Here is a 72,089-nt window from a genome sequence, read left to right as displayed (position 1 = left end):
ATTTTGCTCCTGAATAACCTTCTGGTATCTGACCCCTGCTTTTTCTTGACTATGGTTTTGTCTTTGGCTTGCTTGTACCTTGCGCCTCAGTCTAGAAGCTACTTTGAAGATGCAGCCAAGGGGGCTTCATTTTAAGTGCCGATTCCTCTATAAGGATTAGGCCTAAGACACACGGCATGAAAATCGGAGCGAGTGGAATGCGATGTTTTATGGACCAATATTATCCTATGTCCCAGCACCCATGAGCGATTATTTTCTCAGCCCTAATCAGACCGAGAAAACAATCGCAGCATTCCGTGATTTTAATGTGAGTCTTGTTTCTTTCGCACCCATTCAAGTCTATGGGGCGAGAAAAAAATCACACTGCACTCGCAGTACACCGGTGTACTGCGAGTGCAGGGCGAGAATGGCAATAGCCGACTACGGAGGGGAGAGGGAGATAAATCCCTCCCTCTCCTCCTCAGCGCCGGCCCTCCCCTCCGCAGCGCCTGCCCTCCCCTCCGCAGCGCCTGCCCTCCCCTCCGCAGCGCCTGCCCTCCCCTCCGCAGAGCCTGCCCTCCCCTCCTCAGAGCCGGACCACCCCTCGCAGCTAAGGTCCGATCGCATGATCGGACCTCAGTGGCAGTGACACTCGCATGACACTCGTCTCCTGCAGTGCTGCCAGAGTGAGTCCAGTGTCATGCGAGGATCACAGTAGATCCCAAAGTGTCCCCGGCAGGGCCGGCTCCAGGTTTTTGTGGGCCCCGGGCGGAAGAGTCCCAGTGGGCCCCATCCACACACAGACACCGATACGAACATATACATATTTGAAGACAAACTCACAAAAATACATATAAACAGACAAATATATACAGTCATATACACTTACAGACACACACACACACAAAGTCTGCTGCATACAGACAGACACACACACACACAACTCTGCTACATACAGACAAACACATACAACTCTGCTACATACAAACACATACAGCTCTGCTACATACAGACAAACACACACACAAACTCTGCTACATACAGACAAACACATACAACTCTGCTACATACAAACACACACAACTCTGCTACATACAGACAAACACATACAACTCTGCTACATACAAACACATACAACTCTGCTACATACAGACAAACACATACAACTCTGCTACATACAGACAAACACATACAACTCTGCTACATACAGACAAACACATACAACTCTGCTACATACAGACAAACACATACAACTCTGCTACATACAGACAAACACATACAACTCTGCTACATACAGACAAACACACAACTCTGCTACATACAGACAAACACATACAACTCTGCTACATACAGACAAACACATACAACTCTGCTACATACAGACAAACACATACAACTCTGCTACATACAAACACATACAACTCTGCTACATACAGACAAACACATACAACTCTGCTACATACAGACAAACACATACAACTCTGCTACATACAAACACATACAACTCTGCTACATTCAGACAAATGCACACAACTCTGCTACATTCAGACAAACACAACTTTGCTACATACAGACAAACACATACAACTCTGCTACATACAGACAAACACATACAACTCTGCTACATACAAACACATACAACTCTGCTACATACAAACACATACAACTCTGCTACATACAGACAAACACACACAACTCTGCTACATACAGACAAACACATACAACTCTGCTACATACAGACAAACACATACAACTCTGCTACATACAAACACATACAACTCTGCTACATACAGACAAACACACACAACTCTGCTACATACAGACAAACACATACAACTCTGCTACATACAGACAAACACATACAACTCTGCTACATACAGACAAACACACACAACTCTGCTACATACAGACAAACACACACAACTCTGCTACATACAAACACATACAACTCTGCTACATACAAACACATACAACTCTGCTACATACAGACAAACACACACAACTCTGCTACATACAGACAAACACATACAACTCTGCTACATACAGACAAACACATACAACTCTGCTACATACAAACACATACAACTCTGCTACATACAGACAAACACACACAACTCTGCTACATACAGACAAACACATACAACTCTGCTACATACAGACAAACACATACAACTCTGCTACATACAGACAAACACACACAACTCTGCTACATACAGACAAACACACACAACTCTGCTACATACAGACAAACACACACAACTCTGCTACATACAGACAAACACATACAACTCTGCTACATACAGACAAACACATACAACTCTGCTACATACAAACACATACAACTCTGCTACATACAGACAAACACATACAACTCTGCTACATACAGACAAACACATACAACTCTGCTACATACAGACAAACACATACAACTCTGCTACAGACAAACACATACAACTCTGCTACATACAGACAAACACATACAACTCTGCTACATACAGACAAACACATACAACTCTGCTACATTCAGACAAACACATACAACTCTGCTACATTCAGACAAATGCACACAACTCTGCTGCTCTGTGGGGCCCACACCCGCGGCTTGGCGGGGACAGCACCAGCGGCAGCACCCGCGGCTCGGCGGGGCCCACACCCGCGGCTCGGCGGGGCCAGCACCCGCGGCACTGGCAGCACCCGCGGCTCGGCGGGTACAGCACCCGCGGCACTGGCAGCACCCGCGGCTCGGCAGGGCCCACACCCGCGGCTCGGCGGGGCCAGCACCCGCGGCTCGGCGGGGCCCACACCCGCGGAATCGGCGGGTGGGGGCATTGGCAGGGGCCAGGGCATACATCCAGGGGGTAGAAGCAGCTCACCGGGGCCTATAATGGGGAGGCGGGGAGGGCACTTACCCGATTAGGTCACGGTGGAGAGGGGGCCCACACAGCGCCGGACAGAAGCTCGCCTCCTTCATCTGTGGGACTGAGAAGGCGGTAGCTCCGCCCACAGGTGAAATTCAAACGAGGATGTCTGCGCGCCTTAAAGTGACGGCGCCGCAGATTGCTGCCGAGGACTGCGGTCCCCGGAACTCGGCCGGGGACCGCAGAACTGTAAAGGCGAGTGGGCCCCGGCCAAGGGACAGGAGAACTGACGAGGCCGAGTGGGCCCCCCCGGCTCTCCAGGGCCCCGGCATTTGCCCGGGTTTGCCGGGTGCTGACGCCGGCCCTGGTCCCCGGCCTTAAAAGGTGAGATGTTCTAACTGGAGCTACTAGTGCCAAGGGTTTCCTAGATAGCCTTCATGAGCAAATGGCCATTGTTCATTATAGAGGAAAAGCCAAAAGATGTAATTTAATTTTTTGATCATTTCAGCTACAATACAAGATTATATCAAGAAAGAAAATATTTGATAATTGACAGTGATATCAATAAATAAATAAATAAATAATCATAAAAATAATTCGGGGGTGGTTGCATCTAGCAGTGACATCACAGCTACATTATCCACTGAATGGATGATAAATTGTAGAGAATATTTTAACATGGGGTTTCCTTTGGTACATCAAAAATTCCTATTGGCGCCCATTTAACAGTGAACAAAAGACAATCTTCTTTTGCCTTTGTTGGTCCTGTATATATTGGGAATATTTTTTTTTGCTATAAAAGATAGTGCAGCAGACCATGCTATTCCATAAATGTCCCGCGTGCAGGGTAAAACAAGCATGGCGGGGGGGCATTCAGACCTACGTATGTCTGGCATGCAAAAATACAACTAAAAGAGGGGACACTGGAGGACAGAAAAACAGCGAGAGGCCCTGGAACTAGTGAGAGGGAATGGTGGGACACCTCCTATCCTCTACTCTCCTCGCAAGTCCCTATACAGTCTCTGCAACTGTTGCTGAACAGGAACTTGACACCCTCAGAAGACTCTATAGGTGCCGTGACTAGTGAAAGGCAGGTGAGGTACACTAGACCACACCGCTCCATTAACCAGACATAAGGTAGGGTAAAACAGACAGGAGGGGGAAAAGTAATAAAAGGATAACGCCTGAAAGCAGGAATCTTCCTAAGGCCTCTTGCACACGTCCGTGCCTCCGGTAGGTGTTTGGCAGTTTTCTCACGTACCGGAGACACGTACACACGTAGACCTATGGATTCCTATGGTTTTGGACAAAAGTAAGTATTTTTGCACGGAACGTGTGTCCATTCCCTACTTACGTGTGTCCATGTGTTTCTCACGCCGACATGTCCATTTTTCTCCAGCATCACGGGTGTCACACGAAACACAAACGTGTCACACGTAATGCTAACGGACCACACGGATGTGTTCCGTGTGACACGCACCGGAGAAAAGACATGTGTCTGTGAGAAAAAAAAAACCTTTACTCACCTTCTCCTGCCCTGCTTTCTCTGCCGCTGCTGTCACTTGCTGCCGACCGCCGCTCATTATTCTCATTGAATATTCACTTCACTGCGGCCGGAAGCAGCAGCAGCGGGGAGTCGGCAGGACCAGAGACCGAAGATCAGCACCACGGACAGCGACGCCAGGGACAGGTGAATAGAAAGTTCTCGTTCTCCGTGTGTTATCGCGGATAGCACACGGAGAACACACGTGTGCCATACACACGGCTCACCGAGGGCAAAACGCACATCTGACAAGTCCGTGAAAAACGTGCGTGTTATTTAAAGAACGTGTGAAAGAGGCCTAAGCAGAACCTTCCTCCAAGACAGCCAGAGACCAAATGACTTTGTATCTTCATCAGGGATTACTGGGAAACCCCACTACTTAAACCTGAAGGGCGTGATTACTTAGTAAGTGCAGCAGATCCCTCAATTAGGAACTGCTTGGAAAAGCTGTAAGAGAAAAACTGACATTTAACCATTTCAATATCAAAGAAACAAAACCCATTTAAATGTAGAGAGCCAGATGAGAGGCTCCAGTCCAAAGACTGTCACTGGTCTCTAAAAACAAGGAGACGAAGGTGATACTACAGAGGCACCAGCAAAAAGTATACAGCACAGAAGTTTTCAATGTGGATGTATCGGTATAATATTTCATCATAGTTGCCTTAGTTGACTTTATGAGTAACTCTCGAAATAAAAGGAAACATGTAAGTGGCTAATAATAATGTACTATCCATTCTGTACAAGTAAACTTTTTATTTTCCAATGGGAAAAGAGTTGTAAATTAATGTAAAACTTGATCGGCATGCACATGTTCCCGGGTAGCTGGGTAGGAAGAAGTGAGGAGAGGAGTGTGAGAGTGTTGATTTGTATAACAAGGACACATTTTACATTGTAAATTAGTCCCTACTGTGAGACAGTGACCACATTTCCAATCAGAGGTAAACACTTCAATTAGTTGTTTGGAACATCTGTGAATTTCTTGGAGAAGTTAAAAACTGGAAAGATGAAAGAAAATGAGCGAATACGTGTGATAATTGGGAATAAATAGAATAGTTTTAGTCTTTTAGATAAGACAAGAAATAATCGAGAGAGAACGTGTCGAGCAATTACGGTCATCGTTTCGATGGTGGTCCGGATTGTCATCTCAGGTTCCTCTTGGGAGGCCACTTACCTTCACCCTCAAAATTAAAACAGTCCAACTAGTTTATTAATTGTCCATATATGATGATCCATTGCTTCAGTGGTGGACAGATAGCGAAAAGGCCCCCTGTTCAAGAACAGTATATGGGCCCTTTCCAGTCCAATAGTTCTGTTATGACAGAAGCTTCTTGTTCTTTTGGAAGTGTGGTGGCCCCATAATTAGTGATGGGCGGACCCGGACTTTAAAAGTCTGATTCCGCGCAGTTTCAAAAGTTCCTGAGTGCTGGGCCCGGAATTCTGGGTATTGATCCAGAACTGGCAACACAAGAAATAATAAAGGCAAAATAAAGAGAATGAAAGTGAAGCAAGAGCTTTATACTTACCGAGTCTCCGGCTGTTACTGCTTCCGTGGCTGCTCATTCACTTCCGGGGCCACTCATTATCTTCATTGCATATGCGCTGCTTTCCCCGCCCACCGGCGTCTGTGATTGGTTGCAGTCAGACATGCCTCCATGCAGTGTGTCTGACGCTTCCAGTCACAGATGCTTTGTGCGTCTATCATACAGTATAAATAAGTAAATGCAATGGCGTAGGGTCTTCCCAAAATATGATATGCAAAACAGGCTGCAGCCCAAAGCCATGCACTTATCTTAGCTGTGTATCAAAATTAGTGGAACCGCATGTGGTTTCTTCTTAAATTATTTAAATAAATCAAAAAACTGGAGTGTGGTCCCCCCCAATTTTGATCCCTAACCATGATACAGCTGGAGGCTGGTATTCTCAGGCTTTGGAGACCCGTTCTTATTGGGGCCCCCCAGCCTAAAAATAGCAGCCTGCAGCTGACCAGAATTGCTACATCCATTAGAGGTGAATGTCCCGGCACTTTACCAGGCTCTTCCCGATTGAAATCGGGGTAATAAGGGCTTAATTTCAGCCTTGGTAAGTATATGTCACTTGCTTCTATCCGCCTGTCCCTTCTAGTACCAGTTTTAATTGCTTGATTCTAGTCCCTATCTAGCCAAATAATGGGATCAATGCTGGGCTGGAACCAGATTTTTTTTTAATCCGGTTAGGTCCGCTCCTGGTTATCTGCGATTCCGCCTATCACTACCCCTTATCTTTTGGGCCCCTGTATGGCTGCACCAATGATATGGCCGCCACTGCTTTACTTTGTGCCCTTCTTTTAATTCCATTGGCTTACCTTGTATTCCTACAGACAAGTCTTTAAATATTATATGTGAACTCTTGGCCATTTCCGATAGTTCCTTACTCCGGTAAACATCCATTTTGAGTAACCTTGATAATCTAATGATTTAAGACATAATATCTCCGATGGTTCAGTGGATTACTACATAATAATCATGCAGATTAAGTCGGCTTTATACCACTATTAGAAGTCTACAGGCTTCAGAAACAATTTACCCAATGGTTTACAATAGAGACGATAAGATCGATCCATGATGAACTTCAACTCGAATTTCCTAAAATTTGGAGGTCCCCATTTGAATGGTTTGCACAAATTTGCTTTGCAGAAATATAAATAAATACACAATGCCATTTTACACACTGCTTCACAGTAACAGAGGGGTCTAATGATGACATCACTATCACAAGGAGATTTTTGCAGGAATCGCCAATGGTCATGGAGGTGTCAAACTGCGGAGACTACAGATTCTGGCACTCTCTTCTAACTTCTCTGAGCTCTGTAATTAGAGCAGAGAGACATGGGCATCAACCTACAGACTTAGGCAGGCTAGCAAGAGTTAATCTTTACTGGGCATCTTGTTAGTCTTTTTTATCACATGCTGTGGGAGAGCCAATCACATTCGCTCTTCTACTATATATGCTAGTTGGATTTTTTCATTAATGTCAGCTATAGTTTACCTAAACTGGTTTAGTGAGGTGTTGTGATCCGATTTACTAGTGGTTGTTGTGCATTATTGCTATGAGCGGTTGTAGTGTTAGCTCGTGTTGTCATTTTGTTACTACCTTCCTGCTCTTGCTTTTCTCCTTAGTATTGTACTGTTTGTTCCTGGGAGTGTGCAGTGTGTCTGAGTTTTGGTTTTCCTTTGTCTGTCTTAATCTGTGTTACCATCACACTTCTGCTCTTCCTTCCCAGGATGGGCTTAACAGATTAGATCCGGTCAAAAGACTAGCCAGATATGGGACTCAGGCATCTCCACCATTAAAGGTAACCCTGAGGTTAGGGATTGCACAGGGTTCCCAAGCATGAAGCACTGCATAGGCACCCCCTGACCTTTGATATCCTTCAGTCACATCATGGTAATCAGACAGTTCTAGTATAACAAACCATGGGGGGGCTATCACAGCCAGAATAAAAGATGGTGGCCGGCCAAGAAGCTCCATTTTAAGCTTTTAGAGTCTAGAGATAAAGGTCAGACCACACACCTCATTACAGATCAGGGCAAGAAAAGCCACTCACATTGAAAAACATTTAGTTGCATCAATAGAAGTGAGATAGGGCAGGTAGAATCAGCAGCACCTCTCTCTTTTCCTGCTTAATATATAGACTGCAAAAACTGAGACTAGGCAATCTGCAAATGCACCAGTGGCACAAGCTGACTGACAGTTATGGCCCATTAACAGATCTTTAGACAAAATATACCTCTTGGTTGGCTTTTATTTTTACAGCTCGCTCACACGAGTGCTACCTGATGTTTTCTAGCATAGCTCTTGTTCCAATGTTATGTTATAGGGCAGAGTGCAGCTGTATATTTGTTAGAGTATATTTTATGTTCAGTTTGCACCTGTTCACATTTGTCTGTTAGGAAGTGCCATCAGTTTTCTCATTTTAAATTATAAGGTCATGCCTTCTGACTGAGCACTCTTTCCTACCAGTTAAATGTGATTTTTATTTTCCTATTAGCAGGTTCCTGACACCCACAAAATTCTAGGCTCATCCCACATAGAAACATGTAGGTAGGGATTCAGAATAAGAGATACGCCTTGACACTGGCTACTGGACAACATAAAACTGGCCTTTTTTATGCTCTGAGTGTCTCAATTTTTAAATTTATTTCCTTTGTAGTAATTTGTATCCAAATTCCTATATCCAATGCTCTCATACCTTAAGGCCACGTCTCACTAAGCGACATCGCTAGCAACATCGCTGCCGAGTCACGGTTTTTGTGATGCAACAGCGATCTTGCTAGCGATGTTGCTGTGTGTGACATCCAGCAACGACCTGGCCCCTGCTGTGAGGTCGCCGGTCGTTGCTGAATGTCCTGAACCATTTTTTGGTTGTTGCTCTCCTGCTGTGAAGCACACATCGCTGTGTGTGACAGTGAGAGAGCAATGATCTGAATGTGTAGGGAACAGGGAGTCGGCTTCTGCATACGCTGGTAACCAAGGTACACATCGGGTAACCAAGCAAAGAGCTTTGCTTGGTTACCCGATATTTACCTTGGTTACCAACGTCCGCAGCTTCTAGAAGCCGGCTCCCCGATCCCTGCACACGTAGCCAAGGTACACATCAGCTAACTATAAGCAAAGTGCTTTGCTTAGTAACCCGATGTGCACTATGGTTACGAAGCACAGCGTCGTTACACGGGTTGCTGGTGGCTGTTGGCTGATCTCTGATCATTGTAGAGATCTGCCTGCTTGACAGCTCACCAGTGACCATCTAGCGACGCTCCAGCGATCCCTGCCAGGTCGGATCGCTGGTGGGATCGCTGGAGCGTCGCTTAGTGTGACAATACCTTTAGTGTCTCAGATGCAGCTGTATATTTGTTATACTATGGGGCAGTGTCGACTAGTGACTTTTTTCTCATACTGATTCGATATAAGAAAAAAAGCACAGTTTGCTGCAATTGGCAGTATATAGTGAATGGTGCTGCTGACCAATTCTACTCTATTGGTTACATATTGAAACGCGCGTCGGGTGTTTGGTTCCAGCACAGCAGAGGGAAGTCATGACTACAGGTAGTGTCTCTTGATATCAATGGTTACTTTAAGTAATTATTTATATAATATAATTAAAGTTATCGCCTGATTTCTTGTCAGCAGATTTTACTATTGTAACATGCACTGTCACCTTTGTCCTGGCCTAGAAATCATTGATTTCTCCCCTTTTTTATTTACATTTTTTCATGGGGAGAATTTTATAGATATCTTTAGGTTGCTTATATAATTTTGTATGATTTTTTGCTGCCATATTTAGATCCCTTCTTGTTGTGCTGCTCCTTTTGGTTATTTTTCTCACCATTTATTATTCCTTGTGATATACCTATATATTTTTAATTTTATTCGCTAATAAAATGTATTTTATATTATTTTTATTGGCTATTTTTTCTTTATCGGTTATATATCTATTAGCACATGCAAAAGATTGGGCTGCAATCGGATGTCATCCAGTTCGAAATATGCCAACCCAAACAATGGAAAAAATGGAGAAATTAAATTTTCCATCTTTTCTACACCTGTGCTCCGATTCCTTGCCTGAGAAAGAATCAGATAACAGTAAGTGACACTTGGCTCAAACTCTGATTATACTTTGAGTCCAGTGTCAGTAGCATACCTTATTTTTTGGATTATAAGACGCACTGTTCCGCCCAAAAATTTGGGAGGAAAATGAGGGATGCATCTTAAAATCTGAATATAGCTTACCGGGGGGGGGCTGTCTGTGCTGCTCTGTGTGCAGGCGTCCGAATGCGTGCGTGCGTGCGGGTGGCCAGGTGCCTCTCTGTCCCGGCTGCCTCTCTGTGCGGGTGGGCGGCCTGCTGGCTGCCACTCTGTGCAGGCGGGTGGCTGTGCGGACTGCAGTGGCTGGCTGTGCGGTGAGTGTCCCAGTGTGTCAGCCGTCCCGGTTTCAAATGATGGCGCTGGGAGTCTGCGTTTGCGCAGATAGAGCCCTTGAATGAGAGCTCTATCTGCGCACACGAAGCTCCGGGCACCATTATTTGAGTCGGAACTGCAGACAGACTGGGACACTCACCGAACAGTCAGCCACCGCAGTCCGCACAGCCGCCCGCCAGCACAGAGTGGCATCCAGCAGGCCGCCCACCCGCACTGGCCTGCTCCACCACTGACCCGCCGCTGTCACTGACCCACCGCTGTTGCTATCACTGACCCACCATGTCACCGACCCGCAGCTGACATCACTGGCTCGCTGCTGTCACTGACTGTCACCGCCACTGCCGCTGTCACTGACCCGCCGACCACTTACCCATCGCTGCCGCTGTCACTGATCCGCTGCTGACACCACTGACCCGCCGCTGTCACTGATCCGCCGCTGACACCACTGACCCACTGCTCACATCACACCACTGACCCGCCACTATCACTTACCTGCTGCTGAGACCACTGACCAGCCGCTGTCACTGACCTGCCACTGCCGCTGTCACTGACCCTCCAACCACTGACCCGCCGCTGCCACTGTCACTGACCCGCCGCTGACACCATTGACCCGCTGCTGTCACTGACCCGCCGCTGACACCGCTGATCCGACTCCGCTGCTAGCACAGCCTCTGCCTCCTGTGACCCCGCTTCACCACCACTGCTGCCCCCTCCGGTAAAATATCACCGGAGTATAAGACGGACCCCATTTTTATTTATTTTCACCTTTTTTTATCTCTAAATTTGGGGTGCGTCTTATAATCCGGTTCATCTTATAAAATGAAAAATACGGTAATTGGGCCAATTCTCTCCAGTGAGAGAATATATGGCCATCAAACTCTGCCCTTAGAACAATTTGTGTGCCAAGGTTGGCGCATGTTGGAGACTTTTAATCCATGCCCCTTTTTTACCTAAGCCATTCCCCTTTCCAGCTAAATCCGCCCTCCAATAAAGCCATGCATCTTTTCGAGTGCCAATATTTTAAACACAAAATAAATAGATTTAAAATTAGATATACCAAATTAAAAATGTATAATTTATTGAATTTTTTCGCCAAAGTTTAGGTGGATTCACAAAAGTGTATATTTTGCTTTACGGTCACTCGATGAGACATTTTATTTTCTTCTAAAACCATGCGTGCAAATTAATAAAAAGCTGCAACATTTTGGTTACAACAAAATCAACTTTTTTTGTGGCCCTTAAAAGTAGCAACTTGACATTGTGGCCCCAGAAGCTAATGTAGACCAACATCCTTTACCCAGATCGAGATTTAGGTCTTGTTCCTCTGTTTTGTCTCGTAAGCTTTTCCCATTACTGTTAGCACTAGTTTAAAGGCATTACTTATTGACATTGTGGGATCCTTCCTTTCTACGGTAGGCATGAATAAACCAGCGTACATTTTACATATGGCAGTCAGATGATTTCGGCCCCTAATGACCTCGGTTTTCTTACTGCGTCGGTTACATAATCTCCTAGGAAGTCATGTATTTTCTAAACCTTATATTCCCGGTATTCCCTAAGATCATTCAAAAGCTTTTTATTGTCTTCCACCTCTTTGATTGTCTTCTCGACTCTTATATTTAGTGCTTTAATGTTTTAAAAATAAATGAGCACAGTGTTTATTTTACTTATACAATATCTATATTTTAATAAAAATGATTTAATTATATTCTCCGTCCTTTTTATTCTAATAGTTACGTTTAGCAATTTATGTGTTAAGAGATTCAGTTTAAATTTTCAGCCAAAACTCTACTATAACTCTAGTTTACCTTTTTCTTTAATCATATAACCTTTCCCTCTCCCCCCCCTTTTCTTTTTTCTTTTTTTTTTGTTTTCCCCCTTTCCCGTGCTCCACTTTTTCTATTTCAAAAATTGAATGTTAATTTAACTTTAGATTGTAATTTGACTAATTGTTGTTAAGTTTTACTGTGTGAACAATTTGTTTTGTTTGAACCAAAATTTTAAAATAAAAAATATGTAAATATCTATATTTTAAGTAACAATATGGTTTCCTTTTTTATTTAAAAAATGAGATTAAAAATTGCTGTTTTATTCTATAAACAGCAAATGTTTAACATGATATTTGGTGCTTTTAAAATTCTATGGAGGAAGGATGTGACAAGTAGGAACTGCACAGATGATCTCAAATCATCCAGCATCTGCGGAGTTAAGCCCGCAGCAAGAGACAGGAAGTGTCCAGCAGCGACCCAGAGGATGCTGGGAAGCAGAGAGTGTGTATTTGTCTCTGCAAAAGGAAAGGAGTGTTTCTCTCTGCAAAGAAGAAGGAGCAGTCCTCAGAGAAATGTAGTGTACAGTCATGGCCAAAAGTTTTGAGAATGACACCAAAATGCTATTTTCACATGATCTGTTGCCCTCTGGTTTTAATTGTGTTTGTCTGATGTTTACATCACATACAGAAATATAATTGCAATCATATTATGAGACCAAAAGGTTCTATTGACAGTTAGAATGAGTTAATGCAGCAAGTGAATATTTGCAGTGTTGCCCCTTCTTCTTCAGCACCTCTGCAATTCTCCCGGGCATGCTGTCAATCAACTTCTGGAGCAAATCCTGACTGATCGCTGTCCATTATTGCATAAGCAATGCTTGCATTTTGCCGGAATTTGTTGGTTTTTGTTTGTCCGCCCGTCTCTTGATGATTGCCCACAAGTTCTCAATGGGATTAAGATCTGGGGAGTTTCCAGGCCATGGACCCAAAATCTCTATGTTTTGTTCCATGAGCCATTTAGTGATCACCTTTGCTTTATGGCAAGGTGCTCCATCCTGCTGGAAAAGGCATTGTTGGGCGCCAAACTGCCCTTGGACAGTTGGGAGAAGCTGCTCTTGGAGGACATTCTGGTACCATTCTTTATTCATGGCTGTGTTTTTAGGCAAGACTGTGAGTGGTGCGATTCCCTTGGCTGAGAAGCAACCCCACACATGAATGGTTTCCGGATGCTTAACAGTTGGCATGAGACAAGACTGGTGGTAGCGCTCACCTCTTCTCCTAATAAGCTGTTTTCCAGATGTCCCAAACAATCGAAAAGGGGATTCATCTGAGAAAATGACTTGACCCCGGTCCTCAGCAGTCCCCTCCCTGTACCTTTTGCAGAATATCAGTCGGTCCCTGATGTTTTTTCTGGAGAGAAGTGGCTTCTTTGCTGCCCTCCTTGAAACCAGGCCTTGCTCAAAGAGTCTCCGATTCACAGTGCGTGCAGAAGCACTCACACCAGCCTGCTGCCATTGCTGAGCTAGCTCGGCACTGCTGGTAGTCCCATCCCGCAGCTGAAACAGTTTTAAGATACGGTCCTGGCGTTTGCTGGTCCTTCTTGGGCGCCCTGGAGCCTTTTTGGCAACAATGGAAGCTCTCTCCTTGAAGTTCTTGATGATGCGATAGATTGTTGACTGAGGTGTAATCTTTGTAGCTGCGATACTCTTCCCTGTTAGGCCATTTTTGTGCAGAGCAATGATGGTTGCACGTATTTCTTTAGAGATAACCATGGTTAACTGAAGAGAAACAATGATACCAAGCACCAGCCTCCTTTTAAAGTGTCCAGTGGTGTCATTCTTACTTAATCATGACTGATTGATCGCCAGCCCTGTCCTCATCAACACCCACACCTGTGTTAATGGAACAATCACTAAAACAATGTTAGCTGCTCCTTTTAAGGTAGGAATGCAATGATGTTGAAATGTGTTTTGGGGGTTAAAGTTCATTTTCATAGCCAATATTGACTTGGCAAGTAATTGCTGTTAAGCTGTTCACTCTTTATGACATTCTGGAGTATATGCAAATTGCCATTAGAAAAACTTAAGCAGTAGACTTTGTAAAAATTAATATTTCACCAATTCACACACAAAACGAATCAGGGAAAATGTAAAAGATATTCTTTATTGTAACAATGATTAAAAGACAAAAAAGGGGTGCAGTAACAGGACAGTGCACAAGGTGGCGTACCAATGCGGTGAGGGAACAGGCATCCGGCTGTAATAGTAATAGCACTATGCAGCCTAAAGTGGAATAGATATAAACCAAGCCACAGAACAGTCGATCAGAATACAAGACCTTATGGCCAAAGGACACAGGACACAGGACAGAGACTGCCAGGAAAGGAGAACAGCTCAGGATAGATCAAAAGCAAACTCTGTACAGCAGAAGGATAAAGAAGAGAAGTGACCAGCAAAGGACTCACCCTTCCGCCTCATCTCACTGCAATTATAAGGTACAGTGTTCTGCTCTGTGTACATCCACATTGCAAGGAGAAATTCTCTGTGTAAAGTGAGAAAATAACTTGTAACCAGACTGCTATGTATTTTATTCTGGAAGCACTGTGTGAAGATTATTAAAGCCTTCTACCTACTGGAACAGTGTTATATAGCTGTGTATTTGCTGGAAACTGTTACATCACCTCATGTATGGAAGACGCTGGTTAAGTGTGGCCTGATTTAATCCTCCAAATTTCCAAAGAACTCATGTTTACTTTGCCCCATCTCCCTTTACAGAGTGGCGGACATACAACAAGGACAGATATTTGGCTGCAAGTTCTCCATCGAACATAACAAGCACCAAATGTCATCATCTATCTCAGGAATGGTAAAATCTCTGTTCAATGAAAAAAGATTTTACCCTTTACTCGATGAATTGAGAATGTTGTAAAAGACTGTTCAGTCCAGGAGAAGAAAACAATAACTTTCTCTGATGATATATTACAGTGTTTCGTCTTTTCTATGTCTATTATTAATGTATTGGAAAAAAAATAAAACAATATTCTTTAAATTTAATGTGGTTTAGTATTTGGTGCCAGGGTGATTGCATTTAGATACTGGGCAAGCTCAAACAGAAAAGGCTAACCATTCAGCAAATTTTAGAATTCTTAGTCACATGACATGTAATTTCACCTAATTCGGTCACCCCTCACAACGGAACATCAAAGAGTAAATGTTTTAATTCCTTCACAATACAAGACATACAGTTACATCATATGTCAGTTCCCTGACTTTGATACAGGCTCACATGCCGAGCCTGCATCTTTCACGGCAGATGATGGCTGAATTACTCAGCCATCATCTGCCTCTAACAGTCACAAGTAAAGCAGAGCTCAGCCAATGACATTTTATCTGTTAACTGTTGCTGTGACTTTCTCATTAAATGCTTGTCAGCAGGGGGGTGCGTTGTTCTATGTGCTCATTGGCATGCCGGTGACATTATTGAGCAGTGCCGGTAGGCTGCCATGACAATCGGGGATCTGATGAAGACCCCAATTCCTGTCATTATGAGACTCCTGTAAAAGCCAACCTGATATAATAATGTCCCATGTACCACTCCACTTATTGCGTTGTTTGGTGCAGCTCTCTATTAGCTGCAATTTTGCAAGAAAAATATAAGGAAAACCAAGGCATCGAAAAATCTTCTCCGTGTAGAAAAACTTTATTTGTCACAGCATACAAAGAAAAATGTAGTGATGATGTGTTGGTCAACGTAGGGCCTTTATCAAGCCATACAAATTACATATTCCTGTAAAAGCCAACGTTTAGCTTTCATTTATAGGAGACTTCGATTTTCACCATACCTAGCAGTGCTGGTGCACTGCTATGTATAGCAAAGTGATCGGATGATCGCAGCTTCAAGGACTAACAAATACAGCGAAAAGTGGAAAAAAAAATATGAATAAAAAAGGAAAAAAAGTATATACAAGTTCAAATCATCCCCTTTTTGCCCCATTCCAAATCAACAAATTAAAGAAAAATTAAAAAAACACATTTGGTACTGCTGCATTTGTAAAATATTTCTCAAAATATAAAATAAATTGATCCTATCAGTAAATGGCGTAACGAGAAAAAAATATTTTTACAAATGTTCAATTTTTTTTTTCATCATTTAATAAAATAAAAACTATACATGTTTCTATGCATATAATTGTGCCGACCTGTAGATTGATACTGTCAGATCAGTTTTAGCCTTTAATGAACATGGTAAATGTAAAACCCCCCAAAAACAATTGTGGAATTGCACTTTTTTTGCAATTTTGATACATTTGGATTTTTTGTACTACTTTCTAGTGCATCACATGGCAAAATGAATGGTGTCATTCAAAAGTACAACTCATCCTGCAAAAATCAGGACCTCAAACAGCTATGTGGATAGAAAAATAAAAACGTTATGCCTCTACAATTATACTGCTAGGTCAGTTTTGCCGCTTAGTGAACATGGTAAATTCAAATACTCCCAAAATTTTGGGAATTGCACTATTTTTGCAATTTTGATGCACTTGGAATTTTCTGTACTGCTTTCCAGTGCATCACATGGCAAAATGAATGGTGTCATTCAAAAGTACAACCCGTCCTGCAAAAATCATGACTTCATACGGCTATTTTTGTTTCCTGCTTTCCAGTACGTCAAATGAATGGTGTAATTCAAAAGTACAACTCGACCTGCAAAAATAATGACCTAATATGGCTATGTGGATAGAAAAATAAAAAAGTTATGCATCTACAATTATACTGCTAGGTCAGTTTTACCGCTTAGTGAACATGGTAAATTTGATTTTGTGTTATACCATGCCTGATGAAGAGACCTGAGTAGTCTTAAAAGCTTGCTATTATTACCATCTTTTCAGTTAGCCATTAAAAGGTATCAACCACTGAGGACTTCCATTCTTTTAAACATGATAAATTCAAAACTCCCCAAAATTTTGGGAATTGCACTTTTTTTGCAATTTTGATGCACTTGTAATTTTCTGTACTGCTTTCCAGTGCATCACATGGCAAAATGAATGGTGTCATTCAAAAGTACAACCCATCCTGCAAAAGTTAGAACCTAATATGGCTATGTGGATTGGAAAATAAAAAGTTGTCTGGCTGCCACTAGAGGGAGCTGAAGTCCTGCAGGGAAATACACTACACAGAGGTGAATAAGCCAGGAGGGGAAATCCCAGTGTGTGCTGATGCAGTGTCTGCCAGCATCAGCTGGAAAGCAGAAGCGGGGGATAGTCGGGCAGGCCGGGTCATACACAGTACGGGGAGAAGGAAGACCGGAGGAACAAGCAGAGGCAAGGTCGAGGTCAGGCCAAGGTAAGTACCAGAGGAAGCAACCGAGTGGGGAGGTAGGAGAGGGGGAAACAACCGGTGTATTGTGGGAAGGAAGAAGGTGGGACAGAGGAATGGGAGAACGACTAGGGGACGAGACACAGACAGAGATCGAGGGCACAGAGAGGGGACCGATCAGGATCACACTTACAGGGACCAGTTGCTAATAGTGCCTGTGAAGAGCCCTATTGTGGTCAGCTCACCCCCATCGCGTGACCTCCAGGATCCGGTGATGTCACGTCAACTGAGGGAGGCCGGCCGCAGTCTCCATGAGTCACTGGGTTATGGGCAGTGTTTCACCGCTCAGCACAGCCCAGCATCCCCCTGCTCCCTCCTCCTTCACTGCAGAGCACCGGAAGCAGGAGGGATGCTGGGCGGTGACGAGCGGTGAAACGCCGCCCACAGCCCAGTGTCTCATGGAGACTTGGGCTGGCCGCGGTGATGTCAGGTGAACAGGAAGTTGACGTGACATCACCGGATCCCTGAGGTCACGGAACCCTGGGGTCATGCGATGGGGAAGAGTGGACCACAGTAGCGCCACTCACAGGCACTATTGGCAACACAAGGTCTTTGAGAGAAACATTGTTTTTCAAGGTTATATCGAGGTAGCAAATAATGAAAATGGGAGAACCACCTCTTTATGGCTATTGCTTATGGACTTGCCCCTGGGAGATATACTTTAGTAATGTTCTTTCTTTCTGGGAAATATCCGCTATATAAATATACCCTTAAGCTAGATGATTTAGTTGTTTTTACAGGGACGTTCAAAGCCCTCAGTCGCTTCCATATGGAGCATTTGCAAAAATCTCCAAAAAGAACATTGCCCCTAATGGCTTTATTATGAAAACAATGACAACGCTTGGCAATAGCCGCTTGTTTATATTAGACAGGGGAATAAAGGAACAAAACCAAAAATGTTTTTGAACTTTTTTGCATCTGCTCCATATTTACATAACATCCATCCATATTCGGATACGATAACATATTGTCGGAAATGTAAGAATTAGATGTAAATATTTTGACACCGTTTGTTGATTTTTCGGTTAGGAAATAAAGTATGATGAATTTGCGCAGCGAGCCCGGTTTTGGCACCGCGCAGCGAGCGGATATACAGGTGTGTTTCATAGATATGAGCCGCACAGACAAACTGCAGGTTAATGTGCCGGAAATTCTGGAACCTTCTCAAACATTCTCTTTGTTGGGTCTACCCCATCATGTGTAGTCACGTATCGCAAAATAAGTCGTGGCCAAAACCATTTCCAAGCGTCGCTTTGTTTTTATCACAGAGGTGATTATACATACATTTCCTTATCTAACACAGTCCATTGAATTCACCGGTTTACTTCCTACAGAAATAACAAGCCGGTTTCATGACCGCCGGGCAAAAGTTTATCACCCAACTTATTTTGCATTATTATTTATTATTGCTATTGGGAACTCTGAGACAAATTTTAATATACTTGTATTTCTTCATCCATATTTTGTATTTCTCTTTTAGGAAACCTTTAGGGATGAGCGAACTGCCCGGTGCTCATCAAGTGGGACAAGGCTTTTAATTCTCAATTGCTTGGTACTCGCATGTAGAGTATAATGGAAGTCAATGGGGAATTCAAGCATTTTTCCGGAATTTTTTTCGAAATAATACTCAAATTCTCCATTGACTTCCATTATACTCTTTAAGGCTGCGTTTCCATGTCCTGTAATCATTCCACGTAAAAATGGATCCATTTACAGATTGCATTAATGGACCACTGTTATTACTGATCCGTTAATGGATCGAACAAACGGATCACTTTTATAACCCAACCATTAATGGATCCATTATAATTATAGTCAATGAGGCCATTTTGTGTGTGTTGTATTTTCCGATTCTTGGTCCGTTGGGAGGAGCCTAGTCAGTAGTACCTCATTCCAGGTGATCATTTTGACTTAGGCTGCTTTCACACATCCGGTTTTAGCAGAGCCGGCCAATCCGGCTCTAACACCTATGCAACGTATGCAGCGACAAAACCGCATCCTTTGCATAAGTTTTTGACATGCGGCCCGTCCGGTTTTTGCCACTTGCGGCAGGCTATTGAGCATGCGCAGTGGAAAAAAACGCATGCGGCGTCCATAGGCATGCATTGCAAATCGCGCCGCATTGGCCGGATGCGGCACGATGCGGTATTTTTTGCCGGACAAAAAAACGTGCCAGGCAACGTTCCATCCGTCCGCCGCATCGGCTAAATCTGCCGTATGCGGCAAAAAACGGACGGAACGCAAGGCCATGCGGCACAATACGGCACTAATGTAAAGGGCACTTTACACACTGCGACATCGCTAGCGATCTCATTAACGATGTGGAATTCTAGATCGCACATGCGTAAAATTACCTATGTGCGATCTCGAAAGATCGCACTTGCGCTCTAGAATTTCACATCGCTAATGAGATCGCTAGCGATGTCGCAGTGTGTAAAGTACCCTTAAGTCTATGCAAAAAAAACGCAACCGGCGGCAAAAAAAAAAAAACGGTTGCGTTTTTTCTGCAAAACGCCGGATTGTGCCGCACAGGAAAAACCGGATGTGTGAAAGCAGCCTTATCTTGGAGCCTTTTCACCCAGAACACTGCCAGTTATAGTTCCTGCCTTGCAGTATGCATTTCTGGTTCCCGTGAGTGGTCTTGTTCTACTTCCCCGTTCCCTCTCCTCCCCTGCTCTGACTGAACTCCCTGCTTCCCTGACCTTCGGCTTTCTGTGACTCCGGCTCTGCGCACTCCCTGGTCCCTGACGTGTCCTCTTGGCCTCTGACTATGGCTCATATGCCGACCTTGTCTTTGTTCCTCTTTGGTTATTGACGTTCCTTCCTGGCTACTGACCCTTGGCTCCCACGTGACCTCAGCTTCTTTCACTCCCTCTGTACTGATGTTACTCTTGGCTTCCGACTCGGTTTGATCGACTACTCTGCAGACCTCTACCACTAGGGTACTTGCAGCCTCTAGCAGTCTCGCACCTCATTACACCTAGGTGCCTGACATCCTTTTTGTACACTTGTGCCCCCTAGAGGTTTAGCATCATATAAGATAGATAGATTTGACAGCTGTTTAGCTAAATTAAAAATTAATTATTCATATCCAACACAAACACAGCAGCAGCTGCGGGCTGCATCCCTCAGCTGTCAGCTGTCACTTAGCTGATTATTCAAAATAAAGGGGATCCCACATTCATTGTTTTAATTATTTGACTAAATAATAAAAAAAAGTGTGGGGTCCCCCCTATTTTTCCAAAACCAGCCAAGGGACAGCAGACAACTAGGGGCTGATATTATTAGGGTGGTAAGGGCCATGGTTATTTGGCCCCTTCCAGCCTAACAATAGCAGCCTGCAGCCACCCTAGAAGTGGTGCATTTATCATATGTGCCAATTCTGGTGCTGTACTCTGCTCTTCCAGTTGACCTGGTGCATTGGCAAATGGGGTGATATATGGAGTTGAAGCTAGCTGGGAATTACCAGATGGCATCAAGCCCTGGTATTAGTAATAGGTGTGCATTTAGTAAACACCCCCTTTACTAATTCCAGTTGTAGTTAAAAGGAAAAAAAATATTTGGACAAAGAAACCCAACTCAAACCCCCATATACCAATTTATTATAAAAAATTCCAAAAAAAGTTACTATGTAATCCACGGCGACGTCCCACGATGATCTCCAAAAGCGAACCTGAAAGACAAAAAGAGAGAAAATGAGACCTTGTAATGAGCAACTTGTTGACTGATATTTTTCTGGACTTCACCTCTTGGCTTTTGAATGGATGGATGGACTTCATTTCATATTCTTCCAACTGTCATGGCCTGACGTGATGCAGTTTGGCAATTTTCTTGGCTGAGACACTGATATTGATGAGCTAGATGATGCTGTTTCTCTTTTCTTGGGAAATCTTCCTCATGGCGGCTCGTCGATTTGAACCAGTGACTTTTTACTTGGGAAACAACCTAATAACACACTGAGTTATAAGGGAATGTGAAAAAAGGTTGTAATTGTAGTATACAGGAAAAAAATGATGTTGCGGCAAGCCTAGTTAGTGTCATGGTTCTGATCCGTGGTGCTCTGCTCTCCAGCAGAGCCGGTGTTCTGTTTTGTCTTTTGCGCCGGTGGACGGGTGTTTTCCCGTCCTTGGTTCCTATGCTGGTGTTGGGAGCGGCCTCTCTCCAGGTGCCTCGTTCTGGGTGATTGCTCTGCTTCATTATGGAGCAACTTCACTTGGACTACTGCCTGTCATAGTTCCTGCCTGCAGTAAGTGCTCTGGCTCTCGTTTGTGCTTTCATCTTGTCCTCCTACCCTGGACCAGTTTTTACCTCTCTCTTCCTATGTCCCTGACTCTGACATTGTTCCCTGGCTCCTGACATCCGACTTGTATCCTGGGCATGAGCTCCACATCTTACATGACTTCCTGGCTTCTGACCTCCGGCTTGTACTCTGAAATTGGCTTCGCTTCCCCCCAGTGTAGCTTACATGACTTATGACTTCCTGGCTTCCGACCTCTGGCTTGGGCTCTGACCTTGGCTTTGCTTCATTCCTGTGTTCCATACGTGATCTCCAGGCTCATGACCTCCGGTTTATTTGACTTTCCGTCACTAGTTGCATCTGGTGGCACCTAGTGGTAGTTCGTCACAGTTAGCACTGAAGGCACTAGAAGAGTAAGGATTGAAAAGAAGGCCAGAGCAAAAGTGATGTAGTAAATGGAAGACTTGGCAGGGAGCTGCAGTGGCGAGGCGAGTAAAATATTTTATTTTTACTTTTAACCACTTCCAACTATTAAAACAATCCAGCAAAATTGTGGCCAACCAAACATTTTCTGGACCTGAACAAATCAAATAAAAATGTTTGGATTTTGGGAATTTTTGTTTCTAAGCTTCAATATTAGAACTAAAAAACAAAAATAGTAGCACTCTAAATATTACACTGTCTAATAATCCGGATTTCCTGGAGATGGAGGGAATTTAGTAGACCTGTGGAGGGTCTTGGGGTAGTGACCATAATAGAGATCCTAAACGTTGTGTGAAGAACTTGGATAAAACTGGAAACATTATTTTTCAAATTATCTTTTCGTAAAGCGATGAGAACCATCTTGACCTTATTAAGACAGCTTTGACACATCAGGTTTTTGCCATCAGGCACAATCCGGCAAAAACCTGAAAAAACGGTTCCGGTGTCTGTTTCCGCAGGATCAGTTTTTTCCCCCATAGACTTCTATTAGCACCGGATTGTGCCAGATGGCCTTGCGTTCCATCCGGTTTTCGCAGGATTCAGCAAATTTTGCTTGTCCGGCGGCCGGATGGAATGCTTATGGGAACGTTTTTTGTCTCCGGTGAAAAACTGTATTGCACCGGATCCGGTGCCGTACGGTGTGTTTTATAATGGAATCCTATGGACGCCGGATCAGGCGTAATGCAGCAAAAAATCGGTTATGGCTGCCGGATCCAGTTTTTGTATCTAAGCATGCTCAATAACACAACGGATTCGTAAAAAAACTGAAGGAACTGATGGAAAAAACTGATGCAACTGATCCGATTTTTCGCCGGATCCGTCGCATCAGTTTTTTTTCGCTGGATCCTGCCTGATGCCATAAAACTGATGTGTAAAAGCAGCCTAAAGGGTGCTTTATACGCTGCGACATTGCTAGCCGATGCTAGAGATGCCGAGCACGATAGCACCCGCCCCCGTCGCACGGCCGATATGTGGTGATCACTGCCGTAGCAAATATTATCGCTACGGCAGCGTCACATGCACATACCTGCTCTGTGACATCGCTGTGACCGGCGATCCGCCTCCTTTCTAAGGGGGCGGTTCGTTCAGCGTCACTGAACCGCCGCCCAATAGAAAAGGAGGGGAGGAGATGAGCGGCCGGAACATGCCGCCCTCCTCCTTCCTTCCTCCTTTTTCCGGTACAGGCAGGTAAAGAGATGTTTGTCGTTTCAGCGGCATCACACATAGCGATGTGTGCTGCCGCAGGAACGACAAACAACATCGTACCTGTCGCTGCAGCGATATTAAGGAAATGAGCGACATGACAACGAGCAACGATTTTTCACGTTTTTGTGCTCGTTGATCGTAGCTCATTTGTGTTACACACTGCGATGTCGGTAACGGCGCCGGATGTGTGTCACTAACGACGTGACCCTGTCGATATATCGTTAGCGATATCGCAGCGTGTAAAGCACCCTTAATACTTTTAGTTTTTTCTTCATCATAATTGAGGAAGAAAACAATTAAAAACACATCAAGAATTGAAAAGGAAAAATGATGGCGCGCGCAGTTCACGAAGGTTTCTGCCGTCTACTTACACATTCCACAATTACTGGAATCGATGTCTATGGAAGCGGCTCTTCTATGATATGTTTATAGAGGGGATTTCACAGCCAATGACATAATGATGATGATAATGACATTTCCTAGAAGAAAGCCCCATGTAAACTTTGACTCTGATTCCCGATTTCCCTGCGCACTCTCTGATATAATCTCCTGACATGCTTGCTGGATTTTATGAAATTAAGCCGCAAGAAAAATGGCAGCGGAAACGATCTACAGAAATGAAAAATGAGAGCGGCGCGAGGCGAAGTCATGAGCGTAAAACGCACTTTACACTTCAGCTGTTTAGCGATGTCGCAATCACAATCTAATTAGATAACAATGTATCATATAGCTGATGGTTTCAAGTACGTGGGATGCACCAAAAAATGTTCAGGCTGACTCGACTGATTAAATATATGTAATAACCAGAGGCATGATTTCAGGTTCCTGGGTCACAATGCAACTTTTGTGCAGATTTCCCCTGTAACCAGGTGCATTTTTATAATTCTGGTGTCTGTTAATTTGTTTGAGGGGTCTTTGCTCTCCCTTTCAATGACTGATGGTCCTTGTTTTTTCTTCATCCCATATAGCTACTTCCGGCCACACTAGGTACAGGGGAGTACTAAGCAAATGGCGAAAGGGAAGGGAAGGGAAATCCTGTGTCTAGGTTGCAAGCAGGTGGCTTGTACTCCTCTATGGTATCGTTACTGAAAACTCTGCTAAATTTCTACTTGCGTCATCTAATGTTAAGTAGTTCATGCTTTTCCTCCTGTGCGTCCCCCTTTTATAGTTGTTTAGTGGAGCTGATAAAGAGCTCATCCTATCTGTTCCTTATTTAAGGCTCAGCACTAGTGATGAGCGAGTACTAAAAAGCTCGGGTGCTTGAAGCTCGGGCCGAGCCTCCCAAGATACTCGTGTACTCGGCCCGAGCACCGAGCCCAATGTTATCCTATGGGAGACCCGAGTATTTTTGTGAAATGACCCCCAGCAGCATGGAGAAACCCTAAAAATGTCACAAAAGTCTCAGAAGAGTGCTCAAATGACATGGCATCAGCATGGGGAAGACCCCTTGAAGCATTTATCACTCAAAAGTCACAGCTGTGAACAATTTTGTCCAAGTTTTACGCCATTTTTACGGACTCACCAGAAAACCTTCCAAAATGACACCAAAATGAATTTTCATGGCGGAAATGTTAAGGGCACATACCCAATAGTGAGATAGAGCTGGTGTATGTTACTTTTTGAGATTATTACATGAAAGATTTTACATGAAAACATTGTGTGGCACTCCGATGTCCAAAACGCACGTTTTGTGCTTTTTACTAACGATGTCGGTCATTTTTTTTTTCATTCTATCTCCCGTCGGTCTGTCTCTCTCTGTCTTGTCTGTCCCCCTCTCACAGTCTGTCGGTCAGTTCCCCCCCCTCTCTCTTACTTACCGTTCCCCGATCACTGCCGCGGCGCTGCACAGCTGTTCAAACTCCGGTGGCTTTTCCTCTTTTGAAAAAGCCGGCCGCTCATTAATCAATCTCGTATTCCCTGCTTTCCTGCTTTTCGGCGCCTATGATTGGTTGCAGTGAGACACGCCCCCACACTGAGTGACAGCTGTCTCACTGCACCCAATCACAGCAGCCGGTGGGTGTGTCTATACTGTGCAGTGAAATAAATAATTAAATAATTAAAAAAAACGGCGTGCGGTCCCCCCAATTTTAATACCAGCCAGATAAAGCCATACGGCTGAAGGCTGGTATTCTCAGGATGGGGAGCTCCACGTTATGGGGAGCCCCCCACCCTAACAATATCAGTCAGCAGCCGCCCAGAATTGCCGCATACATTAGATGCGACAGTTCTGGGACTGTACCCGGCTCTTCCCGATTTACCCTGGTGCTTTGGCAAATCGGGGTAATAAGGAGTTAATGGCAGCCCGTAGCTGCCACTAAATCCTAGATTAATCATGTCAGGCGTCTATGAGATACCTTCCATGATTAATCTGTAAATTACAGTAAATAAACACACACGCCCGAAAAATCCTTTATTAGAAATAAAAAACACTAACAAAGTCCCTCATTACCAATTTATTAACCCCGACAAACCCCGTACTCCACAGTCCTCCAGCGTCGCGTCCAGCTCTGCTGCATGGAAGTGACAGGAGCTGCAGAATACATCGCCGCTCCGGTCACCTCCACGCAGCTAATGAGATGAGTATAGCGATCAGCTGAGCTGTCACTGAGGTTACCTGGATCCAGCGGTGGATGCAGCGGTGGCCGCGGGTAACCTCAGTGACAGCTCAGCTGATCGCGCTACTCACCGCCGCTCCAGTCAGCTCCATGCACCAACTGAGGTGAGTATAGCGATCAGCTGCTGTCACTGAGGTTAATCGCGGCCACCGCTGGATCCAGCGGTGGCCGGGAGTTACCTGACTGACAGCAGCTGATCGCGCTATTCCCTTCATTAGCTGCGTGGAGGTGACCGGAGCGGCGGTGTCTTCTGCAGCTCCTGTCACCTGCATGCAGCAGAGCTGGACGCGACGCTGGAGTCCGTGGAGTACGCCGGACATGGAGGGTTTGTCGGGGTTACTAAATTGGTAATGAGGGACTTTGTTAGTGTTTTTTATTTCTAATAAAGGATTTTTCGGGTGTGTGTGTTTTTTAACTGTAATTTACAGATTAATCATGGAAGGAATCTCGGGGAGACGCCTGACATGATTAATCTAGGACTTATTGGCAGCTATGGGCTGCTATTAACTCCTTATTACCCCGATTTGCCAACGCACTAGGGTAAATCGGGAAGAGCCAGGTACAGCCCCAGAACTGTCGCATATAATGTATGCGGCAATTCTGGGCAGCTGCTGACTGATATTGTTAGGGTGGGGGGCTCCCCATAACGTGGAGCTCCCCATCCTGAGAATACCAGCCTTCAGCTGTATGGCTTTATCTGGCTGGTATTAAAATTGGGGGGACCGCACGCCGTTTTTTTTAATTATTTATTTATTTATTTTACTGCACAGTATAGACACGCCCACCGGCTGCTGTGATTGGGTGCAGTGTGACACCTGTCACTCAGCGTGGGGGCGTGTCTCACTGCAACCAATCATAGGCGCCTGTGGGCGTGGAAAGCAGGGAATATGAGATGGCTGTGTACAGAGCACAGCGCGCCGGCCGGTATAAAGGCTCGGTCACGCTGTGCAGGCCGGCCAATCACTGCAATTCCACAACTAACAGGGCTGTGGCATTGCAGTGGTCTGCCAGCCAATCCCTGCATGAGGGCTGGCTCTCAAAAGAGCGCCAACATGCAGAAATGAAGACCACGAGTAAAGCACGAGTATTGCAAAATTACTCGGTACCCGCCGAGTAGCCCGAGTACAGTGATACTCGTGCGAGTACCGAGTAGTAACAAGCATACTCGCTCATCACTACTCAGCACTAGAGATAACAAGGGTCAGGTATCCGGCTCGGGGACCCATTGTTATGCTAGGTACGGGAAAGTACTAAGTGAATGGTGAAAGGGAAAGGAAATCCTGTGTCTAAGGAAAGGGGAAAGATGGTGACCCCTCACCAAGCCTACTGATGGTCCCTGGGGTCCCTCACCACCGTAGTTCAGTTCTGCACCTATGCGTCAAACCAGATACCTGACCCTAAGTATCCCTAATGCTGGACCCTAAATAGTTGGGATGAGCTCTTTGTCAACCCCACTAACCACTATAGACGACACAAGGAGACACACAAGGGGAAAATACATCAACTACTTATCCACAGATGACACAGGTAGATGTTCAGCAAAGTTTTCAGCAACAATACCAAAAAGGAGTACAAGCCACTTGCTTGCAACCAAGGCTTAAATGAACTGAAAATATCACCAGCACCTGTCCAAGGAAGGAAGGTGTATATAAGCATCAATAAAATGCTGACGATCAGCAGCTCGGTGGAAGGTGAGTTCCTGCTGGGTCCAAAAGGGGAAGCGCTTAATCCAGCAGGAAAGCTACCTATACCAATGAATACTGACAGCAGGAAAATCAGGGTGCATTCTGTGCAGGGAAACACTGTGACCTTCTATGGCCAGAAACCACATGACTGTCTGTCACCCATTAGATACCCATGACATTACCCGTACATGTATGACCCAGTGCAGAGTCAATATGTTATAGTAAGACACATAGGAGATGAGGGATCACTGCAGCCGGATATTTAGAATGGACCTGGCACCAGGTCAAAAATGTCCAGTTTTTGCTCCTGAGTATTCGTATTTTTGTTTTTTATCAATCCGCCTTACGGTTCCAGAGATATGGGTCTTTGTGTTTGAGTTCTACTTTTCATTGTCTTTACAAGAGGGTGTTACCCAAAGGATAAATATCCAGAGCAGCCTAAATACATGCCCCTGAGGATCCGGTGAGCCGCTCCTCTCTGGTGAAGACCCAAAAATGAGCATTAGGTAAAACTTAGTAAAATAATCCGCTTAATGATTCCAAAGATATGGATCTTTTTCTTTAAGTTCTATTTTTTATAGTCTTTACAAAAGGGCGTTGCTCAGAGGTTAAATATGAAAAACAGCCTAAAGACACGCCCCAGAGGATCCGGTGAGCAGCTCCTCTCTGGTGAAAACACCAAAAATGAGCACTAGGTAAACATTAAGTAAAATCCTCATATCTCTGAAACCGTATGGTGGATTAAAAAATAAAATAAAATAGAAGTCACATGGAAGTCTATGGGCAAGGTATGACACTATTTCCCAGAGTATATTTTAGTGTGCAGTAATACACAATTTGTGCATTAATATACCAAATATGTACAACAATAAAACGCATTTTGTGCAGGCTATGTGACAGTGATATTACAGGGAGGGAATATACTAGCTAGAACTACAACTGTCTCCAGCATTCTGCAGGTTCATATAGCACTAACCACATAAGGAGATGGTCTGTTTCACTTTCTTTCCCAGTCTCAGCACACAAGCTCCACCCCCACAGGTCACATGATGGTGACATCATCCCAGGTCCTTGTCCACTTATCTCCATTCCACTGTGATGATCTCCATGTTAGAATAGAGTTTACAAGCTGCACAGCCACTTGGACATGCAACTAGAAAGGCACCTCTGATCTATGAGTACTAGTCGCACACAAGGGTGTACTTATTTCTTAGAGGAGATGCTAGCTAAAGGGTAACGGTCACCCCCCGGTATTGTTGGGGCAGCAAGTGGGAGTAGGCCCACTGGATCATGGGGGGTCCAGGTTTACCCTTTAGTGGGAGTGGTTTAATTAAGTACCCACTGTGAGGCAGACATTTAGTACCACTCCCAGGTCCCTGACCATGCAGCTCACCCCCAGGACAGGAGATGGACTAAGGTACAGACACAGACGCCGGCAGCTACAACCGGGATGGCTGAGGCAGACAAGCAGGCAAGTACGGACAAATTTGGTGAGCATGGTAGAGGCAGGTAAGTATCGGAAGATGGACAGAAGCACTGTACCTGAAAACTAGCTAGCATACTGATAGACTAACTAACTAGGAGTGTTGTTCAGGCACCTCCCCTAATGGGAGGGTTCCTCAAATACATAGTGTCTCTCAACCATTGGCTGAGAGGCATTTCTTGGAAATGGCACACTGACTCTTTAAGAGGAGGGACAGTGTGCGTGTGTGCCCCCAAAGTGCATTCCCGGGAGGTCCTGTGGAGAGGAGAGAGCAGGAACACACGTGGACGGCCGCAGAACAGTGGGGGTGGTGAGTAAATCGTCGCCATGCAGGAACATCAGCACTACATAGAGTACAGTATGCATGGTATGGCAGTCATATACCCATTTGTGCAGTAATACAAATTGCTTAAAAAAACCTCTGCTATCTACTTACACAGTGGCAGACTTCGGACCCATCCATTGGAAATATCTGGCATGAAAGGCTTAAATGTAATTTAGATTCTAGACTGATCCTAAGTTAAACAATATTCAGATATTTTAAGAAAAAATATGCAGGGAAAAACAATACATCTCTGTTTACATGTAGGAAAATAACATCCCCCCCCCCCAATATGAAAATGAAGGACCAGTGAATCACATCCCCTCCGACTGTGGATGAATAAAGATGAACGCTTCTTTCATATGTGAGAATATTTTCCTTTATGTTGGAGATTTAATTTATGTGGCTCTGGTGTGTCAATGTTGTGACATAAAAAACACACAGAAAAAAAGAACAATCTATGAAATGAAAGAAAAAACACATTCCGGGATAGATCTGTGCTACCCGGTATATTTTATCAGTCGGCGCCGGCCAAATAAGTGACAAAATGTCTCCATTCCTCGTACACGGAGAAGCACATGCAGTAACTTGCAATGTTTCTTATCCTAGACTTCTCCCTTTGTGTCGTGATTGTTTTATATACTGAAAATAGATGATTTCTTGTGCGTTCTTTTTATGTCTCTTGACTTTATAGACTCAGGTGTAAACACTGTTACCTTAGGGGTACTTTGCACGCTGCAACATCACTACTGCGATATCGGGGTAAAATCGAAAGTGACGCACATCCGGCGCCGGTAACGACGTCGCAATGTGTAAAGCCTAGATGCGCCGATAAACGATCGCAAAAGCGTCGAAAGTCGGTGATATGTGTAGCGTCGGTCATTTTCATAATGTCGCACCAATAGGAGATACGATGTTGTTCCTTGTTCCTGCGGCAGCACACATCGCTGTGTATAAAGCCGCAGGAGCGAGGAACATCTCCTACCTGCCTCCACCGGCAATGCGGAAGGAAGGAGGCGGGCGGGATGTTACGTCCCGCTTATCTCTGCCCCTCCGCTTCTATTGGCCGCCTGTCAAGGAGGCGGGTCGCCGGCCAGAGCGACGTCGCAGGGCAGGTAAGTGCGTGTGAAGCTGCCGTAGCGATAATGTTCGCTACGGCAGCTATCACAAGATATCGCATGTGCGATGGGGGCGGGGACTATCGCGCTCGGCATCGCTAGCATCGGCTAGCAACGTCGCAGCATGCAAAGTACCTCTTAGAGTAAAGATGTGCAAATCTTTAAAAATTTGCATTCTATGACTTCACCAAAATTTCCCATAAAAGTTCTCCGAAGCCTGCCCTGAAAAGACTTTTTGACACTTTTCGTCACAAACTTATCATCTTCACTGCTGAGCATCTGTAATATACAGTGTTTTATGGCTTTCTCATCTTATCTGGTTCAACTGTGAGCTGGGATGTCCTCTCACTATCCAGATTTCCCCAAACGTGGCTGCTGAATTCCCTGCTTCTGCTTTTATACAGGCTATGATAGTTCCTCTTCATTGGCTGTTATACCATGTGATGTGATACCTGCAAGGCATTATGGGGGAAGACCCTGATTTGAGCCTGAGGTCACGTGATCCTATCTAGCTTATGCAATCTTCTGCAATGTGTAAATTGGATGTGACCATTTTGTGTAAAGTGAATTAATAAAAAAGTGAAAATAAATTAAATTTGCAATAAATCAGTTCACTCATCTCTACCTTACAGCACTGAGATCAGTGGCATGCAAATATAAAAAATGGGGTCATATAAAACGCCTCTTAATATAATCCTGGGTCAGTCATACATATAAAAGATGGAGTACCAAAGAATATGGAGAGAAGATGTAACAGGAGAGATGGGTAACTAAAGCAGGGGCACCTAGACTGACCCTCAGACTGCGGACCCTGCTCTGTCCCTTATTCTAGAGGTGCATCCTATGGTGGCACGGTCTGGACTGCTGAGATCAGTGGTATACACAGATAAAAAATGGGGTCATATAAAACGCCCCCCTTAATATGATATTGGGTCAGTCATACATATAAAAGATGGAGCACCAAAGAATATGGAGAGAAGATGTAACGGGAGAGATGGGTAACTAAAGCAGGGGCACCTAGACTGGCCTTCAGACTAAGGACCCTGCTCTGTCCCTTATCCCAGAAGTACATCCTATGGTGGCAAGGTCTGGACCACCAGCGTGACCCTAACTCCTGTCTGTACCCTGGTCTAACACCCCCTCTCCCCCACCCCTGGGGTGGGCTGAGATCAAAGTGACAAAACCCACAATAACACAGACAAGGGAGAACCAAAACATATACATGCTGCAATCAGACCCAGGGGAAAGACAACACGTAGACTGGAAGAGATAAGATACAGGGAGGAAATAAACTGACAACAGGGATAGTTCCACACCACATAAGATCTAACAACAGATCACCAGAAACTGGATCACATGTAAAAGACCGGAATCGCTGGAGCAACTGCGAAGCTATAATCGGTGATGAGGAACCAAATCGAGAACCTTATAAAGGGTGGAGATGACTGTGAAGGTCATTAGCACCTGAGCTCCTAGCAGCAGTTTATAAGCCAACAGGGATTAACTCCTGCTGTACTGGAGAGCAGTGAACATGGAACAGCCTAAATACTTGTCTTGCCTTGGATGCTATCAACCTACCAATGCAACTGATACAGGGCAAAGAGGGGGGCGGGGGAAACAACCACTAGCAAGGGAATATTCCCATTCAGGGCTGGGGCATTGAAGTGAAGGTCGGGGGAAGCCTTGCCATATAATGAAGCCTAATGCAAGGCAGTGATTAACATCTGTTTTCTGAATGCATTGATTGACATTTGAATAATTTGCACCGTTGTCGTTCCATCCCGGCTGGCATATTGTATGAACTGATTTTAATTTAACACTGAAGGGCTCCTTCCAAAGTTATTTACTGAGTGATGTATAAAACGATCGATACTTTCTATTTTCAATTACTATTTAGTATTTAAATGCTGGTTGTACAGATTTTCTACACTTTGCAGCATGTTTGCCTTCATCTAGTGTAATTTGTATTGATCTCAGTTACTTATCGATTGCACACATCATAAATGAGAGAGGTTTGAGCATTCGAGGTTCAATCAACAATTCTGGAAATACAGAAACAGGAAAGCTACCTGTATATCTGGAAGGCAGCGGTGTTGAACGTGTTAAAGCCACAACCGGTCATCTCTTATAAAGTGTTGCTGTCATGACTGTAGCTTGACTCTGACGGGGTTAAGTCAGGTGGGAGGGGTCTGTTCTGTTGTGCATTGTTCCGGGACTCATGCCGCTTTAGTATGGTGTGTAGACCTCCGGAACGTTGCCAGTAATAGCTCTTACTCTGCAGCATGCACAACTGGCTCTTGTGAGTTATCCCTGATCCGTCCCGTTTCCCAGCTTACCTCTCCCTGACCTCCGTTTCCCTTGTACGGATTGTCTGCCCTGTCTCCCAGACCCCGATCCCTTGCTATGTCTTGGTCCTATCCCCCTCTTTTGTACTTACTTGCTCTCCCGGACTCTTCTTGAAGAGCTGGATTATCCATCTTATTTTCATCCTAAGGTACCCCTGTGTAATAATCATGCTGTCAAACCTAAGGGCGCACATGTGCAATAATCATGTTGGCCAGAATAAGGCTCACCTGTGCAATAATCATGCTGGCCAGCCTAAGGGCGGCTTTGCACGTTGCAATATCGCACGTGCAATGTCGGCGGGGTCAAATCGAAAGTGACGCACATCCGGCGTCACTTTCGACATCGTAGTGTGTAAATCCTAGATGATACGATTAACGAGCGCAAAAGCGTCGTTATCGTATCATCGGTGTAGGCTCCGACTATTCCATAATTACGCTGCCGCGACAGGTACGATGTTGTTCCTCATTCCTGCGGCAGCGCACATCGCTGTGTGTAAAGCCGCAGGAGCGAGGAACATCTCCTTACCTGCCGCCAGCGGCTATACGGAAGGAAGAAGGTGGGCGGGATGTTTACATCCTGCTCATCTCCGCCCCTCCGCTTTGATTGGCCGCCTGCCATGTGACATCGCTGTGATGTTGTACGACCCGCCCCCTTAGGAAGGAGGCGGGACGCCGGCCAGAGCGACGTCGCAGGACGGGTGAGTGCATGTGAAGCTGGCATAGCGATAATGTTCGCTACGGCAGCTATCACAAGATATCGCTGCTGCGACGGGGGCGAGGACTATCGCGCTCGGCATCGCAGCATCGGCTTTCGACGTCGCCTAAGGGCGCACCTGTGCAATAATCATGCTGTCTTATCACATCTTGATTTGCCACACCTGTGAGGTGCATAAATTATCTCAGCACAGGAGAACTGCTCACTAATATGGATTTAAACAGATTTGTGAACAATATGTGAGAGATAAAGACTTTTTGTACATAGAGAAATTCTTAGACCTTTGAGTTCAGTTCATGTAAAATGGAGCGAAAACAAAAGTGTTGTGTTTTTATTATTGCTCAGGGTATATATAAAAAAGTAGTTGTTGCAGCCTCTATGAGAAATGTATTTTGCAATCTCCAGTTTTCGCTCATCTGATACCATTAAACAAACACATTTACGATGGAGAAGTTGACACCTATTGGTAGAGGACAAGGGAACACTTCTGATACAATTAATGGGAATAGCTGGTAGAGAAGTAAAACGGAACCATCGTGCCAACCAGTTCAGAACTGACTCTGGATATTTCATACATCACCGAGCTCATCCATCAATCACATTTATATTTAGCTCCTAATGGCACCATGATACACATCAGCTATACGTTACACATATGGGACCCGGTTATTGATTTTGCACAGTACTGTAGGCACAGTAATTTCTTTTCGCAAAGTGAAAGTGTCAGCAGGTACCATGTTTTATTTTCTGTCATTCCATTAGAGAGCGATCGTACATTTCTGCCCTCGGGAGGATCACCACTGGTGAATATTAAAGCATGGGCACTCAGGTCCCATTCATTACGAATAATGTCACTAGGCACACAAAAGGAGCAAAACTGATTGAATGGGATTAGCTGTGAAAGGCTAAGACTGATGATAAAGCTGTTCTATAATTTTAGAAGTCACTGGATACCGCTGACATTGTAGCAGATTATTTTAATGACAGATTTATCTTGGGTCAACGTAGCATTATGATTTTATATTCATAGGCTTCACGTTTACGATTCTGCTGCTACAATGCATAGCAAAATGTTACATAATGAAAGCAAGGTACCAAGATCATAACTCCACGATATGTGGCGCCCCTGAGGCTTCAGTCGCCACAGAGGTACTGCACCTCAGCCAGAGGTGTGGTATTCCATCCCTGGGTAAGGAAGAAGTCATCCACCGGTACGCACATTAAACACACAACACTCTTAGGAGCACTTTGCACACTATGACATCGCAAGCCGATGCTTGCGATGCCGAACGCGATACTCCCCGCCCCCGTCGCAGCTGCAATATCATGGTGATAGCTGCAGTAGCAAACATTATCGCTACGGCAGCTTCACATGCACTCACCTGCCCTGCGACGTCGCTCTGGCCGGCGACCCGCCTCCTTATTAAGGGGGCGGGTCGTGCGGCGTCATTAGCGATGTCACACGGCAGGCGGCCAATAAAAGCGGAGGGGCGGAGATGAGCAGGACGTAAACATCCCGCCCACCTCCTTCCTTCCGCATAGCCGGTGTGAGCCGCAGGACGCAGGTAAGAGATGTTCCTGGCTCCTGCGGCTTCACACACAGCGATAGAATTAGCTCTTTTTCAAGCCCACTAAATGCTAAAGATTATACAAGGAGGACACACAGGGGAAAAGCATGAACAATTTATCATTACATGACTCAAGTAAAAGTTCAGCAAAGATACCACAGAGGAGTACAAACCGTAACATCGGTCCTTCCGAAATTATGGAAATGTCCGACGCTACACTGATGCTACAATTACGACGATTTTGCGCTCGTTAATTATATCAAGAAGGCTTTACACACTACGATATCACCTGCGATGCCGGATGTGCATCGCTTTCAATTTGACCCCACCGACATCGTAGTGTGCAAAGTGCCCATTAGTTAGCAGCTCCTACCGGGTCAGACTTGGGGCTTGGTGCCATCAGGCTATGTATAGCCCCTGTTAGTAATGGCACCTCCCTCCCCCTAATCCTACGGACCTGGTGTGGAGTCTAGTGAGTGAGTGAAGTCTGTAGTGACAGAGAGTCGAGAAAGAGCAGTGGAGGAGTGAAGACCTATGGTATTGAGCTGGTGCAGCTCGACCCAGTCACAAGACAGAAGGGGTCCTAGAGACAACGGTGAGTGCGCCAAACCCATGTGGACTCGTTCTACATACAGAACATTGGAGTGGAGAGACGTGGCTGCAAACGCAGACCCGATTCCTAGACTAGAGGAGAAGAACCAACGTGCTCATGTACTAAAACCAGAGACTTAGGTCACTTCAAGGCCGAAGCCAAAACCGCACATGAATCCGCTGGAAGGTGACCACATATGACCAAAGGTACCAGGTCAACAGGCTCCCCTTGTAAAGGATTCGCGGACACCAGATCAGGGCACTGTGTGCGTAAGCGCAGGAAAGGCGGACGAGTAGTCAGTGTAAGAAGATGACCAGGGAAGGAACACATGAAGGGTGCACCGGTATTGACCTCCGAACTATCTGGGATTGACTGGAGCCCATCACAGTGAACCACAGCATTCAAAGGACAGCATTTGATCGTCCGGACGTGATAATCTGGAACCTGCCTCAGTGAGTAAGAACCTTTGAGACTGCATCCCTGTGTCGCTCCGTTATTTACCTATGCCTCCAGCCATGCACCCCCACCATCATACACTACTACTCCCATCCACCATGGGCCCAGCTTTACCTGTGGAGAGCTACACCAACCAAGCTGCGCCATCATCAGCCCAGGGGTCCCATCCCGCAGCGTTGGCTATCACTGGCCGAGTACCACAGGTGGCGTCTCGACAAACTACCATCCTTATCATTTGTCCCCTTTTAACTCACTCCGCTGGGGTCATGGAACTGGGCCACGTCAACGCAGGGTCCCAGAAGCAGAACCGCAGCCCGGTAACGAGTGCCCCACATGGGCGCGTCAGATATACCATACTAATAAGATCTTATAAAGACATGTGGCATCTCACGTATTCAGGGATGTAGCTGTCATTCTAGGTACGGGAAAGTACCAAGTGCACGGCGAAAAGGAAGGGAATCCCTGTGTCTAGGAAGAGGGAAGGTGGTGACCCCTGACCAAACCTACTGCTGGTCCCTGGGGTCCCTCACCACCCTAGATAGGTTCTGTGCCTATGCGTTGAGCCGGATACCTGACCCTATGTATCCATAGTACTGGGGTTAAAATAGGGAATGGATAGAATTAGCTCTTTTTCAACCCCACTAAATGCTAAAGATTATACAAGGAGGACACACAGGGGAAAAGCATGAACAATTTATCATTACATGACTCAAGTAAAAGTTCAGCAAAGATACCACAGAGGAGTACAAACCACCTTCTCGCAACCAAGGCTTGAATAAACTCAAAATATCACCAGAATAGTCGGAAGGAAGGAGTATTTAAACACCAAGGGAATACTGGTAGTCAACAGCTGCGTGGAAGTTGAGTTCCTGCTGGCTCCAAAACGGAGAGAGATGAATCCACCAGGAAAGCTACCTATACCAATGAATATTGACAGCAGAAACAATGAAGTCAGGGAGCATTCTGTGCAGCCAGATGTTGTGACCTTCTACAGTCAGGGCCAGAAATATTTGGACAGTGACACAAGTTTTGTTATTTTAGCTGTTTACAAAAACATGTTCAGAAATACAATTATATATATAATATGGGCTGAAAGTGCACACTCCCAGCTGCAATATGAGAGTTTTCACATCCAAATCGGAGAAAGGGTTTAGGAATCATAGCTCTGTAATGCATAGCCTCCTCTTTTTCAAGGGACCAAAAGTAATTGGACAAGGGACTCTAAGGGCTGCAATTAACTCTGAAGGCGTCTCCCTCGTTAACCTGTAATCAATGAAGTAGTTAAAAGGTCTGGGGTTGATTACAGGTGTGTGATTTTGCATTTGGAAGCTGTTGCTGTGACCAGACAACATGCGGTCTAAGGAACTCTCAATTGAGTTGAAGCAGAACATCCTGAGGCTGAAAAAAAAGAAAAAATCCATCAGAGAGATAGCAGACATGCTTGGAGTAGCAAAATCAACAGTCGGGTACATTCTGAGAAAAAAGGAATTGACTGGTGAGCTTGGGAACTCAAAAAGGCCTGGGCGTCCACGGATGACAACAGTGGTGGATGATCGCCGCATACTTTCTTTGGTGAAGAAGAACCCGTTCACAACATCAACTGAAGTCCAGAACACTCTCAGTGAAGTAGGTGTATCTGTCTCTAAGTCAACAGTAAAGAGAAGACTCCATGAAAGTAAATACAAAGGGTTCACATCTAGATGCAAACCATTCATCAATTCCAAAAATAGACAGGCCAGAGTTAAATTTGCTGAAAAACACCTCATGAAGCCAGCTCAGTTCTGGAAAAGTATTCTATGGACAGATGAGACATAGATCAACCTGTACCAGAATGATGGGAAGAAAAAAGTTTGGAGAAGAAAGGGAACGGCACATGATCCAAGGCACACCACATCCTCTGTAAAACATGGTGGAGGCAACGTGATGGCATGGGCATGCATGGCTTTCAATGGCACTGGGTCACTTGTGTTTATTGATGACATAACAGCAGACAAGAGTAGCCGGATGAATTCTGAAGTGTACAGGGATATACTTTCAGCCCAGATTCAGCCAAATGCCGCAAAGTTGATCGGACGGCGCTTCATAGTACAGATGGACAATGACCCCAAGCATACAGCCAAAGCTACCCAGGAGTTCATGAGTGCAAAAAAGTGGAACATTCTGCAATGGCCAAGTCAATCACCAGATCTTAACCCAATTGAGCATGCATTTCACTTGCTCAAATCCAGACTTAAGACGGAAAGACCCACAAACAAGCAAGACCTGAAGGCTGCGGCTGTAAAGGCCTGGCAAAGCATTAAGAAGGAGGAAACCCAGCGTTTGGTGATGTCCATGGGTTCCAGACTTAAGGCAGTGATTGCCTCCAAAGGATTCGCAACAAAATATTGAAAATAAAAATATTTTGTTTGGGTTTGGTTTATTTGTCCAATTACTTTTGACCTCCTAAAATGTGGAGTGTTTGTAAAGAAATGTGACAATTCCTACAATTTCTATCAGATATTTTTGTTCAAACCTTCAAATTAAACGTTACAATCTGCACTTGAATTCTGTTGTAGAGGTTTCATTTCAAATCCAATGTGGTGGCATGCAGAGCCCAACTCGCGAAAATTGTGTCACTGTCCAAATATTTCTGGACCTAACTGTATGGCCAGAAACCACAAGACTGTCTATCACAAATGACACACCTCTGATACTAGCTATACAAGATGGAGAGGAAGCCATCACTCCTAAGGTCATTGTCCTGATTGGTCCTAAAGGCCCCTTTACCACTTATGTATATTGTCAATATTTTTGATTTTGTCGCTTCTATCCAGATTTTTTAAACAGTCCCAGCAAATTTGGCTAGGTATTGGGCTGAAAATGTGTAGCTTTTCTGGGAAAGATTGAAACGAAACTAGGTGGGAACAAAAGCATCACAACTGTCATGGCGGTGTTCTGCTTTGCACTCGCTGGGTGTCATGGCGGCGGCGGACTTTGTTAACACTGCAGAGTCTGACTAGCAACCTGAGGTCTCCTAGGTTGCTAATGACCATTCACAGCTGCCTTCACTCTTTATAAGGTGCTGGATCCAGTTTCTCGTCACCGAATATAGCTCTGCTTTGCTTTAGCGATACCGGTCCTTTCATTGTGATCCAAAACCTGATGATCTGTTGCGTGCTTTCCTGTGTGGAGTTAAGGTTATGCTGGCAGTCCAGACCTCACTACCATTAAGTGTACCTCTGGGATGAGGGATAGCGCAGAGTTGCTAGTCTGAAAGTCAGCTTAGAGGTCCATGCTTCAGTTACCCTGACACTCCTGTGACACCAACATTTCCAACACCAATTTTTGTACCCTATGTGCTAAGTAAACATTAGAACTATAAATGGTGCATATCACATAGGAGGCCTGTTGATGATTTTTAATGAGTCAAAACACTTTTGGAGAATTGCAGAGAGCGTTATATATGTGGTGCGGAGACCAGTTGAAGTATTCCTAGTATAATGGTTATGTAGGCTGCACTACTTAAAATTTCACATTTTGATGCTCTGTGCACTATGGTTGCAAGTAATTTGCAAGTGGACTCTTTGAGTGGAAAGTTGTCAATTTTGTTGGATTTCTAGTGACTTCTAGGAGGGAAATCCCAGCATAAAAGTGGGACTTTTAGGGTTGATTGGTTGTGTTGTTCTTAGGTGTGGGTCACTCATAGGAGGGGAACAATGGGGTTGGGGAAGGCCTGAAACATCATTTGAAATGTTGTTACTCTGTATGTTCAATGCCACAATAATAGAAGGGTGAGATGGTGAAAGGCCTGAAACATCCTTTAAAATTTTCGCAACTCTGTATGTTTGATACCAAGTGCTCTACACTGAAAAGTCCATATGACAGCTCTACTAGTCCAAACAAAGGAAGGTGTCACTCAGCGTATTTTGTTACTTGAAGAAACACTCTCATCAAATTTTGATCCCCTTAATATATTTCAATCATCATAGCACTGTGCACTTTCTTTTGCTCATTTGGCCTTCCCAGTTAATTCTTCTCTTTTCCATTAGGTCTATGACATCATGTGATTAAAAACAGACTAGCTGAATCCTTCTAAGCTCTACATAGAAACAGGAAGCCTTTTTTGTGCATCATTGCAAAAGTCCCTGGAAAGGGGAGGAGTAGAGCAGCAGGGTCAGGAGTTGAAAAGAGGGAGGACTCATGCAGGAAAAATAAACTTCCTGTTCTTACATAGAGCTTAGAAGGATTCAGCTATTCTACTTTTATTCTTGTAATGTCATAGACAGAATGGAAAAGAGAAGAATTAACTGGGTCAAAAGGCAAAATGAGCAATAGTAAGTGCAAAGTGCTATCTAATATGAGGATTAAAATATATTAGGAGGATAACAAAATTGATGGTAGTGCTTCTTTAAGGGGTCCAAGAGTCTCAAAACACATTGTATCTGATATCTTAATAAAGGGCAGCAAGTCTATCCTTATTGCCTCTTGTCATCTGCTCTGCACTGTGTTCAATTTTTCAGAAGACTCAGGGAAAAGAGAGCTGGCTAGGACACTGCACATGAAGGAGCTGCCTACATGGCACTATTAATGAAAGGGTACAAAAGCATACATTTCACGATGATGTAACTTTTATGAATATCCCCTCTGGTATGTTTACTCCCCATTCGTTATAGCTTTGAGGGGTAAAAACTGCTGACATTTCCGTTTCTTTGCCAATTTTAAGCAAGCAAAAAAATATCAAGTGGAGGAACTCTGTTTACAAACTTTAATTTGTATGGAGATTGACTGCAATACAAAAAGATCCCCAAAGGTTGGGCAGTAAATTAACAACTTCACTTACCTTGAGCAATTGGGTGCACACATGTTACTACCCCACCGGAGTCCGCTCCAGCGACTTCAACTTCAATCTCCAGGTGATGCCGTGTTCCTGCCATGGATAGTGCTGGTGATGGGAGAAGAGTTGATGCCAGCGGCGCCAGTGGGCACCAGGGTCCGCTCATCCATTGGGCTGGGTTTCCTTGGGATCAGCTGTACCACTGGCTGACTGTAGATGGCATGTGTCTTCCAGCTGAGGTTACCATCATTCAGCTACAGCCAATGGGAAGGCACCACACCCTTCTTATTTCCCCTCCTATCTGCTGACCACTGCCAGAGATAGTTCTGTATTTCTGGTTCCTATCCCGCCCTGTTCTGTTTAGGGATTCTGGTGTTCTGACTTCTGCTTGTTTCCTGGCTACCCTCCTGCCTGCTGTTTATGTACCTCGCTGCCTGATCCAGTTTGACCACTGCTTGTTTTCTGATTACGTCCTTGTCTGCCGATTCTGTCCCTGTTTTGCATTTCCTGATTTGACCCTGCCTGACGACTACTCTCATCGGACTGCAGCCTTCCACAGGTAGTGATCACCAGGGCCCTGTGTAATTCCAAATCCCTGTATTGGGGTTAAAGGGTTTCAGGGTTCTCTGGGTCCTGCTTGGTGAGTGGCTTCCCTCTATCCTGTCCATTACAGCCCATCTGAGTCTGTGGATCCCGGCAGGCGTTACAACACGTCTTTGAGGCAAGACTTCCAGATGTGCAAAAAGAACCATTGCCCAATTTCTACATTTGTTAAAAAAAACAAAACTTGAGAAAACAGAATAAGGTTGTGTTCACTCATTGTGTTTTTCCTGCAAATTTAAAGCTGCTTTTTACACTACCCGCAAAATCAATGAGATTTCAGAAATCTCTTGCCCACGACTGCTGCTGTTTGAAACATCAATTATTTCTGTGTTTTTGCTGCTGTGTTTCAGCATTGAAAGCCATGAGAAAGTGCAAAAATGTTGCTACAAAAATGCAACCATGGTTATTGCTGCTTTTTTGGTGAATTAAACTACCGTATTTTTCGTTTTATAAGACACACCCCAAATTTAGAGAAAAAAAAGGTAAAAAAAATTAGGTTCGTCTTATAATGCGGTGGTGTCCTACTGGGGAAGAGGGGGTTTGGGGCGGCAGCAGTGGTGCAGTGAGGTTACAGGAGGCTTGGGCTGTGCTGGAGAAGCGCAATGCTGCAGTTGGTGCGGCAGGTATTCCAGATGCTTGCTGCGGGCGCTGTGAGGCAAGAGCATCCAGAAACTGTCAGCGGGGGCTTCAAAGAAATGGCTCCCGAAGTTGACGCACGCACAGATTGAACTCAATAACAAACTGAGATCTCATCTGCGCATGCGCCACTTTCAGGCACCATTTTCTTTAAGTCTGCTGCTGGGATATCAATGGATTGGAGGCGGCACATGCGCAGATGAGATCAGGAGTCGAGAGCTCAAGCTGTGCTCTGGGCGCCATTATTTGAAGCCTGCACCACCAAAATTTTCAGGATGGCCTCTGTCTCACCTCCGACGTAAGCACAGCCCGATATCAGCATCAGCACTGTCCACAGAACAGAGCATAGCCTACAGCATCACCCCTGCCTCCTGTGACCCCTCTCCACCATCTACTGGTAAGCTACATTTGGCTTATAAGATGCACCCCCTATTTTCCTTTCAAGTTTTTGGAAGGAAAGGTTTATTTTATAATTCGAAAAATACGGTAATTTTATTAAATTTATACTGTAGAAAAATAACACATAATTTGAACCAAAAAACAGGGCAAAATTGCTACAAAAGGGCAGCAAAAATGATGCAAAAATAGAGCAAAAATGCAGCAAAACCTGCTTTTCTTTGCGGAAAAAAGCAGCAAAAACCAATATGAGAACATAACCTTGATCTGACTTTTTCTGGAATTGAGGCAACTCGATTATGTCTAGATACAGCATCTTCGGTTCTATTTCCATCTCCAGTTTTCCTGGCAAGTTTCTCCGATAGACGACTCTGACACGTACCATTGCAAAAGTTCATTTATTGGTTGTGGCATACGCCAGGCCAATGGAGCTTTACCGGAGCATAAGTTGAACATAGTGGTGAAACGCGTGGTGTACAAAGCCTCGTTGATGGTGTTTGTGCTATTCATCATAGTTGATAGTGTGGCGGGCTGTAGCAGGTTTATGAAATATATATTATTATTTATGCCATTCTATACAGTCCTGTGTAGAGTTGTCTTTTTATGGAGATACTCCGCATTCCGTTTTCGCCCCGGCACAAACTGAATACCTTAAAAACAATTAATTTGTATTCAAATATTCATCTAACGATGGGTTGAGAAGGTTTCTCATGCTCCCCAATTCCCTTTGGGCCAAAGCGGAATATGTTATTTCTCTTTGTCAAGTTTGTATTTATTATGTATCTTTCCAATTTATTCCGAAACCTTGAACATTTCTCTTCCCCACCTGTGACACCGGAATACTTTCTGACATCGCCGTTGTGCTCTGAATTCTTCATAAGAAGGAAAAAAAAAATCATTTGACACAATCAAGTATTGCAATATAAATGCAAAACCAGATCATGAAGGATTCAACTCGCATTGGCGCGGCTCAATACATCGGAATTGTTTAAACAACATTGATTAGATATGTGGACACGTCTTAAAGGATCTGTCTAATTAAAGAGTTTCTCCGCAGTAATTACCTGCAGCCAAGAGAAGGTTAATTGAGAGAGAGGCTATACAACGTAATCCTTTTAAGTGGAGATAGACGGATGCGCTGTCGCCGGTGCTTTGGATCCCAAACACCGAGCAGGCGGCACATGTCTATATATCTCCGAGAATCAGGTATAAGTGACACGGAGACAGCAGTCAAGTGGCACAGTGATATTGTCTTGTCAAGGAGCTCGGTCAGTGTCAGTAAACCGGCCTGTCAGACCAAATCCAGCCGGCCATTGCCAGACATTTCTTTGCCTTCAATTACTTACACGTCGTCAATGTCAGGATAAGAAGGAGAACATTAGAAGCATATTATACACAGCGCCACTTCAAATGTGATTACACTTACTCCATCAATCACTTTTTTTTTCCTTCCCAGTCGGTTTGATAGGCCTATTTTTCTTATAAAAAATAAATAAAAAAAAATGTAGAAACCATATTCAGGACCAGTGAGCTGAATTATTAAAGTGATGAAATGTTCGGGAGATTGGTAACATAACATTAGGGAGGGGTGGTTGTTAGGAATCAAAGATCGTATTTACAAAGTCAAATATTTGGATTGAAAACGTGGCGCTGACAGTGATGTGGGAAAGAATTTTTTTTTTTCAAAATCAATCGAAGATGTAGAGTTGTTGTGTGGAGTTGTAATAATTAGGGATGGGCAGATCTGGACTGTAAAAGGGCTGGGGGCATGCTCTGACCGCCACCATTTACTGTCAGGGGGTATGTAATGACAGGACAGGGGACCCTAGGCTAACCCTCAAACTTGAGACCCTGTGCTGTCTGTTATCTCAGAGGTAGGATTGATGGTAGCAGGGTACGATCCCCCAGCATGACCCTAACTAATGTCTGAGCCTTGATTTTACTCCCTCTCTCCCACACCCTTGGGACGCCCCAGAGAACACTTTTTTTTTTTCAAAATCAATCGAAGATGTAGAGTTGTTGTGTGGAGTTGTAATTATTAGGGATGGGCGGATCTGAACTGTAAAAGGGCTGGGGGCATGCTCTGACCACCACCATTTACTGTCAGGGGGTATGTAATGACGGGACAGGGGACCCTAGGCTGACCCTCAAACTTGAGACCCTGTGCTGTCTCTTATCTCAGAGGTAGGATTGATGGTAGCAGGGTACGAGCCCCCAGCGTGACCCTAACTAATGTCTGAGCCTTGATTTTACTCCCTCTCTCCCACACCCTTGGGACGCCCCAGAGAACACAAAGACAAAACCTCACAAAATGATACGGACAAGGAAGAACGTAAACTTGTACACACAGCACTCAAAACACATAGGAGAGGCAATATATGGACTGAGAACCAATGGAAAAGGGGAGGATGTAACGCATAATAGTGGAATGCTCAAAACACTCAGAAGTTCAACACGGATCACCATAAACAGGAAAATCACCAAAACCGGGAATCGCTAGAGCTAACGCTGAAGCTATCATTAGCACATACTGGAAGAAAGCCGTGCTTTAAATAGGGAGCAGACACCTACATGTGGTAATTTAGCAACCTGAGCATTTAGGTCCTGCTCACCAGTCTGCAGGAATTAACTCCTGCAGAGCTGAAGACCAGTGAACCAGAACCAGCCGAAGCCCGGCTCTGGCTAAACAATCCAGAAGTCTCAGGTTGCTTGCTAGATTTTGTGGTATGAACAGAGTCTGACAACACTGTGGTAGCAGGTGTGTGCAGAGCCTAATATCACATGACAATCACAGACACGACACCGGGACTGCTGGTGGGCTGGGGAAGCAGTGCATATGCATGAGGGTAATGAGCAGCCCCGGAAGTAGTGTTACAGCCATGCGGACACTGGTAAGTATAATGAGCTTGCTCGAATTCCTCTATCCCTTCTATCACCATTTTGAAGCACTGGGCTTGGGTCCCCATACACTATCCAGAATTAATTTTGATCCCGAATTGTTTGTTTTTTTTTAAAAACCCGGATTGACCCGCTGATTCCGGGTGTGTGCGAGTCCACCCATCGGATAATGAACCTAATGCAAGTCATTGAGGAACCATGAGCATTTTTCTCGTCATGATGAATACTGGAATAGTCCTCGATATTTGGTAAGCATTATCCGTACACAAATAGAAAAAAGCCTAATGTCAGTAGTATATCATCCTTGTAAAAACTAATTATCCGCATATAAAGAATACAAGCAAGTCCACTGGATGGTGTTGAATAGTTGGGGCATTAAAGAGTTGAGAAGTGTTTTTGTTTGTAAAATAAATCTGTCAGCAGATTTTTGCTATGTGAAATGAAAGCAGCATGATGCAGGGGCTGAGACCCTGATTCCAGTGATTTTCCCTTTGCAGCTATGCAGAGATGATGCCGTTATACCAGTATTCTTTAGCTATTATAGACTGTAATGTTGCACCTTGTTTGATGCTGCTCGAGGTCACCACAGGAACCGGTTTCATTTAAGTGTCCGGTTGATTTAGTTCACTTGTCATAACAAGCTACACGGGAATCAACTTAAAGAAAAACTTTTTTCGGCACAAAGGTACAAATGTAAAACTAACAAGTCCGCGAACCTGTAGGTTTCACCCGCTCAGGATAACACCTGTCTCTTTATTAAGAGGAATGCCACAGGAGGTTTTCCTACCTCCATACACAGACACTGCATCAGTCCAGAAGCCTTTATTTTACTTGCTGGACCACACCGTAGGGTGAAGATATGTGAACAGCCATATCACCCATCTCTTTCACTGTTCACAAAACCTGGCCCTTGTCTTGGCCGATTAATCCTCTCAGTACATAACATGCTGGAGCTTACATTCTGGGTGTTGTCCTCGCGGGGCAAGCGCTTCTTAGTCGGTCCACTGGACCGAAGGTACAGTTCACTTGCCTCGAGGAGCAAACTGAAACAATCGCCAAGTATTTTCCAGGCACTGGTTAGCAGCCAGTAGATGGCAGCCCCAGGGGATCATCAGTAGCCCGGCAGTCTGGCACTAGACACAGCACAGTCTCTGGGTAGAAGGCGGCAGCAGATAGAGTAGTGGATCTGTCCAGGATGGATGGATGGATGGATCAAAGGATGGATGAAACGACAGCAGGAATCGGTGTGGATATGTGCGGCAGCTTGTATGGTAGGAGACCGCTGACATGGACGGTAGCAGCAGCGACAGCAGATAAGAAGGGCACTATAACGGAGATACAGTCAGCAACAGCCATCAGGGAGCTATAAGGTACTGCATCCCCACCGGGATGCAGGGCCTACCCCCTTAGGGACCCGGAAACCCAGTGCCGGTAACACAAAAACACCATACAATTCCAGTTTTTCCCCAACAATCCCCCATACAAGGGTAACCAGCTAGGGTCGGACCAATGGATGGCCCCCTAGAGGTGGAGCCAGTCCAGTCCACTAGTTGGCCAGGTGGGTGGTAGGGGCGGACTTGGGACAGAAGAAGACAGTAGTAGTAGTTGCAGTAAGGAGGTGAAGGAGTGAAGGTGGACGGGAAGTGACTGTCGGTCATGAGTGAACAGTAACCTGGTGCTCAGGAGAGTAGTTGCCGGTGGAGCACGGTGGAGTACTCCCGGAACTACGCACTGACGGGGTACAGGACCCTAGGACAAGCAAAAGCTCCAGCCAGGCTTGTTAACACCTGCACAACAAGGGGACCATCAAGGACCTTGCTGACCCTATGAATCTGAAGACTCTGTAGCAAAGGGAGAACCGGGGATCCCATGTCCCTGGGTGACACACAGCAATGTACTAAATCAGTAACAGCAGCACTAAGGACCTGAGAACTAGCAACTACAGTAACATGTTGCCCAGGCACCTTCCATAGAGTAGAGGTGTCTTAAGTACCTGCAGCCTCTCAGAAGACCTAAGAGGCACTTCCGGGTTAGGGAATGTTGTCCATTTAAGAAAAGAAGCGTGGCCAAATGTAGACCCTTTGGGCAAAGACCAGAAGCCTGCAGGGTGCATAGACGCTCTGGGAGACAGAAGCATGTGTGTCGCCCTGGACAAGCCAGGGGACACAGGTAACAACACACACACACCCCCACATCCCCAAAGTGACCTGCTTTCTGCCTCGGGCTCAGACTGACACACCAGGTGGGCGGAGTCAGGAGATGGAGACGCCCACCCAGGAGTGAGCTGGCTTGAGGCAGGAAACAAGCCGAGTCTAGTCCTAGGAGAGGAAGAGTGAAGGTCTGCAGAAAGGCAGACAGAGCCAGGGGCCTAGGTTGGAGCCTAGGGCCTCGTAGAGAGAGCCCGGCAGACGCTAGGTGCCGTCTGCAGGGAGCCGGGGAGACAGCTGGTGGAACCGCAGGTAGCCGGGGCTGGGCAGTGGCCCCCCGGTACGGAGTCGGGGAGCCAGCTGGAAGCCGGAGTGCAGGAGAAGGGTGCACGGAAGTGGAAGAAAGGACTTACACCACCAAACTGGGTCAGGGAAGAAACAACAACCGCAGCCGTCCGTGGGAACCGTCTTTCCAGCCGTGTGGTTTACCGTAAAACTGTGTCAACATCTCAGGCTGAGTGAGTACCACAGTGCCGCAAGGCACAGCGCTGCCCCCGCGTCCCTGCGCCCACCAGGCCCTGCACCTTCCACACCATCACTGGGCCCCGGGATCACCAACCCCTACCCACGGAGGGGCAACACAACACCTGGCTGCTCCGCATCACCACTCCCGGGATCCCCATATTGAGCAGCGGTGGTGCTACAAATCACCACAACCATGGGTGGCGTCACGGACAATAAACCATCCCCACACCCAACTACCCCCTTTCACTCACGGGCGAGGAGCGCCGCTCGAGACCCCCGGGATCCGGCCCACCGCTCGAGCCACCACTGAGCAGCAGCAGCCGGACCCGAGCAGAGGGGTGAGTGCAGTTCTGACACCCTCCTCCCCGCCCGCGACACATGGGACGGGGACAGGATGATAAAGCACAAACACTAACCTCTGATTGTCACACCCGGTCAGACGGGATGGACGCCACATTATGCCAGGACAGGAGAGGAAACCGACGTCCCCGCAGAGGGAGGGGGGCAGGACATTGCGAGGACTCAATGAGGGCATTACACTGGGTTTAACATCACTGAAGCTAATTACCTCAGTGATTGATATCTCCCCTCCAGGATTTTACCATGCACCATCTTACAAGGCATTGTGTGTCCATACAGTCATCATGAAGTCATACAGGCATTGTGAAACCACATGGGCAGTGTGTGAGCATTCAAGCATTGTGCACATTGTGCTTTTTCCATGCACTTTAGCTTCAAGGTTGGTCTAATATTCTACATAGCATTAGAGACGAATATAGCTATTAATTAGAAAAAAAATATATGTTTTTCTATGTCTATAATTCCTGGAATTTATATTCATGTTTTCTCCTGATGAGAAAAGGCTTCTTTAAGCTGCGCGAGCGGCATCTGCACCATAATTACTGTCATTCCGCTTCCAATAGGAAATGAACCATAGTAACATTTTAATCCATAGAGCCTCTGACGGAGGCATTTTTTCTCCCATTGCCATTGATATGATTATTCTGATTAAACACAAGTATAAAGAACAGTGTCATGTGATATTAGTTTGCATATCTCCCACTTTATTCCATAATTTAAACCTAATTTTTGCAGACGTCTCGTTTTCAGATTTCAGTTTAATGAGGATTCATGTAAACTTATGCCAGAATATTTTTTTTTTTGTTGTTGTTGTTGCTAAATAGCACATTTGGGAATTAACCCAGATTGTATTATCAACATAATATATCATTAAAATAATGACAGTAAATGATAGTGTGCACGGCTAAAAACACATTGAAGTGGAAAAATAATTAGCGCTTCTATCAAACGTCTCGCTGTCAGTTCATAAACCACAAGCAGGAACAGACTTCAGAGGAACGCGGCAGCGCGTTGTGATGTGCGATACAGCGCGGAGCAGAGGTAGCGTCTGAGTGTGGGCTCACCAGATAACCAACAGAGACAGCAACACTAACAAGAAACACAATCTATTTCTGCTTAATTAAAAATGTATAAATGAAAAAACAAAGAAAAAAATATTTGAATCTGAAATCTGATAATGCAGAAAGTCTGATCATCTGCCATAGTAGTGTGTCCTAATGTGGCCATTTACCAAACCAGAAGCAAAAGATGGAATGGAAAGAAACAAGTAAGTAATTTCTCCAATTATTTTTTTTGCAGCATCCAACAGGTCTACATTAGCCATTATCTATATATATAATTGCCTTATTCTGTCTGTCTGTCTGTCTGTCTGTCTGTCATGCTCCGAAATTGTGTCCTTACGGTGACACAAAGCTGATTGGCCGCTGGGCTCGCCATGGCCCCGCCCCCCCACACGGATTGGCCTCTCGCCCTGGCTCTCTGCTGGCCCCGCCCCCCTCACGCAATCCACGCTCGCTCTGGCCCAACTGACACGGAGCCCCGATTCCCAGGTGAGTACACACACACATCAGATCACACTCACTCTCACACACACCTCACACATCACATCCACACATCACATCCACACATCACAACATGCTGGGATATCGCTTGCTTCTACACCGGCTCCGTCAGGATCCCGGCAGCGCCAGACATAACCTTGCGATGCTGGGATCTTCACGGAGGCCGTGAAAGCTGGTAACCATTATACACATCGGGTAACTAAGGTCCCTTAGTTACCCGATGTGTATCATAGTTACCAGTGTACACCGGCTCACACTCACTCTCACACACACCTCACACACACATCACACACACATCACATCGCATCCACACATCAAGGTCCTGCAGCTGCGGAAAATACAGACACATAACAGCACACACACACACACACACACAAATCAGATCACACTCACACACACCTCACACATCACATCGCATCCACATACTCACAACATCCTGGGATATCGCTTGCTTCTCGGCCTCGATACTGTGCTGTTGTGATCTTCCAGGACCTGCCGGGGGATCACATGGCCAGAAGCATGTGATATCCCCGGATGTTGTGAGTATAAGCGCGTATGTGCGATATCGTCAGTGTCTGTGTGTGTGAGTGGATGCGATCGGGTGTGTGTGAGTGGATGCGATCGGGTGTGTGTGAGTGGATGCGATCGGGTGTGTGTGAGTGGATGCGATCGGGTGTGTGTGAGTGGATGCGATCGGGTGTGTGTGAGTGGATGCGATCGGGTGTGTGTGAGTGGATGCGATCGGGTGTGTGAGTGTCGGCAGAGGAGCACGGCGTGCTGGAGGAGGCTGGGAGCAGAGAGGCTGATCATGGGGAAGGCTGGGAGGAGAGAGGCTGATGCTGGGGGAGGCTGGAAGGGGGAGGCTGGGACGAGGGAGGCTGATGCTGGTGGAGGCTGATGCTTGGGGAGGCTGATGCTGGGGGAGGCTGGAAGGAGAGAGGCTAATGCTGGTGAAGGCTGATGCTTGGGGAGGCTGATGCTGGGGGAGACTGGGAGGGGAAGGCTGATGCTGAGGGAGGCTGGGAGGAAGGAGGCTGGGAGGAGAGAGGCTGATCCTGGGGAAGGCTGGGAACGAGAGGCTGATGCTGAGGGAGGCTGATGCTGAGGGAGGCTGGGAGGGGAAAGCTGATGCTGGGGAAGGCTGGGAGGACGGAGGCTGGGAGGAGAGAGGCTGATCCTGGGGAAGGCTGGGAACGGGAGGCTGATGCTGGGGAAGGCTGATGCTGAGGGAGGCTGGGAGGGGAAAGCTGATGCTGGGGAAGGCTGGGAGGACAGAGGCTGGGAGGAGAGAGGCTGATCCTGGGGAAGGCTGGGAGAGGGAGGCTAATGCTGGAGGAGGCTGGAAGGAGAGAGGCTAATGCTGGTGGAGGCTGATGCTTGGGGAGGCTGATGCTGGGGGAGACTGGGAGGGGAAGGCTGATGCTGAGGGAGGCTGGGAGGAAGGAGGCTGGGAGGAGAGAGGCTGATCCTGGGGAAGGCTGGGAACGGGAGGCTGATGCTGAGGGAGGCTGATGCTGAGGGAGGCTGGGAGGGGAAAGCTGATGCTGGGGAAGGCTGGGAGGACGGAGGCTGGGAGGAGAGAGGCTGATCCTGGGGAAGGCTGGGAGAGGGAGGCTGATGCTGGAGGAGGCTGGAAGGAGAGAGGCTAATGCTGGTGGAGGCTGATGCTTGGGGAGGCTGATGCTGGGGGAGACTGGGAGGGGAAGGCTGATGCTGAGGGAGGCTGGGAGGAAGGAGGCTGGGAGGAGAGAGGCTGATCCTGGGGAAGGCTGGGAACGGGAGGCTGATGCTGAGGGAGGCTGATGCTGAGGGAGGCTGGGAGGGGAAAGCTGATGCTGGGGAAGGCTGGGAGGAAGGAGGCTGGGAGGAGAGAGGCTGATCCTGGGGAAGGCTGGGAACGGGAGGCTGATGCTGGGGAAGGCTGATGCTGAGGGAGGCTGGGAGGGGAAAGCTGATGCTGGGGAAGGCTGGGAGGACGGAGGCTGGGAGGAGAGAGGCTGATCCTGGGGAAGGCTGGGAGAGGGAGGCTGATGCTGGAGGAGGCTGGAAGGAGAGAGGCTGATGCTGGCGGAGGCTGATGCTGGGGAGGCTGGGAGAGGGAGGCTGATGCTCAGGGAGGCTGGGAGGAGGGAGGCTTGGAGAGGTAGGCTGAGAGAAGAGAGGCTGATGCACACACACACACACACACACACACACGCGCGCACTGCACAACACACCACACACACACACACACACACTGGGAACCACAAACAACTGCCCTACACAGACACCCACACACACAGACAACGCTGCACACACACAACACCCAACACACAAACACCGCGGCACACACAAATATACGCACATACCGCACAACACACACATTGCACAAAACATACCTCCCCCCAAAACACACCACACACACACAAACCGCGCAACACACACACAACGCTACAGACACATAGCGCTCCACAAACAACGCAACACACGCAACACACATACAACACCGCTCTCACCCCCCCGTCACACCCAGACAACACCCAGAACATGTACAGCGCGCTACACAAACAATTGGTAACTACAGACAACAACATCTCTCTCTATATATATATATATATATATATATATATATAACAAAAATCATACATGAACTACACAATACGTAAATTCTAGAATACCCGATACGTAGAATCGGGCCACCTTCTAGTATATATATATATATATATATATATATATATAATACACACTGTACATAATATATATAATACTAGTAACTGTTTCTGTCTCTCTACCAGTCGCTCTCTGTCTGTCTGTCTCTGTCTGTCTCTTTCCCTGTCTGTCTCTGTGTGTCTGTCTGTGTCTATATCTCTGTGTCTATCTATTTTTCTGTCTCTGCATCAGTCTCTCTGTCTCTATCTATGTGTCTCTCTCTATCTCTGTGTCTGTCTGTCTCTCTCTGTCTGTCTCTTTGGCTGTCTGTCTCTTTCCCCGTCTGTCTCTTTCCCCTTCTGTTTCTTTCCCCATCTGTCTCTTTCCCCGTCTGTCTTTGTCTGTCTCTCTGTCTGCCTCTATCTCTCTCTCTTTCCTGGCTGTCTCTCTCTGTCTCTTTCCCTGGCTGTCTCTTTCTGTCTCTTTCCCCGTCTGTCTCTGTCTCTTTTCCCGTATGTCTCTGTCTTTTTTCTCGTCTGTCTCTTCTCTTTCCTCGTCTATTTTGACATGTGTCTGTCTCTTTCCCTGTCTCTCTCCCTGTCTCTTCCCTCTCTCTCTTTCCCTGTCTCTGTCTATCTATTTCCCTGTCTCTGCCTGTCTCTTTCCCTGTCTGTTCCTTTCCCTGTCTGTCTGTTCCTTTCCCTGTATGTCTGTGCCTGTCTGCCTCGGTCTCTTTGACTGTCTGTGCCTGTCTGCCTCTGTCTCTTTGACTGTCTGTCTCTCTCTTTCTCTATATTTTTCCCAGTCTGTCTCTGTCTGTCTGTCTCTCTCTTTCCCTGTATGTCTGTGCCTTTCTGCCTCTGTCTCTTTGAGTGTCTGTCTCTCTCTCTCTGTCTCTTTCCCTGTCTGTCTCTGTCTGTCTCTTTTCCTGTCTGTCTGTCCCTGTCTGTCTCTTTCCCTGTCTGCCTGTCTCTTTCCCTGTCTGTCTGTGTCTCTCTGTCTGCCTCTGTCTGTCTCTCTGTCTGTCTGTCTCTTTCCCTGTCTGCTTCTTATACTATGAATGTCTTTTGTTCCTGTAGCAACTAATCACAGCTGCTATTAATAACCTGCAGCTTGCAGTCTCATTGACTTTAATGGAGGCAGGTTTTTTGGCGAGTAACTGTAAAGCGTTGGGTTACATTTTCCCTTCAAAACATAGTTTATGACTTTCCCTGAGTCACATGGGGTGTCTGTGCAAAATTTTGTTATTGTAAATGTGACTCAGCTTTATATATTAGATATAGTAATGTCCCCATTCATGTCCCCATCTTGTATTAATCTGCGCCATCCTAGTCCCTATCTTGCAGTAATGTCCCCATCATGATCTCCTACTTATAGTAATGACCCCATATTACTCCTCTCTTGTTGTAATGCCACATCCGGGTCCTTTTCTTGTAGTACTGTCCCATCCTAGTCCCTATCTTGTAATAATCTGCTCCACCCTAGTCCCTATCTTGTATTAATCTGCCCCATCCTAGTCCCTATCTTGCATTAATCTGCCCCATCCTAGTCCCTATCTTGTATTAATCTGCCCCATCCTAGTCCCTATCTTGTATTAATCTGCCCCATTTTAGTCCCTATCTTGTATTAATCTGCCCCATCCTAGTCCCTATCTTGCATTAATCTGCCCCATCCTAGTCCCTATCTTGTATCATTCTGCCCCATCCTAGTCCCTATCTTGTATTAATCTGCCCCATCCTAGTCCCTATCTTGCATTAATCTGCCCCATCCTAGTCCCTATCTTGTATTAATCTGCCCCATTTTAGTCCCTATCTTGTATTAATCTTCCCCATCCTAGTCCCTATCTTGCATTAATCTGCCCCATCCTAGTCCCTATCTTGTATCATTCTGCCCCATCCTAGTCCCTATCTTGTATTAATCTACCCCATCCTGGTCCCTATCTTGTATTGATCTGCTCCATCCTAGTCCCTATCTTGTATTAATCTTCTCCATCCTAGTCCCTATCTTGTATTAATCGGCCCCATCCTAGTCCCTATCTTGCATTAATCTACCCCATCCTAGTCCCTATCTGGCATTAATCTGCCCCATCCTAGTCCCTATCTTGTATTACTCTGCCCCATCATAGTCCCTATCTTGTATTAATCTGCCTCACCCTAGTCCCTATATTGTATTAATCTGCCCCATCCTAGTCCCTATATTGTATTAATCTGCTCCATCCTAGTCCCTATCTTGTATTACCCTACCCCACCCTAGTCCCTATAGTGTATTAATCTGCTCAATCCTAGTCCCTATCTTGTATTAATCTGCTCAATCCTAGTCCCTATCTTGTATTATTCTGCCCCATCCTGGTCCCTATCTTGTATTAATCTTCCCCATCCTAGTCCCTATCTTGTATTAATCTGCTCCATCCTAGTCCCTATCTGGTATTAATCTGCCCCATCCTAGTCCCTATCTTGTATTAATCTGCTCCATCCTACTCCCAATCTTGCAGTAATGTTCCTTACTCACTCTGTTGCTCTTCACATAGACATGAAAAAAAAGCTTCTTCTTACCTGACCTCCATTCCCTCTGCTTCCTCTTTTTTTCACAACCGAGGCAGCATATGGCTGTGACATTATTCGCCATAGCACCATCATGCCGATGTCATCCTCTGGCCTCTGATTGGTCAGTGACTAGCATTGGAATTACCATGCAGAGAGCCAGTCTGCTCTGCAATACCTTTCACCTTGATGTGCATCCAAGGACACATATTCAACTGAAATGAAGCGGTGATGTTAGCGGCCCCTTGGACCGGACCACGATCATTAAGAGGTTAACTGTACCTGCTGGCCACATGAACCAGCTTCAGGGGTCACATGTAGCCCATGGGCTGTTTGAGTCCCTAATATAAATATTGGAACCTGGAGATTTATATTTAAGGCAGTGCCGAATGAACTTTAAGGACATTATTTGTCAATCTTTCTTTTCTTGAATATCCTATGAATAGGTAATCAATGTTAAAGGAAACCTGTCAGGTGCAATATGTAGGGCGGCCCACGGGGTCTGGGGGGTTACTTATCACCGGGCCGGTGTAGAGGGTGGGATGTCACAGCGGCCAGGCCCGCTTCTGTGACCCCGGCGGTGTCAATAAAGATCAAGGGGTTATTTACAGGGAAGGATAGAGTTTATATTCGTGACTCCTCCTGTGGGTTGCGGCTAATATAGGAGCTGCCGCTGCGAGAGGTATCCTCTGGGGCAGATGGTAGCGCAGCTCGGTTGGTGCAGTTCTCCACAGGCAGAGCTCAGGCAACAGGGATGTTGGGAGTAGTAGTCTCAGTGTAGCAAAAGTGCGGGTAGGGTGTGGGAATGATTGGACGACACAGGGGTTGCAATCAAAGTTCTTTGGACTGCCGGACTCCGCTCTCATGGGCTCCAGTCGATCCCGGATAGTTCGGAGGTCAGAACCGGTGTTTCTTTCTGTGAGTCCTTCCTGCTTGCGCTGTGCTATGCGAGTCCCTGTGGCTTGAAGCTACGCTGGGACCCGAATCCTTGGATTGCTTCCATTCCCATCCCATATGACAGGCAGCGTGAGACCTTTACTGGTGCCGCTCTTGTATCACGACTCCTAGAATGCTGCTGTGCCCTGGGCACTTTGTGTGGGCTAGAAGGCTTGAAATTTTCTGCCTGGCGGATTCTGCTAGTGGTACCCACCCAGCCTAGGGCTCCGCACCCTGATGTGTGCACTCGGTCCTGAGGGAGCTATGGCGCAGCTCTCCCCTCAGCGACCGTCCTCTCTCCACTCCTCACTTGTTCCCCGTTACTGTCTGATTGAGTGTGTGTGTGTCATCTTACTTCCCATTATGTAGCTTCACCCCCCAGGTTGCTGATCTAATGAGAAGAAGGTCCCATACCTTGTGGTGGCCATCCCATCACCCTGCCCTAGCCCATTCCCAATGGAGGGCAATGGACTGTGTGTTGTGTGAGTTGTGGTGGTTACCGGCAACGACCTCCTCCGTGCCCGGGATGAATACCGCACCTCTGGTGAGGTGCAGTACACTGTGGCAACTGAAACCTCAGGGGCATCACATATGCAGTGAGAACCACGAGCAGTTCTGGGTACATATTGCTAATCCCTGCCTAACTGTCCCCGTATACACTAGCATAGATAAAGAGATCTCTAGAAAAAGTATTTCTAAAGATCTTTTATCGTATGCTAATGAGTGAGGGGACTAGTCCCCTGGGCGTTAGTTCCCCTTGCTAGTCGGCCCCATTAGCATGTTAGTACATCCCTGTGGGCCCCTGTGGGGGTGCTAACATGCTAATAAATACGCAGCCTCAGAGGATGATATCACTCACCTCTCTGCTGCCATTGTTGCCCGACACTGGATTTCTGCTCAGTGCGCATGACCCCGGAGTTTGGGTCATGCGCACTATGAAGCCGGGTGGACGCGTCCTGGCTTCAAACTAAAATAGTGTGTACTGAGCCGAAATCCAGCGTCTGACGCGATGGCAACGGAGAGGTGAGTGAGATCATCCTGTGACGTTGCGTATTCATTAGCATGTTAGCATGCCCACAGGGGAGTACTAACATGCTAATGAGGCCGACTAGCCAGGGGAACTAGCGACCAGGGGACTACTGCCCTCGCTCATTAGTATATGATAAATGATCTTTAGAAATACTTTTCCTAAGATCTCTTTATCTATGCTAGTGTATACAGGGAAGGATAGGCAGGGATTAGCAATATGCACCTAGAACTGCTTGTGGTTCTGAGTGCATATTGGATCTGACAGGTTCCCTTTAAAGTTCTGGAAAGCGCCTTTAAAGGGAATCTGTGTAGGCCGTAGTGTAACAGTAAAAATCATACCTGTCTTGTAATAATCCAATGTGCCAGCCCTGAAAAATCAATGTTTGAAGCCACATGTGAATTAGCTTGGAAGTGCACGGGGGCGTGTCGTTGCACTTGAATATATTAGCCATCTTCATTTGACACGCCCCTGTGCACTTCTCCTTTACAAGTGGCTTCAAAGCTCGATTTCTCAGTGTTGGCACATCGGATTGCTACAACACAGAGGTCATTTTTACTGTTTTACATCGACCTATACAGCCATAGTGCTGGTTTATGCAGTAAAATCATCCTGAAAAGTTCCCTTTAAATAGACATTATATAACATAAACTTATATTTGATGTTTGTAGGTCACATGTTTAGAGATAAATACATACATTTACATATGAATGCATTTACTGTACAGATAGACAGCAGCGCTCAGATGACGGGAAGAGTTTCACAATTTCTTCTTTCTTTTCATTGAAGGCGCAGTAATCAGGAGACTCCGCTGAATTACTGTTGTGATGTCTGGAGATGCCAATCCTCCCCCTGGTTTCCATCCAGCCGCATTCAAAACAGTTTTAATTCTCAGTAATGAACTGCAAATCTTAATTAAGCAAATATTGGAAAATGAAGATAAGCTTTGGAGAAGTCTGGCAGCAAAATCATCTATGGCAGAAATTATCATAAGGGACACTTTGTACAAAAGGTTGTTAACAGTGGGAATGGCTTTCAGAGAAATCGAAAATGCCTAAAATATACAATAATGAACAGATGATGTGTAATGAAGTGCATACATGTGGTCAGACCCGCAGCGGTGAGTGATGAGCACATCTGCCCAGATTCCAACCTTTTAGGTGGCTCGAATTTAGATTTGTTTTGAATTTATGAAATGAGAAACAAATGCATCTTATTAAGTATAATAGAATTAGAAGTTAAAAAACCCTATTATACAAAACTCACCTATCTCCTGTCTTACTATAAAAGCCTTCCACCACAACTTCAGTATCACCGCTGTCCATTATCTCGGAGGTAGGCTTGATGGTAGCCAGGTCTGAGCCCCCAGCATGACCCTGACTTCTGTCCGAGCCCTGTTTTTATTCCTCATCTGCCCCAAGCTTGTTCCAGGCTGGACACACCGTAACAAGTCCCACAAACAACACAAAAAGGAAAAAAAAACTTGTCTACACTACACACAAAGACAAAGGAGAGACAGCACGTGTTCGAGAGGGTATAAAATAAGGAAGAAAGACCCCAGAGTATAATAGAACTAGAAGTTAAAAAACCCTATTATACCAAACTCACCTATCTCCTAAATCTCACCTGTCTCACTATAACAGCCTTCCACCGCAACTTCAGTATCACCGCTGTCCATTATCTCGGAGGTAGGCTTGATGGTAGCCAGACAACCCAAAACCAAAAAGAATGCGATCAGACTTCCTATGTGAATAAAGATGTTTATTGATGCATAGGTGCAGGGTACAGATAACAGACATACAAAAAGGGTGCACAATCTGGTGCGGACCACAGGTGTACATATACGTGGAGAGAATATATGGATCTTGATCACTCAGACGAAAAAATCATAAGCAATAACCATGTCATTAATTACAAGGCATAATCCTTATATAAATTGTTAGAAATCAATCTCGTTGAGATCCATAGAAGCCCTCCGCGGGAGACAGCAAGGCAATTTAATGTTAAAGCATAAGTGTACAATATTATACTGCTTACCGATCAAATATCTCACCACACACACCGGATGGCACCCCACCCGACTGACGTGCGTTCGGCGGATGCCTACGTTAGGGGTGATGTCATGCAAGGAAGTGTGCAAGTATAAAAAGAGCCCGACACAGGCATACCACTTGAAAATGATCTGAAAATTGATGATATTTTTAAAAACATGCAGCGGCTTCTAGTGAAACGCACCAAGTTGTGGTGGAATAGGGCTTTTCTTAGTAAATACCTTTCCAAAAATCTCATACCTAGAGGTCTAAGAGTGCGTGTTATCCCCACGTTTCCAGTGGCTGATGATGAATTTGTCAGGAGATGGGAGGAGGTGTGTGGCAACTGCTCTAAAATATTTCTGGAATTGTTAATGGGGTTAAATTCTAACACCATCATAGAATTAGATAAAGAACTGGACACTATACAGGCCAAATTTAAGTCTGAATGTCCCAGTGAGAAATCGTCCTCCTATGAGGGCCAATTGGAGAAAACCTTGGACTCTGTGGTGAAGAAAATTCAAGAGACTCAGACTAATAAATTTGGTCGTGATCAACGGGATTACCAACAAAAATTAGTGTATTTTTGGAGAAAACCTGTGAAGGATAACCCCGCGACATCAATTACATCAGGGTCTTCAGTTAGTGATATGTCCGACTCCAATCTATCATCACTGTCTATGAGATCAGGACGTCAAGTCCATAGAGAGACTGCATCTCACTCTATGAAGAATCGAAACTACAAACTGTTTGACCGTCCGCGTGGCAGTAGTAATAAGGTAATCAATAGTGATGAGCGAGTATGCTTGTCACTACTCGGTACTCGCACGAGTATCACTGTACTCGGGCTACTCGGCGGGTACCGAGTAATTTCGCGATACTCGTGCTGTACTCATGGTCATCATCCCTGCATGTTGGCGCTCTTTGGAGAGCCAGCCCTCATGCAGGGATTGGCTGGCAGACCACTGCAATGCCACAGCCCTGTTAGTTGTGGAATTGCAGTGATTGGCCGGCCCGCACAGCGTGACCAAGCCTTTATACCGGCGGGCGCGCTGTGCTCTGCACACAGCCATCTCATATTCCCTGCTTTCCCCGCCCACAGGCGCCTATGATTGGTTGCAGTGAGACACGCCCCCACGCTGAGTGACAGGTGTTTCACTGCACCCAATCACAGCAGCCGGTGGGCGTGTCTATACTGTGCAGTAAAATAAATAAATAAATAATTTTAAAAAAACGGCGTGCGGTCCCCCCAATTTTAATACCAGCCAGATAAAGCCATACAGCTGAAGGCTGGTATTCTCAGGATGGGGAGCCCCACGTTATGGAGAGCCCCCCAGCTTAACAATATCAGTCAGCAGCCGCCCAGAATTGCCGCATACATTATATGCGACAGTTCTGGGACTGTACCCGGCTCTTCCCGATTTACCCTAGTGCGTTGGCAAATCGGGGTAATAAGGAGTTAATGGCAGCCCATAGCTGCCAATAAGTCCTAGATTAATCATGTCAGGTGTCTCCCCGAGATTCCTTCCATGATTAATCTGTAAATTACAGTTAAAAAACACACACACCCGAAAAATCCTTTATTAGAAATAAAAAACAATAACAAAGTCCCTCATCACCAATTTATTAACCCCGACAAAGCCCTCCATGTCCGGCGTAATCCACGGACCTCCAGCGTCGCGTCCAGCTCTGCTGCATGCAGGTGACAGGAGCTGCAGAATACACCACCGCTCCTGTCAGCTTCACACAGCAACTGAGGTGAGTAGCGCGATCAGCTGCTGTCAGTCAGGTAACTCACGGCCACCGCTGGATCCAGCGGTGGCTGCGATTAACCTCAGTGACAGCTCAGCTGATCGCGCTACTCACCTCAGTTGCTGCATGGAGCTGACCGGAGCAGCGGTGAGTAGCGCGATCAGCTGAGCTGTCACTGAGGTTACCCGCGGCCACCGCTGCATCCACCGCTGGATCCAGGTAACCTCAGTGACAGCTCAGCTGATCGCGCGGCTGTCTTCAGTTGCTGTGTGAAGCTGACAGGAGCGGCGGTGTATTCTGCAGCTCCTGTAACCTTCATGCAGCACAGCTAGATGCGACGCTGGAGGACTGTGGATTACGCCGGACATGGAGGGTTTGTCGGGGTTAATAAATTGGTGATGAGGGACTTTGTTAGTGTTTTTTATTTCTAATAAAGGATTTTTTGTGTGTGTGTGTTTTTTAACTGTAATTTACAGATTAATCATGGAAGGAATCTCGGGGAGACGCCTGACATGATTAATCTAGGACTTATTGGCAGCTATGGGCTGCCATTAACTCCTTATTACCCCGATTTGCCAACGCACTAGGGTAAATCGGGAAGAGCCGGGTACTGTCCCAGAACTGTCGCATCTAATGTATGCGGCAATTCTGGGCGGCTGCTGCTGACTGATATTGTTAGGCTGGGGGGCTCCCCATAACGTGGAGCTCCCCATCCTGAGAATACCAGCCTTCAGCCGTATGGCTTTATCTGGCTGGTATTAAAATTGGGGGGACCACACGCCGTTTTTTTAAATTATTTAATTATTTATTTCACTGTACAGTATAGACACGCCCACCGGCTGCTGTGATTGGGTGCAGTGAGACACCTGTCACTCAGCGTGGGGGCGTGTCTCACTGCAACCAATCATAGGCGCCGAAAAGCAGGAAAGCAGGGAATACGAGATTGTTTAATGAGCGGCCGGCTTTTTCAAAAGAGGAAAAGCCGCCGGAGTTTAGTGAACAGCTGTGCAGCGCAGCGGCAGTGATCGGGGAACGGTAAGTAAGAGAGAGGGGGGAGAATGACCGACAGACTGTGAGAGGGGGACAGACAAGACAGAGAGAGACCGACAGAGCGAGACCGACCGACGGGAGTTAGAATGAAAAACAAATGACCGACATCGCTAGTAAAAAGCACAAAACGTGCGTTTTGGACATCGGAGTGCCACACAATGTTTTTACGTAAAATCTTTCATGTAATAATCTCAAAAAGTAACATACACCAGCTCTATCTCACTATTGGGTATGTGCCCTTAACATTTCCGCCATGAAAATTCATTTTGGTGTCATTTTGGAAGGTTTTCTGGTGAGTCCGTAAAAATGGCGTAAAACTCGGACAAAATTGTTCACAGCTGTGACTTTTGAGTGATAAATGCTTCAAGGGGTCTTCCCCATGCTGTTGCCATGTCATTTGAGCACTCGTCTGAGACTTTTGTGACATTTTTAGGGTTTCTACATGCTGCTGGGGGTCATTTCAGAAAAATACTCGGGTCTCCCATAGGATAACATTGGGCTCGGTGCTCGGGCCGAGTACACGAGTATCTTGGGATGCTCGGCCCGAGCCTCGAGCACCCAAGCTTTTTGGTACTCGCTCATCACTAGTAATCAACTTGAGTAACCATCAACTGTCCTCAGTAGATCTGGCTTTGTTGGAGAGGGGATTTACCTTCTCCCCTGCAGCCAGATTTGATTTATTTTCAGCAATTAAAGATCTCAATTTGTTTGCCCGATCCATGATCTTCAGGAGGCACTTCTTCGATGCTAATATTGATGTCCTCTTCCCTACAGAAGAGGAACAAACAGCACTTTGGGAATTAGAAGAATTAGCGATGGAGCATAACTCCACGGAAGAGGTAAGATCCCTCTGTCCATTCGTCCTAGATCCAAGAAGGTTCCTCCATTATCTGTTTGTACTAGTGTGGATCTATTTGTAAAAGTGGTCAGTCGTGAATTTGAGCAAATTCCTACCTCCATTATGAATGACAATTTGTCTAGAGATGAGCGTGCAAGGTTAAAGGAGCTGCGGTCCCTGCCCGACATAGTGCACTGCTGAAGCCAGCAGATAAGGGTGGAAATGTCGTCATTTGGCCGAGGGTGATGTATGAGAGGGAAGCTTTTAAACAACTTAACAACAAAGTCTGTTATAAAAAAATAACATTTAACCCTCTCAGCACATTCTCGGCACAGTTGAGAACGATTATAGATACAGCCATATCCAACGACGTCATTACAAAGGATCTGGCTTCAGCACTGTGGGTGGCGGAACCCGTGGCTCCCACCTTGTACCTCCTACCAAAGATCCACAAAAATATACAATCACCACCGGGTAGACCCATTGTGTCGGGTTGAGGGAGCTTTTTGGAGAATATCAACAAGTGGATAGAATTGGTATTGCATCCTTTTGTGGAGGGACTGCCCTTTTATATAAAAGATACAGGTGACTTCTTGAGAAAAATGGACGGGCTTTACATTGAGGATGATGCAATGATGGTTACAGGTGATATAGAATCACTATATACTAATATTCACCACGCTGATGGCCTTTTAGCTGTACATTTTTTCCTTCGCGGCTCCAATTTGTCCATGGTTTTCGTTTCATTAGTCATGGAACTCCTTGAGTTTTCATTGACTCATAACTATTTTGTATTTAAGCGTCCTTTTATCTGCAGCTCCAGGGAACAGTGATGGAGGCATCTTTTGCCCCCTCTTATGCCAACCTGTTCCTGGGGCTGTGGGAGAGGGACCTCTCCCTGCCAGATCTTGAGTAGTCAATGGGCCGGGTCCCATTATGGACACGGTACATTGACGACATTTTCTTGATCTGGCGGGGATCCGAGTGTCAATTGAAGGAATTTATGGCGACACTCAATGAAAATGATAAGAATATTAGGATTACTTATCAATACAGTACGAGTACTGTGGACTTTTTGGATGTTGCGGTGAGGAGGGACGATCAGAGTATGATGCAAACGGACATATTTAGGAAGACGACATCTTGTAACGTGCTGCTTCATGCCGCGTCAGCCCATTCCCGATACATGATCAATTCGGTTCCGACCGGAAAGTTCTTGCGGTTGCATAGGATCTGTTCGATTGGATCCGCGTTTGATCGTCGTGCACAGGAGTTAAAGGATAGATTTCTGGAACGTGGGTATAGTAAGCGGGCCATCAAGAGTGCTTACAATAAAGCCAAACATGCTTCCAGAGATACCCTCCTATATACCCCGAAAAAATCTTCGGGTCCGGAGCCACTAAGATTTGTGACCAACTATCATTCCAGGCTCCCCCATATGAGGAAATGCCTAGAGAAGGCGTGGCCTATTATGTTGACCGATCCCATACTGTCCAGAATTTTACCTGAAAGACCACTTATCTCCATACGGAGATCTCAAAACCTACGTGACTTATTAGTCGCCAGTCACTATGAGGCTAAAAACTTAATTCCATCATTCCTCGATGCGGGGAAACGGCTGGCTGGCTCCAGACCCTGTGGACAATGTATAGCTTGCACAAATATGGATCGTTGTGATCACTTTTCGGATTCATCAGGGACAAAAACTTTCAAGATAAAAAAATCTATCATCTGTACTACCAGCGCAGTTGTGTATTATGCAGTATGCCCTTGTCCGAAAATATATGTCGGGTTGACCACACGTCCATTTAAAGTTCGCATTAGGAAGCATGTCAATGGAATCAATGTCGCTATGGACGAAACGGATATTTCTTGTTTAAAAACTTTGCCAAAACATTTCAAAATATGTCACCAATCCAATGGGACACTTTTAAGATTCCGCGGCATTGATTCCATTGAGACAAGCAATTGTTACCATGTGGGAATTATGTTTTGTATCGTTTGTGCATGTTTTATTGATGTAAATTATGCAGCCCTGAATGTGTATCTCGTATATTGGGACCATCTTTTTGTGATGTTATTAGATTAACTATTATTTGCCACGTATGCGTAATTATAATATATTTATATTCTAAGCTGGTTGGTGGTATACGACAGTACAGCAGTTGATATACATGGTTTTATGTTCATAACATCTCATATATTGTCTATATGATTCTATACCTGTCAGGGTTATGTAACGCTAAATATATGACATCCTTGCTGAGCAGACGATCTCAATTACTAAGTGCCGAAATGGTAACTGCACGCATGCGCGTCCAATGGTGACGTATTCCGCCCATCCCTCGGCCGTATCTCTATGGGCGGCACCGCCTGCCCGGTCATGTGTTGTCCTCGTGACCTGATGGGCGGCGGTTGGCTCTTGACGCGGCGGCGGATGTGGTGGGTCTGTTGCTATGGACGCTCATGCGTCGATAATGATTACCTTTGATTGATTGGTTCCGGGCTCTTTTTATACTTGCACACTTCCTTGCATGACATCACCCCTGACGTAGGCATCCGCCGAAACGCACGTCAGTCGGGTGGGGTGCCATCCGGTGTGTGCGGTGAGATATTTGATCGGTAAGCAGTATAATATTGTACACTTATGCTTTAACATTAAATTGCCTTGCTGTCTCCCGCGGAGGGCTTCTATGGATCTTAACGAGATTGATTTCTAACAATTTATATAAGGATTATGCCTTGTAATTAATGACATGGTTATTGCTTATGATATTTTCGTCTGAGTGATCAAGATCCATATATTCTCTCCACGTACATGTACACCTGCGGTCCGCACCGGATTGTGCAGCCTTTTTGTATGTCTGTTATCTGTACCCTGCACCTATGCATCAATAAACATCTTTATTCACATAGGAAGTCTGATCGCATTCTTTTTGGTTTTGGGTTGTCTGCACGGGTGATTTTTCCATGGTCCTTATGACCACACACCAGGTTATTTATATGAATTGTGGTATTAAAATACTATTATCATGGTGGAGTGGATGTTGAAAAGTAACTATATTGATGGTAGCCAGGTCTGAGCCCCCAGCGTGACCCTGACTTCAGTCAAAGCCCTGTTTTTAGTCCCTCTCTGCCCCAAGCTTGTTGCAGGCTGGACACACCGTAACAAGTCCCACAAACAACACAAACAGGGGGGAAAAAAACTAAAACTTGTCTACATTACACACAAAAACAAAGGAGAGACAATACGTGTACGAGATGGAATACAATAAGGAAGGAAGTAAACGCACAAGGGGAAAACTTCCACACCACTCAAACAGCAAACTACAGGTTCACCACCAAGACCGGAATCGCTGAAGCTATTATCAGCAAAAAAACAACAGACTCCCCAGCCTTAAATAAAGAGATTACAGCTGAATAGGAATTAGCAACTTGAGTCTCCAATAGCTGCACAGCACTCCACAGGAATTAACTGCTGCAGGACTGGAAAGCAGTGGAAAAGACACAGACGACGTCCGGCTGAGGCTGAGTAACTAAGAGACCTTAGATTGCCTGCTGGACTCTGCAATATGAAAAAAGACCGGCGCCGCTGCGACACGTCACGAGTGTGGACCTGAACACGGCATGACATTCAGTCTTCTTCCCACTCAACTGACACCTGCCGCAGCCCCTGTCTCCTGTGACCCCGCTCCCTCACCGCTGCCACCTCTCAGTGTTCGTGATACAGTGAAGCTGCAATAAGTAAACCACAATATAGCGGGAGATGACAGTACCATTATTTGATGTATGGTATTTGCAAATATTTAAAGTCTGTAAAACTTTTTTTTTTTTTAATCAAATTAGTGCATCAAGTATATTAGGTGGCCTGGGTCTCTTGTCAGCAATTACTAGCATTGGAGGTAATGCATATAATAATAATAATAATAATAATAATAATAATAATAATAATAATAATAAAAAAAATTAATAATAATAGTAATAATATAATAATAAACAGTAATGATAATAATAATAAGTAATAATAATAATACTAATAATAACAATAAAAGTAATAATAATAATAATAATAATAATAATAATAACAACAGTAAATTGGTACTATTAATTAGTAATATATATATATATATATATATATATATATATATATATATATATATATATGTAGCACCCCTGCGGTACCAGGTGCCACAAATGTAACCCGTGGACATCCGAACCCCCGAATATTCGTACCAGAGCAAACGCACAAGCACCTTCAGGCCACACACACAACCCCCAACACCAACCAGGGATACTGCCTAGTACTAGACCTGCAGTGAGAACAAAGTGCTGTAAAAGGAGTGAGAACTGTGGAGTATGGAACGGGACTCCAGGCACTGTGGGTTACCTGTGGAAGCAGCAGACTCCAGGTACCACAGAGGGCCTGTGGAAGCACAAGGTGGAGTGCAGACCCTAGGACAGTGGGACACTTTATGGTCAGCTGTTAACTCTGCCGGCCGAGAAGATCTCCAGGGTCCATCACTAACCAAATAAGCCTGAAGCACAAGCAGCAAAGAGGGGACCGGGGACTGAACCCCTTAAATAGACCAGGCTGCCTGCAATAGGACCAAGACAGAAACAGAGGGGTTCCCAAGTAGCTCTAGGCCACGGGAGCCCATCAACAACAAGTGTGCATGGAGGACAGCGATCCCAGGTCACAGCTGGCACGAAGAACAAGGGGAGCGGATACACCTGGGACCAGCACCCGCGGGTTCAGGAACCACCACAGCAAAGTAAACAAGGCAAGTTAAACTACAATATTGGTGTGGACTGTTTGCTTGATGGCCTGCACGCACATAGACTGTTCCCCACTACAACCCCCATCATCCACTGCTGGGGCCTGTCCCTGCTTGCGGAGGCCTCTCACCATCCAGGCTGCATCACTCCATCAGCCCCAGCAGAAACCAGCAGCGGTGGCCCCAAATAACCTGGCCGCATACCGCAAGTGGTGTAGTTGATAAAAAATCTTTTATTTTCTTTTATTTAAAACCCCCTTTATTATTTACTCCAAAAGACACCGCCAGGGTCACGGAACTGGACCCCTCCATGGCTGATGTACCCGGACTAGTCCGGCCTGGTCCTGAGTCTGCCGGCCCTGCGGCGGGTGTGTCATATATATGTTACATTTTAGATATATACAGTATATTATTATGTGTATATATATATATATATATATATATATATATATATATATATATATATATATATATATTATATAGAGTATATTATATATTTTATAATATATATATATATATATATATATATATATATATATATATATATATATATATATTACTATTATTATTACTATTATTAATAATAATTAATAATAATAATAATAATAATGATAATAATAATATTATTATCATAGTATCTTTATTTAAACTTTTTCTCATTTCATATCAATAGTCATTTGCAAATTAATACACCCGGGATCAAAGCAAAGCTGCAATCTGTAGGCTATTCAAGGATCTATATTATATAGCAATAAATAATTTACTTTAGACAATATATACAGCACCTCGAAGTAGTGGATGCCTTTGTCATATGAAAATATCATTATAAGGATGCATTAGCTCAAATCCTTGAATTATTCATTAAATCAGTAATATAAATGAAGAAATGCCTACATAAAGGACATCATAATAATGGAAAGTATTGAAATTCTAGGAAACACACAGGCAAGGTAATAAAAAGAACCTGCGCACAAGTACTAGAGGAGAGTTCAAACCCTGAAAGCTTTTATGCTGCCAGTGTAAATCTTAATTGTAGGAGACCCAGGTAGAGAGGAGTCCCACTTAACTTGCTATGGCAATTTTTCAAGAAAGATTGTATATAAAATCACAAAACACATTGCAAATCTGCTAGTAATATTGTGCATAGTCCCACATGTTCACATGGTCTGCTGTCATTATGATGAGATAGCCGAAAACCAGGACTCCTATGCTGACCCTCAAGCTAGGGGGTTCTAAGCTATTCTTAATCTCAGGCATACTCCTGATGGTGCAGATGCCTGAGTCTCCTTCCTGGCCCTGCTCCTCACCAGTCCTGATTTAATTCCCTCTCCCCTCCTCCAGAGAGGGATGGGGCAGGAATGGATGAAACCCACAGAAATAGACAGATATGGTTTCACGCTGTACTATGGGAGCACTCCTGGAAGCTAGGGATGCAACTTAAAGTAAGCAGACCAACCACTAGGGGGCGATAGGTAGTAAACAAGCCTGGTCAAATGTTACACAGAACCGAAGGAAAGCACTGAAGCTAATAGTGAGCAGTAAGCAGACAACCAACTAGAGGGCAGTAGAGTAGTCAGCAAGCTGAGTCTGCAACAAGAGGTCTTGTCTATAGTACAGGAATGAGCAAAATGTCAAGTGAATGCCAAGGGTCTGAAGCCGGGAAGTCAAGAATACAGGAGAGGAGGGAAATGAAGGGGAGGACAGGAACGAGGATACAGGTAAGAGGTCGAGGAGTCAGGAAGCGGGATGGACGAACAGAGGAGGATGTGGAACCGGAGGGGAGATGGTGGAGACAAGGACAAGCCGAGGAGAACAGATCAGGTCAGGAGGGAGAACGGAGGTCAGGATGGGTCAGGAGAGAACACAGATCACTCACGGGAACGATAACACAGTTGAGCCGGAAAAATCACTGGCAATGCTCAGGAGGAGCAGCACCAGGATATAGCAGCCTGACACCAGAGCGAGGCAGAATGAATTAACCCCTACAAGACCTGTAACCCAGAGAAGGGATACCAGCCATGACTCAGAGTCAGCTGAACCAGACATGGATCATGACACATGGGAAACCAAAACTGTCACTCAGGACGCACACAGAGGGGTATTAAGACAATAAGAGATTAGGATGAAAACAAGAGCAGGATGGAAGCAACAAGACAACAGGGGTAAACATCCCAACTGCTCTAAGCAAAAAGCAACACCAAAGGTCAAAGAAAAACACAGAATAATCTATAGCTGGCATGTGTAGAAGATTTCATCCAGTATAAATAGGAGGGGAGCAAGTGTGATTGGCTTCCCCACCACATGTGATCAAAGGAGCCTAACAAGCAGACTAGCAGAAATTGGCTAGCCCTATCCTGCCCAAGGAAGTGTGTGGCACTGTTTCAAGAAAACTGAAAGCAGAAACAATTTTTATTCCTAAATCTTTTTTTTAAGGTGATTCAAAACTATAACTTAACTTTAAGAATAGAATAACCTTCTAAAATCATGAACTCTAAAACTTTAAAGTTGCACTTAATATTTTTTTGTACTATTATACATTTGGACAATTACATTGATGTCATTTCATGTTGTAATCAGCATATTGTTGTCTCTGTACAATTTTTGTTAATCTGTGAACTTCAGTTATATCAAAGAAACTGAATGCGTAATGTAATCATAAAACCTAATTTTGCAATGTGATTGCCAACTACTTTCTACTTCTATCCCTCCATTTAAACCACACACGTAAAATTAGAATATATACAGCAAAACATGGCCTGATGCCCGTAAAAATAAAAAATATCACAATGTAAGATGAAGGAGAATCACAGAGGTTACAATACATTTGTATACTTTCAAAATATATCAAAAACTAAATAAAACTCTAAAAACAATAGTAAAATACTCTGCTCCGCTCAAAAAACTCTCATAACATATTAAAGTAGAGAAAAAATATTTCCATTTCACATGTATTTTAAAACCGTGCCCTTTGGGGTTGGAGTTATATAAATTAAAAGGTCAAGCTCAATAGTAAGTTCCCATAATAAAATATCACCTGAAACGCTACACAAGTCACTGCTTTATCATAAGATTAGAAGATTTCTGCATAGACAGTAATGATGTGGAAATTCAAAGTGTGCTGTGCAATAATGGATAAATATATATGGTTCATTTATGAAAAAGTGGAGAAGAGCTTACACTCTACAGAAGAGAAAAAGAGAGAGAGAGGACCCCATGGATCATAAGAGCTTACACTCTACAGGCGAGAGAGGATCCCATGGATCATAAGAGCTTACACTCTACAGGAGAGAGAGGACCCTGCTGACCATAAGAGCTTACACTCTACAGGCGAGAGAGGACCCCATGGATCATAAGAGCTTACACTCTACAGGCGAGAGAGGACCCCATGGATCATAAGAGCTTACACTCTACAGGAGAGAGAGGACCCTGCTGACCATAAGAGCTTACACTCTACAGGCGAGAGAGGACCCCATGGATCATAAGAGCTTACACTCTACAGGCGAGAGAGGACCCCATGGATCATAAGAGCTTACACTCTACAGGCGAGAGAGGATCCCATGGATCATAAGAGCTTACACTCTACAGGAGAGAGAGGACCCTGCTGACCATAAGAGCTTACACTCTACAGGCGAGAGAGGACCCCATGGATCATAAGAGCTTACACTCTACAGGCGAGAGAGGACCCCATGGATCATAAGAGCTTACACTCTACAGGAGAGAGGACCCCACTGACGATTAGAGCTTACACTCTAAAGGAGAGATAGAGGTCCCTGCTGACACTAAGAGCTTACATTCTAAAGGAGAGAGATGGAGGACCCCGTTGACCATAAGAACTTGCACTCTATATAAGAGAGAGAATGAGAGAACCCTGCTGACCATAAGAGCTTACACGCTACAGGAGAGAGGATCCCACTAACCATAGGAACATACACTCTACAGGAAAGAGAGGACCCCATGGACCATAAAAGATTACACTCTACAGGAGAAAGAGAACCTCACTGACCATAAGAGCTTATACTCCAAAGGAGAGATAGAGGACCCTGCTGACCCTAAAAGTTTACTCTCTAAAGGAGAGAGACAGAGAACCCCGCTGACCATAAGAGCTTACACGCTACAGGAAATATACAGGACTCCACTGACCGTAAGAGCTTACACTCCACAGGAGGGAGAGAGGAACCCACTGATCATAAGAGCTTACACTCTACAGGAGAGAGAGGACCTCGCTGACCATAAGAGCTTACAATCTACAGGAGAGAGAGGGCCTCGCTGA

The sequence above is a fragment of the Anomaloglossus baeobatrachus genome, chromosome 8 (assembly GCF_048569485.1).
Source record: "Anomaloglossus baeobatrachus isolate aAnoBae1 chromosome 8, aAnoBae1.hap1, whole genome shotgun sequence".
NCBI lineage: Eukaryota > Metazoa > Chordata > Amphibia > Anura > Aromobatidae > Anomaloglossus > Anomaloglossus baeobatrachus.
This window is presented reverse-complemented; position numbering follows the sequence as displayed.